The sequence below is a fragment of the Chenopodium quinoa genome, unplaced genomic scaffold (assembly GCF_001683475.1).
Source record: "Chenopodium quinoa cultivar QQ74 unplaced genomic scaffold, ASM168347v1, whole genome shotgun sequence".
Classification (NCBI taxonomy): Eukaryota; Viridiplantae; Streptophyta; class Magnoliopsida; order Caryophyllales; family Amaranthaceae; genus Chenopodium; species Chenopodium quinoa.
In genome coordinates this window covers 1,609,540-1,664,190 of record NW_018742244.1, presented here as the reverse complement: position 1 = coordinate 1,664,190, position 54,651 = coordinate 1,609,540, and the positions used below count along the sequence as shown (strand labels likewise).

General features: G+C 34.7%; 4 protein-coding genes across 4 annotated transcripts; 3 read left to right on the top strand and 1 right to left on the bottom strand.

The window, feature by feature from the left end:
• The first annotated feature begins 6,972 nt into the window (after positions 1–6,972).
• LOC110739376 (acylamino-acid-releasing enzyme-like) lies at positions 6,973–16,365 on the top strand. The gene is given in 19 exon segments (XM_021919834.1): positions 6,973–7,115; positions 8,172–8,347; positions 8,465–8,774; positions 8,955–9,176; positions 9,277–9,495; positions 9,629–9,697; positions 10,042–10,180; positions 11,798–11,949; positions 12,034–12,042; positions 12,044–12,114; positions 12,236–12,357; positions 12,450–12,528; positions 13,247–13,424; positions 13,768–13,828; positions 13,912–14,034; positions 14,360–14,557; positions 14,824–14,892; positions 15,284–15,360; positions 15,612–16,365. Coding segments are annotated over 19 exon segments (2,475 nt in total). The 5' UTR covers positions 6,973–6,978; the 3' UTR covers positions 15,676–16,365.
• Positions 16,366–26,867: 10,502 nt separating this feature from the next.
• Positions 26,868–29,740, top strand: LOC110739366 (subtilisin-like protease SBT1.6). The gene has a single exon (XM_021919824.1). The coding sequence runs from the start codon at positions 27,036–27,038 to the stop codon at positions 29,349–29,351; it is 2,316 nt and encodes a 771-aa protein (XP_021775516.1). The 5' UTR covers positions 26,868–27,035; the 3' UTR covers positions 29,352–29,740.
• Positions 29,741–30,602: 862 nt separating this feature from the next.
• Positions 30,603–33,556, top strand: LOC110739356 (protein EARLY-RESPONSIVE TO DEHYDRATION 7, chloroplastic-like). The gene is made up of 4 exons (XM_021919820.1): positions 30,603–32,129; positions 32,759–32,925; positions 33,039–33,123; positions 33,251–33,556. The coding sequence occupies exons 1-4, from the start codon at positions 31,420–31,422 to the stop codon at positions 33,420–33,422; spliced, it is 1,134 nt and encodes a 377-aa protein (XP_021775512.1). The 5' UTR covers positions 30,603–31,419; the 3' UTR covers positions 33,423–33,556.
• A 14,041-nt stretch (positions 33,557–47,597) lies between these two features.
• On the bottom strand, positions 47,598–49,348 carry LOC110739350 (myb-related protein 308-like). Its single transcript, XM_021919817.1, has 2 exons — positions 48,747–49,348; positions 47,598–48,425 (listed from the first exon to the last, which is right to left on the bottom strand). Exons 1-2 carry the CDS (start codon positions 49,007–49,009, stop codon positions 47,822–47,824), a joined length of 867 nt encoding a protein of 288 aa, XP_021775509.1. The 5' UTR covers positions 49,010–49,348; the 3' UTR covers positions 47,598–47,821.
• Positions 49,349–54,651: the final 5,303 nt, after the last annotated feature.

The window sequence follows — 54,651 nt, the reverse complement described above, 5'->3', positions numbered from 1 at the left end:
GGTTGGTCATCCCAGAATCATGTTGTAGGCCGGGAGTTCTTCTACTACCAGGAACTGGACTACCATGTGTCGTCCTACCCCTTTTTCACCCAGGCGGATGGGTAAATCCACTCGTCCCACTGGGTGGACGACTCCTCCTCCAAACCCTACTAAAGGGTGGGATGCCGGATGTATGCAATCAGTCTGATATTTTAATTTTGACAGACATTTTCTACTGATAAGATCTGAGGAGCTTCCAGTATCTATAAGGATTTGACCAACTCTTTGGTTGGCCACTTTACAATCAATAACGATAGGGTCGTCATGCGGCCCCCTTACCCCTCCTAGATCTTCTTCAGTGATGACAATCTCAGGAAATTAATATTTGGAGGGCCGTTCTTGGTGAACGGAATTTACATCTAACCGCCTGATATTGTCTTTGTTGCCCCTAATAGTGGGACCGCCTCCTGCAATGGTGTAGACGACTGCATCATCTGTATCAGAGTTGTCGGCCTGTTGATTCTTTTTGGCCGACTGCTTTTTCGAGGAAGTGTTCCCCGTGGATTTCTTGACATAAGAGTCAAGATCACCTTGCTCAGCCAGGCGGTCCAGATACCGCATAAGACTGATGCATTCGTTGGTGTGATGACCAACATCTTCATGATAATCACAGAATTTTTCTTGGTTCCTGTTGCTTGCAGAACCCTTCATGGGGACCGGCTTCTCAATTGAGATCCGTCCCTTGATTTCCTTTAGGATAGCTTGGCTGTCCTTGCTAAACGCATACTTTGGGGAGTATGGTTTGAATTCTTTTTTCTTCTTCTGGTCCGGCTGTTTAGAGGAATCAGCCGCCCAGACCTCTTTTCTTTTCTTCTCATCTTTGTTCGACAACTGTTTCTGTCGCCCTTCTTTTTTGTCGAACCTTTTCCCGTCCGACTGTTTTGTACTGCAAAGATCAGTCGCCTGTATATAGGCTTCTGCTTCAATCAAGGCCTCTTGAAGAGTCGCCACCCTCTTTCGGACCAAATCAAATTTGAATGTCGATCCGTCTTTGAGGCCTCTGAAAAAGTCAGTATAGGCTACCTCATCCGGTAACCCTTGAATATGTATTCTCATCAGGTTAAACCGCCTGATGTAAGAACGAAGCCCTTCCTTCTCGCCCTGCTGAATTGTTCCTAAATCAAGGGTCGTCTTCTTCGCAGGGATGTTCATGGCAAAGTTGGAGGTGAATAAGTAAGAAAGCGTCATGAAGTTATTCACACAACCAGTCGGCAGGTTGCCGAACCATTGTTGTGCGATTCCTTTGAGAGTCGCTGGGAAACACTTGCACCAAGTGGGATCATCCAACCCTTGAAGGTACATCAGGTTGGTGAATGCCATCAAATGGTCTTCTGGGTTAGTAGTGCCGTCATAGGCGCCTACTAATACATTTTTCACTTTGGCCGGCTAAGCGGCTTCAGCAATTTCCTTGGAGAAGGCCGACGGCTGTTCCCCAAGTCTAAGAAACCGTAGCTGCCAGTCCATAGGTTGGACATTCTTTGCTACATGCCCACCAAATAGAGGTGGCTGCAAAAAATATTGTTGTTGCGGTACAAATGGTAAGTGTGGTACCGCCTGGTCACTATGAAAGCCGGACTGACGGGAGGTACCGCCTGACTGACTCACATGATGCGACTGTATATGCCTCATCGAGGTATTGCGCAGACTGTCTTGGAAGTTTGAAGTAGAGGCCGACTCTGACAATCGGTCGTTCTTCTTCTGTTCTAGCAATAACCGAGCATCTGTGTATGTTTTCTTCGACCCGTTCGCCTGAATATGACGAACAGGTTTCCTCTTTCATGGAGTAGGAAAACGGTATTTTGTGAAATCAAGGGCAGGCGGCTCCCACTTCCTAGAGTTAGGATGAGGGGTCGCCTCTCGCCTTTGAACTGGCTTCCTCTTCCCTGAAGTGGAAGGTTTCTTAGCCAACTGTTCCTTGGCCAGAGCAGGCTTCTTGTTGAGCAACTCTTGAATCTCTCCCTTGAAGCCCCTCATGAAGGTCATGAGTTCGTTCCTTGTAATGGGAGCAGACCCATCAGTCGGCTGCTGCTGAACAGGCGGTGCGCCTGCTGGATCACTGAGTCCAGTTTGAAGATGTTCCCGTTCCCTCCTTTCGGTATGACGGGTGCGTCGGGCCCTTAGGGTCCCGTCTGAAGTTGTGTGAGCTTCAACTTCAAATTCATTCTCAGTATCATGGTCCGACTGAACTTGAGGGTCGTCTAGGGGACGCCTCTCTTCAGGAGTCGGTACAGACGTGGATGCCATCTCAAAAGTACTCTCCCCACAGACGGCGCCAAAATGTTTCGGGGTTTTCTGATGTCCTGCGGGAGAGTTACAATTCCGAGACTGGAACCGGACGCCTGTACCTGCAAAACAAACGGATGCTCCGGATGATTGGAGATCCGCCTCCGACGGTCAAGTTAGTACTTGATTAGGGAGTAATTAATGCGGAAATTAAAGTGATTGGGTCTCTCTAGGTGAGAGTGTTTAATGTGCGTAATCCCCCTTAATGAGGATTAAGGGAGGTATTTATAACCTCGGGAAACGTGCCAATCCTAGGTTTAGGTTAACCTTGGGCTGATTGGGCTTCCCTCGGAAGTTGGGCCTAGGTGGCCGGTTTCTCCATTAGACATGGAGTATGCCACGTGTCATGACATAATAGGTCCAGGGTGGACGAATAAGCGTGTGCCACGTGGCAAGCCCTGACAGTTCCAACTGGGGGACACTTGGCAGGACCTGATTGGCCCACGTGGCGCATTCCGATTGGTGGGAGCAAAATCCCCTAATCAGTAAGCGTGGACGAACATCAGATGTGTGGAGGCATTACACCTTTTTTGATAAGATTGTTGGTCTTGCTCCGATAAGATATGCGCGATGAAATGTTTGCGGTAATGAATATAAAGCACCAGGTAAGGCTGGTACTTCCACTTGTAAAGCTCATACTAAGGCATGCATGGGTAAAAATATACATCATTCTGCAAATCTTGAAAATGTTGAAATATTGTATTGCTGAGCATGATAAGTTTAAGTCCTTGTTGTTGCAATCTTTTTCTGGAATTGAAGGTAGAGTTAGCTTCACTTGTGACTTGTGGACAGCATGCACTAATCGAGGTTATCTCACTTTAACTGCACATTATGTTGATAAAAATTGGTGTCTAAGGTCTAAAAATCTGAATTTTAGATATTGTGGTCCTCCTCATACTGGTGTTGAGATAGAAAAATTTGTGTTTAAACTTATTGGGGAGTGGAACCTTCAGGGTAAAGCTTTTGCAATTACTGTTGATAATGCTCGATCTATGGATGTTATGGTTAAACTTTTGAAGAAAGATTTAATGTTGACTTCTCCTCTTCCTTGTAATGGTAAATTTTTTCATATTCGATGTTCAGCTCATGTCTTGAACATTATTGTTCAAAGAGGTTTGAAAGAAGTTGATAGTAGTGTTCAAAAATTGCGTGAGGTTTGTAAATATATTGATTCTTCGGACTCTAGACTTACTCAATTTGAGCATGCTCTTTCTGAGGTTAACTGTCTATTTAACGGTAAGTTACGTCTTGATGTTGTGACTCGTTGGAATGCCACCTATACGATGCTCCGAAAAGCTTTAGAAGCAAAGGAAGCCTTGAAAGTGGTTATCGATAAGTATATGGGTTATGAATTCAAACTTTCGGATGATGAATGGGATACCCTTGCAAAAATATGTCATTTCCTAAATCCATTTTATGAAATCACTATGTTATTTTCTGGTTCTGAATATCCTACCGCAAATTTGTATTTTGCTAGTGTTTTGAAAATTGAGCACACAATAACTAAAGCCCATATAGACCCTAAACTTGCACCCATGGCAAAAGTTATGCTTGAAAAGTTTGAGGGCTATTGGGATGACTATAGTTTGATCCTTTCAATAGCTATTGTTCTTGATCCTCGCTATAAGCTTTTTCGATTGACGAATATGTTGGAAGTGCTTTATGTTGAGGAGGCATGTGTTGAAAAGGCGAAGGTGATTAAAGATGCTCTTTTGGAGTTGTATAACTTTTATTCTTCTATGTGTTCCGGTTTTAAGTCAAGTACAATTGTTCCCCCCTCCATCCCTATTGGGGTTGATAAATCAAATAGTCTCTTGGATCATGATGATATATTCAAGGTAATCATTTTATGTTTATTGTGGTTTACTAAAATAATAATTATATGTCTTAATTTTTATTATTTAATAAAAGCATATTTTTTTACTTTTCTAGGATGTTGATGTTGATGATAGCCTAAATCGACCATCGATGGAGATTGATAATTATTTGAATACTCCTCGTCAACCATCAATTGAAGGGCAGAATTATGATGTTCTCAAGTATTGGGAATCTCAAATTAATGTGTACCCCATATTAGCTATTATGGCTAGGGATGTTTTGGCCATTCCTATTACATCGGTAGCCTCTGAGTCTTCTTTTAGCATGGGTGGTCTTATTTTAAACAAGTATAGGAGTGCACTTTTGCCTAAGAATGTTGAGGCGTTGGTTACCACACAAAATTGGTTACGTGGTTATGATTGTGATATTGAAGAAGACGTCCTTGAAATTGGTAAAGAGGTGATAGATGAAAGTTTTGCATCTAATTAGAAAGGTATGGATGTTGCTATTTTACTGATGCTTAATTTATATTGTGTTGCTTAATTCAAGCTTTCTTGTTTTTTTTTTTTGTGAGAAAAGTGTAGCTTCATTTCTTACACTAATGATAAGTATAGGGTGCTGCTACTGCTGACTGCTTCTTCTCCTTACTGTTGTTCTGCTGACTTGCTGTGCTGCTGACTTGCTGTGCTGCTGACTTGTTGTTCTTCCATTCTGTTGCTGCTCTTCTTCCATTTTGCTGTTCTGCTGCTCTTCTTCCATTCTGTTGTTCTGCTGCTCTTCTTCCATCGCTGCAGTTCTGCCATTCTGCTGCTGCAGTCTGCAGTGCTGCTGATCTGCCATTCTGCTGCAGACTGTGGTGCTGGTGTTAATCTTGTTATGCTAAAAACTTGTACGATTCTGTTGTTAAAACTTGTTTGTATGGATTGGTTGGTTTGATTTTGTTACTTTGTTGTTAAAAAGTGTTTAATTATGTGTATGGATTTGATTAGTTTGTTTTGGTTTTGTTAAGTTGAAACTTGTTGAATTAGAAGTTTTATAACTTGTTAATGCTATTAATCCTATTATGCTACTGGAATACTGCTATGTTGATGAATAAGGCCCAAAAGGCCAAAAAATTGTAGGTTATTGCCCAAAAAACCAAAATTGCAGATTATTCCCCAAAAATCAAATTAAAGTCAATACTCACGGATTAGCTAACGAAGTGCTATTTCTAAGGGAATTTAGTACTAACTAAGTTACTAAGATATATACAATTAATATGATAAGTATATGGTCTCAAGAAAAATTGATAAGTATGGAATATATGCTAAATATATTCTAAGATTTCTAATACTTAATCCATATAATTACATAAAAAAGTGCACCAAAAAAAATTTATTATTACATACAAAAAAAGCTTGTAAACGGTTCGATTTATAAGCTGTTTGGTTCATAAACGGTTCGTTTTATAAGCAGTTCGGTTCATAAACGGTTCGGTTCATAAACGGTTCGGTTTATAAGCAATTCGGTTTACAATCAGTTCGGTTTTTAAATGGTTCAGTGCAAACGAGTAGCAGTTTGCTAACAGTTCGGTGTAAGCGGTTTTTATGCCAGTTCAAACGGTTTCGGGTTGGAATCGGTTTCGGGTTAGATACGGTTCGGTTCTTTTTCGGTTCGGTTTTCTTTCAGTTCGGTTTATATTTGGTTCGGTTTGTTAACATGTTCGGTTCTTAAACGGTTTAACATTACTCGGATTGGTTCGGTTTCGGATTTACTAAAATGCGGTTCGGGTCGGTTTTCGGTTTCAAAGAAATGGTTTTTAATCAGTTCGGTTCTCATTTGGGTCGGTTGGATTCGGGCAGTTAAACGGTTTCGGTTTGAAATTTGACAGCACTAAGAGTATTAAACAAGGGACCATGTGAACTTGATAAATAGCTAAATCCTCGCTCGGTATTCGCATTTCTACAAGATTACTTCTAGCACTCTTTCCTAATTAATGAGCTAAAACTATTACTTCGTATTGTACGGAGTACTAGATTTGGTTATAGAAAAAATTGGCTCTCATTCATTATTATGTTTAATTTCTTACCTATTTACAATATACGGAAACGTTAATAAATATGACCTAAAAGTTTAAAGTCACTACATTTTGGTGGTCTAATGACTAATACAAAGTAGTACAAAGTAGAAAACTTTTATGAAAGTGTTCAATAAATTGAGCTATTTCCGATAAATTGGGTCAAAAGTGGCCTCATTCATTTTCTTATAGGTTAGCCACTTAAAATCATACAGACTCATATTGATTAAATGTGACATATATGATAACTCTCAATTAAGTTCAACCCAATGTTGGACTACAAAGTCGGGTCGTAGCCATAACTCATAAACCCATTACCACCTTTGCAGGCCTTGTTGGGTTTTTTTTTCCACCTTGATATCGAATTAATCCGAGAAAAAATAATCCGTTAAAATAATCCGACTCCAAGTCGGAGGAGGGTCAGAGTCGGATGCTACAAAAAATCTGAAAAAAAATCCGACTCCGACAAATGTCCGACTCTGACGGATTATCTGACTCTGACTCCAATAGATAGTGGATTTTTATGTGGGTCATGGTGGCATTGGGTGTGGGTTGTAAAGGGCCAAATAGCTCAGTTTCTCAAAGTATATTGAATAACGAAAAAAAACTTGAAGTCGGGTCGGATCGGTGTCGGAGGTCGGATATCGGAGTCGGATGTCGGAGTCGGATTTAATATCCGACTTCATAATCCGCTTCAAGTCCGACCCGTTGTCATCCCTACATAGAACTAGGTATGTACAGCACAATAGAATCTTCTGATATAGTGATATGGGAAGCATCGAATGACAAGATATATCGCTTCTGCATCCTCAATCAAATGTGAGTACTTGAATTTGTATCCATTGAAATTGGGTTCCCTATTTCCACCCTTTTCCTTTTCTTACTCTCATTCTTCGATCACTCTTCCTCGTTCTCCATTGTAAGTTCTTTTACTTTCTTTTTTCTTTGTTCACTGCACTGTGTTGACCCCACTTCATTTAACTATTTAACTACTGATTACTGTTTTAGTTCAATTGTGTTCCTTGATATGAATATTATCTGTGCTTTGCTTACTGTTTTGACAATCAAAGGGTCCAACTTTCTGATTTTGATTAATTTGTATTGGATTATATAATGCCCATAAATTCTGCATCTTTTAATTCTTGTGTTAATTAATTTGCATAATTGTTTTATTTTTCTTAGCAATTCTTTCAATTGATTTTGAATGATTAGAATGAGTGGATGTTACTGATTAATAAGGTGATCTTGGGTGGAAATGATTATTATAGAAATGAAAATTGGAACTTTGATTACTAATGTGTTTCTGGATTGAAACGTCAGATTATTTCCAACTGAAAATTGTAGGAATTGACACTGGGTAATTACACATTAAATATTAGCATAATTGGTCTGTTTAGCTTGATTGGTTAGGCTCGAGTTTGTTTTGGGTTTGTTCAGAGGTTGAGAACATAGTAGGCATTGATGCACCCAGTTAGGGTATAAGGATATAAGAGGGTTAGTTTTAATTGGTCTGTTTAGCTTGATAACATTGACCCAAGTTTGTCTTAATCAGTTTTTTCAATGGATTAGTATTTTCTGTCATATTGCTAGGATTTTCCCGGACTAAAGTTATACTAGTAAATTCAAAAGTGTGCAAAATAAATTGTAGCAATGAAGATTAACTTACTGGGAGTTTCCCTCGCCAAGATTGCTTTAGTATAGAAGTATCTAATTTGGGTAGAAAGAACAAGACGATTAGATGATACCGGGGTAACAAGCAAACAGCCCTTGGTATTCAGCCTCATTTATGGAGTAGATAAAGGCCTGGACTGATGTGGTTGATTGTTTTCTTGCACAATATGTGAACTTTGTAAAGATACCCTCCCTCATTTGTGCATTTTTGACATTTTGTACCTTCAAATTTGCAATATTTGAAAAATGTTTAAGGTGCATTTTGTTGCTATCTTATGATTTTATCGTTTATAATCTATTGTAGAAAAAAGTTGTCAATCGTCTCAGCAATGGATGTTTCTGGAGCTGAACCTTCAAAGGAGTTGCCATTGGGCTTGGACTCAACCATGGCTGAAGAATATGATTCTCTGTCAAAGCTACTTTTACAATTTACTAGCATTCCTAGCATTAACAAAGCCTGGGTGTTCAAATCAAATACAGGTACAACTTCAATTTTCATTGTTTGGCCTTGACAGGACAATGGCTGATTTATTAATCGTTTCAGAACATACTTCTATCTGTAGTATAGTTGTCCTTTAATCCCATAAATTTGTGCAGGCAAGGATTCCAAAGCAATGTTTTCTATTAACCAGTCAAATCTATTGGCAAATAAGTCGAGAAAGTCTTTGATATCTGCTTATATAAGAAAGGATGGAAACAAGCCCATCAATTTCGAATGGTCCCCCTTCCCCTTGGAGCTGTCAGGGGTATCATTAATGGTGCCTTCACCATCTGGTTCAAAGCTTCTTATGGTTCGAAACCCTGAGAATGATTCTCCCACCAAACTTGAAATATGGGGCCCTTCAGCCTTGGAGAAGGAGTTTCATATCCCCCAATCTACTCATGGTTCAGTCTACTCTGATGGATGGTAATGGTTGATCCTCACTTTATTACCTCTAAATTCATTTCACATAGATTATGGCATTTACTACATTTTCGGTCTTGATATATATTTTTCCTATTACTTTTAGCTTTTATTTTCTCGTAATTTTCCTGATGCTGAAGCAGTAATCCTTTTTTTTTTCTCCCTATTGTTTCTGTCTACCAGGTTTGAACGTGTTTCCTGGAATTCTGATGAAACACTTATTGCATATGTTGCTGAGGAGCCTTCCCCTCCTAAACCAATCTTCAATACATTTGGTTACAAGAGTGAAAGTTCCAATGATAAGGATTGTAACAGCTGGAAAGCCCTCGGGGATTGGGAAGAGGGATGGGGGGAAACATATGCGAATAAAAGGAGGCCTACACTCTTTGTCATCAATGTTGACAGGTTCTGCATCACCTTCTGAGTTAGATGGGGGAAAAAATGTGTGCATTATTTATCATAATGTGGTTTATCTAAAATGTTGGTTATTTATAATGTTATGCAGCGGTGAGGTACGTGCCGTTGAAGGGATTAAAAATTCATTGAGCGTTGGTCAAGCTGTATGGGCTCCGTCATCAAAAGTCTCACAACAAAAATTGATCTTTGTTGGGTGGTCATCAGATTCAAGAAAACTTGGCATCAAGTACTGCTATAATAGGCCATGTGCTATGTATGCTGCCTGCAGTCCATTCAATGAGTTAGCAGGTGATGATGCTGATCATAGGTGAGTTGCCTTCTATCTGTTCAGTAATCTGCCCCCTATTTTTTACACCTGACTTCCTTTCTTAATCATTACATAGGTTGAGCTGGTACATGTATCTGCACTTGATTTGACGTAGTTTGTTCATGTCTCACAGATGCAACAAAGACTCGGGGGTGGTGATATTGACTCAGGGAATTAATAGTGCATTCTCCCCTATGTTCAGGTATGATTTGTGTATCAAGCATTCAAAGCGTTCAATGGAATGCTTTGTGTGAGAAAGTTCAAGAATTTAACGAGCAAGACTTTGACATATGCAGTTGTTAGAATGCTTTATCAACTCTTGATCGTATCTCTTTTTATAATCAAAATGTGCTTCTGTGAAAATATGTATATGAAATTGCATTCACATGTTCAGTTTGCTCTCTGGTTTTTGTTAATTATAAGGATGAGGGCAAGGGTGGTTTTGATTTGAATGTCAAGCAAGCCTCTTGCAGAACCAAAAATTTACTGACTACCTATAATCTTGAGACTCTTATGTGATGTATTTTTTTTACCTTATCTTTTCAGTCCTGATGGCAAATTCCTTATCTTCTTGTCTGCCAAAGCTTCTATTGACTCAGGAGCACATTCAGCTACATATTCACTACATCGTATAGATTGGCCCACTGATGGAAATCTAAATTTATCCTCCAAAATTGTTGATGTGGTGAGGCGTACTATTATGCAATGTTAAATTTTTAATGGGAAAAAATAACAAGAAAGGTCCCAACAATTAACATTCTTCTTTAAAAGGGTCAAACTATTGATGAATCCTCAACAGTCCCAACTATCAGGGGTTCTTGCAAAAATGGTCCTTGACCTGTTATGACTGGGTAAACCGGTAAATATTGCCATGTGTTGCAATCCCATTCATTTTAAAAAAATCTAATTAATTAATCCCTTCTTTCTCCACCTAGCCCACGCCATCTCCAACCACTAGACACCGCCCATCAGCCCATCCACCTAGACCCACGCCCACCTGTGTCCTGCTCACCACTTCCCACAATATCGTCCACCTATCCTTGCTCACCACCACCCACGTTCCCACACAGCTCAACTTGAGAGGAAGAGATCGCAAAAGTAGGGAGGTGGCTGGTGTATAGGATGATCTATGACGGTGGCTGGGTTTAGGAAGGGAGGATACTTTTAGAGTATGGCTTGGGTTCTAGTGGGAGAGGAGTGAAGTTGCAGAAACAGGTGGTTAGGGGTCCATCCGTTCATGTGCAGTTGTCGGTGCAGAGATTGATGGCTTGGTGGCCGTGGAAAGGGTCAAGTAGGTAGAATGGGGGGAGAACATTTTTAAAAAAAACAATAATAAAACATTAGCCAATCGATTCTTGACATGTGGTGTCAATAACCTGTTTAACCGGTCATAAACAGGTCAAGGACTGTTTTGGAAGGAGCACCTCATAGTTGGGGCTGTCATGAGTTAATTAATAGTTTGACCCTTTTAAAAAAGAATGCTAATAGTTGGGACCTTTCCTATTAATTTTTCCTTTTTTATGAGATGGTCTTTCATATAAATTCATTCTTAGAACTGTTTCATATGAACCGCTTTCCATTTTCTCTTTTGTGTTATTTCCAAGTGATGTGAAAGAATCTCAGGGTGAGTGTCATGGTATTAATTACTTTCCATTAGAGCATAAAAAATATTATCAGTCTGATATAATTTGAAGACCGCAATGTATAAATGATAACGTCATCTATTTACAACTGAATGGTATACAAAGTCAACAAATTACAGTATATAATTGATTTTTTTAAACTAGAAAAGGTAATGGTGTGCATTGAAAGTTTAACTTCCTACTAGTCTCTTACCATCCTTATTTTTGCTATCTTGCGCGTGAATACACCATATGCAATGTATGCTAACTACTTTGTATACTTCATTTATTTAAGTTGATTTATTGCACGTCAATACTTGTATCTGATCATTAACACTGATATGCATATAGACCTTAATGCCTCAATTTTTATAAACTGTAGAGATTTTTTTTAAAACATATTTTAGAGCTTTACTATTAGAAAAATTCTATTTTGAATTTCAAATTTTAGTAATTATTTTTTTTTATTATCCTCCATTCTTCCAAGTCTCAACTTCCGAAATACAAATTATTAGGCTATGCCATCCCTGTGAGATTTTTGTTGCCAACCATGAGATAATTAGGGTGGTCCAAATTTTTGTTGCCATCCCTGTAAAATTAATTTTTAAAATTAGAAAAGAAATTGGTGAGCTTTGTTCCTCTTATCTGAGTGTGTTTTCGTGCTTGTTCTCACATTGTAGGTTCCTGTTGTGATGTGTCCTGGGGATGGTTGCTTCCCTGGGCTATATTGCTCCAGCTTCCTGACGAACCCATGGCTCTCTGATGGGCGTACTGTCATTTTATCTTCCATATGGGGAAGTACCCAAGTTATACTTTCCGTGGATATACTGAGGTAGCAAAAGGTTTCATGTGTCAAGTCTCACTGCTAATTCTTTTCTACTGATTGATTACCTGATATATAATTTTCATTTTACAGTGGTAATGTTGCGCTTAACACCCCATGATTCTACATCTTCATGGAATCTTCTCTCCCTTGATGAAGATAATATCATTGCTAGTATGTCCATTACTCTTTCTTCAACTTCTCTTTTTTTTTTTTTTTTTTTTTTTTTTGTGTGTGTTGTTGTTGTGTGAATGCACTTTTTTCCCTCAATTCTTAGCTTTGAGAGTAATTTCAGTTTGTAGCAGCCCAGTACAGGTTCCAGAAATCAAATATGGTTCGCTTCTTAAAGAATCTTCAACAAGTGCTTCATGGAGTTGGCAAGATGTGTCTGGCCTTGCTTTCAGATGCTCTAAGGAGGTTCACTATTTATTTTGATGCATTCATTTCTGCACTTGCATGACTGGGAAGTGTGTACAGCACTATTAATGAGTAATTAATTGTGATTGCAGGTCGAATCCTTGTTGTCTTCCCTTCAGTTCAGCATTATGAAGGTTCCTGTGAGGGACGGATCAGGGAACTCTTCCAAAGGTAGCTTTTAAATGTCTTGTTAAAATGAAAACATGCCCTTGCTTCTTGAATAAATAGCTTCAAAATGCATGTACAGACCTCCTTTTATCTTTAGCCGAAATAATTCCACCCCCCCCCCCCCCCCCCCGCTTAAAAAATTGCATGACCTATCAAATACCTAATGAAATGACTAATTAAAGCTGAAGCTGCATAGTAGTGCTTAGCTGTCAAGTTTGCTCTGTTCCTTATGGGAGACTTTGTTGCTAACTTATTATTGATTAAATGTTAATTGTACTTATTCCCCAAAATTTTTGGACTCATTCATTCAGTAGGCAATTTTCCTTTGTTGTTTGACCAAGCTACTACTCTCAAACATCCCAATCAGAAACCTACGAGGTTTATGGTGCTTGATCATTAAACTTGATAGTTGATAATCTAGTGGTTATTTCTTGATACTATGATAGAACTACAGGAGTGATTTGTTTTGGATGACATTTCCAGTTTTTGATCAACTTATTCTAATGCTAGGCACTTAGGAAGTGCCAAGTTCTGTAGTTGCCCCTAGTTCGCTTATTAAAGTGAAGCAGGCAAGTAGAATGATACTGCTATGCTTTGTTGGGATTGTAACTTATCTTTTGCTTAGTTTCTTTCTCGTTTTGTGCATTTTTTTTACATTTTGATTTGGTCATGGCTCTTGTTATTTATCCCAATAATTTAAATGCTGGTTCTGTTTTTTCAGGTGCTTCCAAACCTATTGAAGCCATATTTGTGTCTTCCAAAAGAGAGAAAAGTGACTCCTGTAACCCATTGATTGTAGTTCTTCATGGGGGGCCACACTCTGTCTCAACAACGGGCTTCTCTAAGTCATTGGCATTTCTCTCTTCAATTGGTTATAACTTACTAATTGTTAATTATAGGTAAGGCATGAGTACAATCATCTAAGTATTTATAAAATTGAGCTACAGCAGTTACCATAAGATATTTTATGCAATAGATGATAGTGCGACGCTTGCATCATCGAGTTTTGTGGTAGAGGTAAAAAGTTATAGAATGCTCATCTTGGCTTTGTATGGAGAAACCTGAATACCACCCTTGAAACCTAATAATATGAGCTGGGAAAGTAGTGTTTGTATTGTAATACATCACTACTGCACTTTGACAAACTCTAGGTAGACATTAGATTTTGCAAAATTTTAGTTTATACTTATTAAGTGGTTCCACGGATATTTGTTTTTATACTTTCTTGGTGTTGTATAACAGAGGCTCGTTAGGGTTTGGAGAAGAAGCACTACAGTCTCTTCCTGGGAAAATAGGATTTCAGGTGCTGGCAGCTGTCCAGTTTATGTTTATCATATTTGAGTTGTAAGTATCGTGTTTGGCCTTATTATTCCGGGTTTGATGCAGGATGTTGGTGATGTGCTCACAGCAATAGACTACGCTATTGATTTGAAATTAGTGGACCCCTCTAAAATCACTGTTCTGGGTGGTTCTCATGGTGGCTTTCTGACCACCCATCTCATTGGACAGGTGCTGGTCCCCCCCCCCCTCTTTTCCCCTCTATTTCCCTTTTTTCCAAGGCTAAATATTCCCAACAATAATCTCGAACCCATTTATACTTGTATTCTTTTTTTTGAAGAGCCTCTCTTTTTGCAAGGGCTAAGCTTAAGAACCCACTTCTTAATTCTCATGACCTGTGTAGGCAGGATGTTCTGAGAGGCACTGGGATGATGCCCTGATTTGTTTCTCTATGAAATTTATAGGCATTTGAATTTTTGTCCCCTGGCTTTCCTTGTGACTGAAATACAGATTTGTGACATTGTGCTGCCTTGTGTGTGGTGTTTACCTGTTGCAGGCTCCTGAAAAGTTTGCTGCTGCAGCAGCCAGGAATCCTGTATGTAACCTCGTTTCGATGGTCAGTACTAGTGATATCCCCGAATGGTGTTTTGTGGAGTCATTTGGGAAAGAGGGAATAGCGCACTTTACTAGTGCACCCTCAAAGGAACATTTAAGTGTCCTTTATGACAAGTCTCCCATTGCGCATGTCAACAAGGTAAATGATCTTCAAAAAAGCATTGCTAACATGGTGACTGAAATTTTGAAAAATGACAATCCACAAGTCCTTTCATCAAGTGCCTTGCATGTACTATGTATGATATATCAATTACATTTCAATGGTATAATGATCAATCTGTAGCTTTGGGAGTAAACATTGCAAATTACTCCCTATGAATAACTGCTTTTACATATCAATTCTGTACATTTTTGCCCCTCATAAGAAAAAAATCTGAATTGATGTCTATACGAACTATCTTGCAGGTCAAAACGCCCACTATATTCCTTATAGGTGCTAAGGACCTCCGAGTTCCATCCAGCAATGGATTAGAGGTAACATGCTTTGTTCACTGCCTTAATTGTTCTTTAGCACCTATTTTTATGCAATTATTCGTGTGAGCTGTGGCTATGTTAGAATCAGAATGCTCATTGTTGTACTATGGGTGTTTATTGAAGGAATTGTTTGTCAATATGATCAAACATCAGTTGCAACATAACTTGGCAATAACTTTTGGCATAAGATTAGTCCAAGCAGAGAATCTGCTCCTGTAATTGTGCAAACTTCTGAGTTCTGGCAATCTGCTCCAAACTATATTTTTAAGACATTTAAACTGTGCTTGATTTGTTTTCTGTTTTTGCTCTGGGATGCTCTTCAATCATGCCCTCGCTCAATTCTAATGTTAAACATTAAAAGAATGACATGTTGCTTTTTGTACAAGTACAGTATGCACAGGCATTGAAGGAAAGAGGAGTTGAAGTCAAGATAATTGTGTTTCCGGAAGATATTCACGCAATTGACAAGTAAGCAACCTGTCATATATCTTGTATACAAAGGGTGTAAATTAATAAATGTCTCCCCTAATCACATGTAAGTCCACCCTTTGTGCAGTACTTCGTATGTGATTTGGGATGACAAAATAGGGGTGACATTTGTGAAACGTTGGGTGACTGTCTGACTGAGCCTGAAACAAGTTTGTGTTAAGTGTATGTACTTCTAAAGGTGCATGCTTTTTGTCAATAGTAACTCCTGACCCTCCTTGTCTTCATTGCAGACCGCAATCCGACTTTGAAAGCTTCCTAAATATTGGAGTTTGGTTCAAGAAATACTGTAAATAGACAGGAACTGATAGGCTCCCGGCACTCATGGAGGGAAATTGAATCGATTGCTTGAAGAAACTGAAAGAGCTTTGCCCTCCTATCATTTCTTTCGTGTAACATTCGTTCTTGAGAAGCTGATAAAGCTCTTAATAAGCATTGACACTTACGTCATTCGGTGCTGTATAATTCCGGGCAATAGTGTGCTATTATCAGTACAACACTGCAGGTCCAGCAATGGCATTCAGAAAAAGTCGTTTTCAAGCATCTGAACTGAATTAGATTATGGAAATGCGAAATTAAACTGTGATTAAAGTTATAGAGTGATTAGTTATCTTTGTTAAGATTTTAGTTTAAATGTTAAATTAACGGCTAAATGTGCGTTCTCTGACAACAAACTAGGGGATTTAATTAGCAAACAACCCTACTACCTATGTCTTTTATGGTATCGCCCATATTTGCACAATTGCACATGAACATGCCCACGTTACTGCAATAAACTAACGGCTACTTTGACATATTTTCATTGACTAATAGAAAGCCAATTAAGCCCTTAGATTGGGTTTTCTACTTTCAGATGTAACCTTAAATGAAATAAAACGTTCATGTTGACTTATTACGGATCGTACATTATACCCTGTATAGATGTATAAGATAAATATTGTAATAAGTGTAAAAACACTTTATGCAACTATGCTTATGTTTGCTTTTCCTCTTTTGATTCCAAATTAAGTATTACTATTATCTTATTTTAAGCTTTATTATTATTATTTTTTTAATAAGTATAGTATGAACAAAAAAAATTTATGTCTCACAAATAATACTCATTTATTACAATTAATGTGATATACTTTAAATCAATTTTATCAACAAGGTGTACAATAATTTGATGACCATGAAGGGCAATGCCATTGAATTATTAGTTTTTTTTATATAAATATATATACAATGGAATAATTAGATGATATAGACTTAAATGTGTTAAAATCATTGAAAAAGACAATAGGGTACTTCTTTATCCCTGTAATTAAGGAATGTTACTATTATGACGCTAAATTCCATATCCACCTAGTGCTATGATCATTGATTGCTTTGGTGTGTGATGAGCTTCTTTAATTTCTTCGTGGGGTTGGACCCTTGGAGGGGTACGTCGCACTCGCACTCTCACACACACCTTGATCATTAAGAAGAGAGAGAAAAAAAAAAAAAAAAAAAAAGAGCTAGCTGAGTCATCCCAAAACCTACTTATCTTCCAAAACATTATTTAATAAAGATTTTATAGAGTAATAATTCAGATGATATAAACGAGTGGCTTAATCAACTAATAAACACAATTAATATATTTATGATCATTATAGTAACTATTTTAATATATATGAAGACTGCAGTACAAAGATTGAGTTCTTACAGGGAGCAAAGGTACTTTTAATGTTGATGACTATTATCCGTGGATGGTGAAAATATGTAGACTATTTTTACCAAAATTGGAGAGAGTATTGTAGAACATACATAAATAATTTGAGAAACAGTTACAATTATTACCAAAAAAAAAATAGTGTTAGAGTCTATTCTGATTGGCTGAACCGAACTGAACATATTAGAGTTGAATTGAGTTGAACTGGACTGAATATTTTATGAGAGAAGAAAATAAGGAACTGAACTGAAAAAATCTGAAGAAAACAGGCCCTTACTCATTATTAAGCATGCATGTTTTATGACTACTCAGTAATTCAAGTTAAATAAAACCATTCTTATTTAATTGACACATTTTTCTTGTAATATAACTTGCTCTTCTTAAATCCATAAGCCACTCTTTCTTCAAATGAATAGCATGAAAGCACTCGATTTTATACTTTTATTTATTTCTCTCACCTTACCTTTTACCCATTATTTCTATTACAAGTAATATTTATCCCACTACTCACCACCTATAAAAGAAATATATCCCATTACTAACAATGGGTTAAAAAACATTGTCAAAGAAAATCAATTAAAGTTGGAATTTAATCCTAAGGTGTTTGGAGAATGACAGTAGATAACTCACGAGCTTAAAACTATTTGTAAGATGTGAAATAACAATTATGGAAACTATTATAGCTGAATTATCTTTGATTAATTCTAAACCTACTAAGAATTTAACATAGATATTTATTTTCTATTGATGCAACTTTGTACTCCATTCAATTAATCAAAGTTGTGGAAGGTGGGTGGGGCCGCCGGAAAAATAGAATGCGTTTATGATTTATCCAAAGTAAGCAACAATAGCATAGTACTACAAATGAACACTTGTCTGCCACTACTTGCTCACCTCTCTACTCTAACTACCGTCCGATAATCTGCTCTCCTTATATGCCCAGGATTTTTCATGTTTTAACTTTCCATTGATTTTAACACTATCTAGCCTTGATTGCAGCCGTTTATCAAGCTAATTTAACTCTTGTTTTTATTCTCTTTTTTGCTTTTTCATTACTCCATATTGTTACAATCTTTTTGCTTTAGCCTTTGTAGCATAATAAGTTCCTTGGAACAAGTTAATTAGCACAAGTAAGATTAATAGATCAATGTAGACCTCTTAACAGAGTAAAACATAAATTAAAAGTTTAACGGTTAAGATCACAACAAAAGTTGCTGAATGTATGTACTTCCTCGTTCTTTTTTTACTTTACCTGTTTCTTTTATCACGCTTGCCAATGCAAAACTTTAATGATCAATAACTTAAATTCTCCTTAAGCAAAAATTATAAAAGTTACATATTATGATATTACTTATTGAGACGAATCCAAAAAGATCATACATGAATATATTTTTCCTTACAAAATATTCACAAAAGACGGTCAAAGGAGGGGTGGTGAATAGTGTAAAAGTCAAAGCGGGTCAAGTATAAAGAATGGAGGAAGTACATGATAAAATAATATAGAGTACTTATACATAGGTGGAACATAAGGGGACCGCCAGGAGCCTTAGCACCCCTCAAATTTCCAGATTTATTACTACCGTTAAATTTGAGATAAAAATAGTTAGATATATTTAAAAATGGAAAAATTGCTCTCATTAATCTGAACTTTATCTTGTCTGTCCAAATTAATCCCTATTTTGAATTATTCCCCATCACTAACAACTCTAGGGGGGGGATCAATTTCAATTGCAGCCAACAGGTAATCTAACCTGATATTGCAAATTACTTAGACACGTGTCCACACGTGATGGGTCCAAACAAAATTTAAAAAAAAAATAAAAATTTACAAAAAAATAACCTGAAACCAAAACCCAGCCATCCTGTCCCTATCCCCTAAAGTTGTCAATTCAGGTAAATGGGTCAGGTTTGGGTCGGGTAAGAGTGGGTCGGGTCAACTCGGGTTGGGTCAATTTGGATTAATTCCATAACCTATGCGGGTCGGGTTTGGGTTAAGTCATGCTTGAGTCGGGTCACGTCGGGTCATACTTCTTATCGGGTTTGGGTCGGGTTAATAACAGGTCGGGTTACATTCGGGTCGGGTTTAATTCGGGTTTTCACGGGTTAAAATGGGTTAGGTTAATTCTCGAGTTCGAGTCGGGTTCGGTTCAAGTCAATAATTTGCGAGTTAGAATCAAGTCGGGTCATTCTCGGGTTTGAGTCAGGTTTGGTTGAAATAATTTGCAGATTATAATCAGGCCGGGTCATTCTCGGGTTCAAGTCGGGTTCAGTTCAAGTCAATAATTTGCGGATTATAATCAAGTTGGGTCATTTCCAAGTTGGGCATTCTCGGATTCAAGACGGGTTATGTTCAAGTCAATAATTTGCAGGTTACAATCAGGTCGGGTTATTTTCAAGTCAGGTCATATTCGGGTTCAACTAATTTAACTATAAGTAGATAATTATCATTTTTATCAAGCTAATTGTTTCCTTTGACTATAATATATATGACAATATATTAGCGAACCATAATCTATAATTTAGGAAAATACCTATCTCCTTTAATCATACAACAAATATATATACTACTATACTAGTACTATATTTAACTCATAAATTTGAAGATGATGATCCTTTCTTTTGCTGGCCTGGACCGACTTGGTCTCCCAAGACAAAATGCTTTGATCAACAATAATAAGGTGGTATAAATTGCATTTAAGGTGATTTGAAAATCGGGTCAGGAATAATTTGGGTTGAATTTAGGTCGGAACAATAACAAGTCGTGTTAATTTCGGGTCGAGTTAGTAAGATTGGGTTGAATTTTTGGGTTGGGTAAGTAATATGTAAGGTAAAATTCGGGTCGGGTCAATAACAAGTCTGGTTGAATTTGGGTCAAGTCAATAACAAGTCGGGTTGATTTATGGTCGGGTTTGTAACAGGTTAGGTTAAATTCGGGTCGGGTTAGGAACGGATAGGGTTGAATTCAGGTCAGGTTAGTAAAAAGTCGGGTTAAATTCAGGTTTTGATGGGTTAAAACGGGTTTGGATCAATTTCGGTTCAAGTCGGGTTCGGTGCAAGTTAATTAAATTGGCCGTTGTAAACCGGTAAAACGATGCAAGTTGTAAACCAGTAAATTGGCCATTTAAAAGCAAATTGAATGATTCCACACACCCAATCGGACTCCTGGAGGGTATTAGGGATCATGGTAAACATTTCGGCAATTTTTATTTCCGAGCGAAAAAAAGTCAAAAAATTCCAAAATTAAAGGCTAATATACACCCTTTTTGAGAAATTTTTAAGGTTTCGGGGCCCAGTGCCGAAAAGTCTTGAAATAATATGGGATATATCTCGGGTTCATATAATGCCGTTTGGAACCATATATTATCATTATTTGTTGTCATAAATGTTCGTGGTAGGCTTGAATTAATGAAATAGGTGCAAGTTGTAAACCGGTAAATTGGTCATTTAAAGGCAAATTAGATGGTTCCACCCATCCAATTAGACTCCCAGACGGTATTAGAGATCATGGTAAACATTTCGGCAATTTTTATTTTCGGGCGAAAAAAAAATCAAAAATTTTCAAAATTGAAGGCTATCCACGCTTTTTGAGAAATTTTAGAGGTTTCGGGGCCCGGTGAAGAAAAGTATTAATATTTTAGGGGATACATCTCAGGGTCATATAAGGCCATTTGGAACCATATATGATCATTATATGTTGTCATAAATGTTCGTAGTAGGCATGAGTTAATGAAATCCGTGCAAGTTGTAAATCGGTAATTAAATTGGCGTTTAAAGGAAAATTGGATGGTTCCACCAACCCTCCCGGATAGACTCCCGGAGGGTATTAGGGATCATGGTAAACATTTCAACAATTTTTATTTACGGGCGAAAAAAGTTAAAAAAATTCCAAAATTGAAAACTAATATCCACTTTTTTGAGAAATTTTGGAGGTTTCATGGCCCGGTGTCGAAAAGTCTTGAAATTTTAGGGGATAATTCTAGGGGTTATATAATGCTGTTTGGAACCATATATGATCTTTATTAGTTGTCATAATTGTTCGTGGTCGGATTGAGTTAATGAAATCGATGCATGTTGTAAGCCGGTAAATTGGTCGTTTAAAGGCAAATTGGATGGTTCCACCCACCCAATGGGACTCCCGGACGGTATTGGGGATCATGGTAAACATTTCGGCAATTTTTATTTCCGAGAGAAAAAAATGTCAAAAATATCAGAATTGAAGTCTAATATCCACATTTTTTGAGAAATTTTGGAGGATTCGGGGCCCGGTGTCGAAAAATCTTGAAATTTTAGGTGATACATATCAAGGTCATTTAATGTCGTTTGGAACCATATATGGTCATTATTTGTTGTTATAAATGTTCGTAATAGGCTTGAGTTAATGAAATCGGTACAAGTTATAAACCGGTAAATAAGCCGTTTAAAGGAAAATTGGATGGTTCCACCCACCCAATTGGACTACAGGAGGGTATTAGGGACCATAGTAAAAATTACGTCAATTTTTATTTTCTGGCGAAAAAAAGTCAAAATTTTCCAAAATTTACGGCTAATGTCCACGCTTTTTGAGAAATTCTGTAGGTTTCGTTGCCCGCTGTCATAAAGTCTTGAGAATTTAGGGAATACATTTGGGGGTCATATAATTCCGTTTGTAACCATATATGATCATTATATGTGGTCATAAATGTTTGTGGTAGGCTTGAGTTAATGAAATCGGCGCAAGTTGTAAACCGGAAAATTGGTCGTTTAAAGGCAAATTGGATGGTTCCACCCACCCAATTGGACTCCTGGAGGGTATTTGGTACCATAGTAAACATTTCTGCAATTTTTATTTACGGGGGAAAAAGTCAAAAAATTCAAAAATTGAAGGTGAATTATCCACGCTTTTTGAGAAATTTGGAATTTTCGGGGCACGGTGTCGAAAAGTCAAGAAATTCTAGGGAATAAATCTTGGGGTCATACAATGTCGTTTGGAACCATATATGATCATTTTTTGTTGTCATAAATGTTCGTGGGAGGTTTGAGTTGATAAAATCGTTGAAAGTTGCAAACTGGTAAATTGGTCGTTTAAAGACAAATTGAATAGTTCTACCCACCCAATTGGACTCCCGGGGGGCATTAGGGACCATGGTAAACATTTTGACAATTTTTATTTCCGTGCGAAAAAAAAGTCAAAAAATTCAAAAATGAAAGGCTAATATCCATGTTTTTTTTAGAAATTTCGAAGGTTTCGGGGTCCGGTGTCAAAAAGAAATGAGATTTTAGGGGATACATCTCGGGGTCATATAATGTCGTTTGGAATTATAAATGATCATTATATGATGTCATAAATGTTCGTGATATGCTTGAGTTAATGAAATCGGTGCAATATGTAACCAGTAAATTGGTCGTTTAAAGGCAAATTGGGTGGCTCCACCCACCCAATTAGACTCACGAAGGGTATTGAGAACCATGGTAATTATTTTGGCAATTTTTATTTCCGTGCAAAAAAAAGTCAAAAAATTCCAAAATTGAAGGCTAATATCCATGCTTTTTTAGAATTTTGAAGGTTTCGGCGGCCGATGTCGAAAAGAAATGAGATTTTAGGGGATACATCTCGGGGTCATATAATGTTGTTTGTAACCATGAATGATCATTATTTGTTGTCATAAATGCTCGTGGTAGGTTTGAGTTAATGAAATCGGTGCAAGTTGTAAACCGGTAAATTAGCTGTTTAAAGGCAAATTGGATGGTTCCACCCACCCAATTGGACTCTCGGAGGGTATTAGGGACCATGGTAAACATTTAGACCCACCCAATTTGACTCTCGGAGGGTATTAGGGACCATGGTATACATTTAGGCAATTTTTATTTCCGAACGAAAAAAAAGTCAAAAAATTCCAAAATTGAAGTCTAATATCCACGCTTTTTTGAGAAATTTTGGAGGTTTTAGCCACCCTTTAACCTGCCGGAACCCTAACTCCGCCTTCAAACTCGTCGAAATCCGGCCGACCAACCCCCCTAAACCACCGAATACAGCCGTCCGACCTCTACCACTCATCCCCGACCCCCAAAGCCACCAACTAGACCACCATCGCTACGGCCACTCTATCTCTCCTTAATCAAACCCACAAAAACTTTCTCTCTCCTCATTTACCCAAGATCATCCCCTTTTTACTCCGTCGTTTAAGGGATTCCGACTCCTCTGTTCGCAATGCCTGTGTCTCCGCGTCACCGTGCTCTCCCCGTTAAACTACCCGCCTTTACTCGACGCAACTCTCGGGTCGATATCAATTGAACAAGATTTAAACGCGCAGATCGGGTGCTGCCTATGCCTGAAGGCAACCACTGATGCTGGTACTTTCACTTTCGAGGAGAAGGAAGTGATTGACCTGAGAAAAAGGGCTAGAAAGGGGGTCTGGGCGGTGGTCGATGCTCCGGGGGAAGGTATTCGCTGGCCGTGGGTGGGTGCTGTTGTTGTCGTGGGAAGGTTTTGATTTTTTTTAATCTTTAATTTTTATTTATTTTTTTATTTTTTTAATTTTAACCAATCATTATGTGACATGTGTGTAACTAATCACAAGTCAACAAAATTGACCTCTTCAACCGGTTTCAAGACATTTGGGTGCAATAGAAATCCATGCCCCCTAAAGTTGGGAGTGATGGGGAATAATCCAAAGTAGGGATTAATTTGGGTGGACGGGGTAAAGTTGGGATTAATGGGAGCAATTTTCCTTTAAAAAATTGTTGCTTTTATTTGGTAACCCCAAAAGGCTTAAATGAATTTTTTTTTGAAATAACTTTCGAATTTAATCTTGTACTCATATAGTTTGTTGTTAAGTTGATATTAATAAAATAGCGCCGTAATCAACTAATGATTATGAGTTTGTATGTAATGTGTTAGCAAAAACAAGCTGGGTGTAGTAGTAGGGGGCAGTTAGCTAGGAAGTAAGAAATTCATGTTGTGATGCATGGATGAAGTATGAAGCAACTCCCACTGCTTAAAGGCCGTAATTTAAGTATGAACATTAAGTTGTGCGTCACGTTACTCATGCACTGCAAGCTGGAGGAGTTCATCATCGCCAGTAAAGATAAACTTAATTTGTGATTAATAAGAACATGCAATTTTAACCATAAAGTCAGCTCAAAAATAGGTAGCTCGAATGCTCGATCATACTAGTATATCAATATTCAATTAATTACATATTTACAATACAACACTATTTTGTGTGGAATTCTAACTGTATTCTTTGAATGGTTAAATCATGTCAAATATGATCTCATATGAGCACAAATAATTTATTTCATTTTTTTAGGCCTCTAAAATTTCATTAATTACCCTGAATATACCATAAAAGTCGCATGTATCTAAGTAGAAATTTTTTTATACACCCGGATGCATGGTGCACCAAAGAATACTTTTTACTCATTTCGATGATTATTGCTCATTTTATCATCAAATGAACGAACAAATACCCTTAAGTGTATTGTACACCCGAGTGTATATAACAATCACTCGTATCTAAGTCTATTTTCATCACTAATATATATTTGAAATTTTCTTCAGGCGTTTTTTAATTTTATTTTTTTTAAAGGCAGAATGAACATATTTCGTTGTTTTGTAATGAACATATAACTGTTTTATAAAGAACAACCAGCTTTATGTTCTTCTTATTTATCTAATAAACATCTATAATATTAATCAAGAACATGATAATATAATGTAATGAACATTATTTTTATTCAACCACCACAATCTAAACTCTAAAAACAAAATTCAAAAAACATTTCAAAATAAACAATGAATATTACATTATGTCACAAATAAAAGTACATTATACTGACAATAAAAAAACATGAAGATAAATAACATTATTTAACAGTATGTTTATTTCACTCTAGGTATATTTTCATTACATTTTAATAGTATACGTTGACCTGCAATAACTCTATATCTTCTTTTTTTTCATTTAATAGTTAAACATTTGAAATATTCTATTTTTAAGGAATGTAAAGTTTTGTTCTTATCTTTGTTATCCATTCATATGCTAATAAGTTAATAACAACATTTAAAAATTCAACCACCAACTCAATGTTTTAGTTAATTTAGTTTCTGTCACAATTTCCTATTAGAATATTAAGGTATATCAGATGAACATGCTCATCATTTCTATATGGCCGTACTATGAAATAAAATTAGTATTCCGTATTTATTTAATCAGCTTGTTCAAATGCTAAACTGTATGATTATGTATGTCGTCAATGGTATTGAATTGCTACTTACATTGTAATATGTTGACTTACTAAAAAGTTTATAATAAGGTTTAATAATTAGTGTCAATGCAATGATGCTAGTTAGTGGGTGTTTATGTAGGATAAAAAGTAGATGCTCAATATAAGATTATAGATGTTTGAATTATAAAAAGGTGATACGAGAAATGAATGGATTGTGAATGTTTAGGAATCTTAAGATGAAAAAAAGATGCTCATTTCATTTCTTATATGATGCTATCCATTATCAAAATCTTAGTAATTATTTATTTGTACAATCAATCAATTGTTGTATGAACCTTAACAATGTAAATTCATCATATACTAATATTTTAAAGTAAAATCCAACCTCGATTAGGTTCAAACTTAAAACTTAAATTAATATGCTTTACATGTAGGATTGTGCAAATAACAAATGGGACAGATGATGTAACGAAAATGATATGATATTAAATCTTAACCATGACGTGATTAGGAAGATAAATAATCTTACCATGAGAAAAATTGCCTAGCTAAATAATCCTATTTAGGGTCTGTTCATATTTATTGAACTAAACTGATTGGCCGGAGCTGAACTGAACTGAACTCAACTGAAACGAATATTTTATGAGAGAGGAAAATTAGGAGTGAGCTGAACTGAACTGAACTGATTGGAGTTGAATTGAACTGAACTAAAATTAAGTAAATGTAAACATGCCCTTAGATATGTATTTTAAAAATAAATTGATCTATTGTACCATGAGAAAAGTGTTGCAAACCCATGCAAAACCAACAGTTGGGATTAACATTTTTGTGCTTAAAACTCATGACACGTAATAAAGCATGAGCCCCTTTTCCCATTAACAAAATGCTAGTACTACAAAAAATATTTGTTTGATTTATTTGTATGTAGGTGAGCCATTTCATATTTGCCCCAACCCAAATTAGTGGGGCATATGTTAATGACCACTTTTAATCACCCATGAAATTTGTCATTATTTTTGTCAAGCATTGGTGCTAGCATATTAATTAACGGATAACTGTGATGAGAATGACACAGTGAATTTCTAATTTTGTCTTATTATTTTATACTTTATACTTGTCAAAATAATACTACCATTAATTAAGTGATATTATAATATTGATGGAAATATCATACTCCTTATGTATTTGCAATTCATTATGGTCGTTACATTTGTATGTTTCTAATTCACATCAATATATCATGAATAGTTCAGTTTATAACAAATATCTTATTAAATCTTCATGTATATATAGAAAGTAAAACAATTAAAGTAGTTACATCAAATACTTAATCTTGAGCTCTAAAATTACATCGAATGGATTAATTTTATTTTTTTTATGAGCTAACGGTTTAATCTATTTGTTGTTGTCAAGATATTGACCATATCGACAACAATTTGAACATCTTTAACCAAAAATCCAAAAATATCACCTAACCAAGACTCTTGAATCTTGACTATCTCTATTGAAAAAGTGGAATTACAAAAAATGTTAAATTATGATGCTTTAACGACTTTAACTCATAAAATTTCCCCCTGAAATCGACAATATCATTCCCGAAACACATTAATCTCCAAAAATTTAGCCCACCTTTACTTAATTGCTAATTAATTAACTCAATATAAGACAATTATCTCTGACAATATAATCTCCACTTCACACTCCATTTCACACTCCACTTCACTTCACTTCCTCCCACTCACTCTCTCTCTCCCCTCCAATGGCGAAACTGAATAACCTCCTCCCACCATTCCTTCTTCTCCTCCTAACTCTCACCTCCGCCCAACCCGACCCGGAAACCCGAAAAACTTACATTATTCGGGTCGACAGAACCGCTAAACCCACCGTCTTCACCACCCATTACCACTGGTACACCTCCGAATTCACTTCCTCGGAATCTGAAATTCTCCATACATACGACACCGTTTTCCACGGCTTCTCCGCCGTGTTAACCGCTTCACAAGCTGAAAATCTCAACAACCACCCTTCTATTCTGGCGGTCCTCGAAGACCGCCGCCGGGAACTCCATACGACACGGTCCCCACAATTCCTCGGACTAAGAATCCAACGTGGACTCTGGTCGGAATCCGATTACGGGTCTGACGTCATCATCGGAGTCCTCGATACTGGGATATGGCCGGAGAGACGCTCCTTCTCCGACCAAAACCTCGGCCCTATTCCCAAACGATGGAAAGGAACCTGCGAAGTTGGTGAGAAATTCGGCAAAAATAACTGTAACCGTAAGATCATCGGTGCACGATACTTCTCCAAAGGACACGAGTCCGCCTTCCCCGGGATTACCGTCGGAAACACGACGTCGGCGTTGGAGTTCAAGTCCGCGAGAGACGCCGACGGTCATGGGACCCACACAGCATCAACAGCAGCAGGGAGGTACTCGTTTAACGCCAGTATGAACGGTTACGCTTCTGGGGTTGCTAAAGGTGTGGCTCCTAAAGCAAGGTTAGCTGTTTACAAGGTTTGTTGGAAAAATTCTGGTTGTTTTGATTCTGATATATTAGCTGCTTTTGATGCTGCTGTTAATGATGGTGTTGATGTTATCTCTATTTCTATCGGCGGAGGAGATGGTATTTCATCTCCTTATTATCTTGATCCGATTGCAATCGGGTCATACGGTGCCGTTTCAAGAGGGGTGTATGTGTCTTCCTCTGCTGGGAATGACGGGCCGAATACTATGTCGGTGACGAATTTAGCACCGTGGATAACAACCGTTGGAGCGGGGACTATTGATCGGAATTTTCCGGCGGAGATTGTTTTAGGAAACGGGAAAAGAATCTCCGGCGTATCGCTTTACTCGGGTTTACCCTTAAAGAAAGGGTTATACCCGATTGTTTACCCGGGTAAAACGGGTTCTCTGTCTGTTTCTTTGTGTATGGAGAATTCTCTGAATCCAAAAGAGGTAAAGGGTAAAATTGTAATTTGTGATAGAGGGAGTAACCCCAGGGTTGCGAAAGGGGTGGTTGTTCAGAAAGCTGGTGGTGTTGGGATGATTCTCGCTAACGGAGCATCTAACGGTGAGGGATTAGTAGGTGACGCGCATTTAATCCCAGCCGTTGGTGTTGGATCCGACGAAGGAGATTTAATCAAAGCCTACGCTGCAACACGATCACCGAAAGCAACTATCAACTTTAAAGGAACCGTCGTCGGAATCAAACCGGCGCCGGTGGTGGCGTCATTTTCCGGCAGAGGACCAAACGGGTTAAACCCGGAGATATTAAAACCCGATTTGATTGCACCCGGAGTTAACATTCTTGCGGGTTGGACCGAAGCCGTGGGTCCCACCGGGTTAGACGTGGATACCCGGAGAACGGAGTTTAACATTTTGTCCGGCACTTCAATGGCGTGCCCCCATGTAAGTGGAGCTGCGGCATTGTTGAAATCGGCGCACCCTGATTGGTCGCCGGCGATGATAAAATCTGCAATTATGACAACAGCTAGTCTTACTAACAATCAGCTGAAGCTGATGACGGATGAGGCAATCCCTGGGAAAGCTTCTAATGCTTATGATTACGGGTCCGGGCATTTGAATTTGGAGCAAGCTCTTGATCCGGGTCTTGTTTATGATATTACTAATGATGATTATGTTAACTTCTTGTGTGCGATTGGTTACGGGCCGAAGACGATTCAAGTGATTACTAGGAATCCTGCTAATTGTAATATGAAGAGGAAAGCGTCCCCGGAGAATTTGAATTATCCGTCGATCGCGGTGTTGTTTCCGGGTTCTGGGGTTACGAGCAAGACGTTTGTAAGGACGGTGACTAATGTAGGGGATGATGTGAATGCGGTTTATAAGATGAAAGTGGAGGTTCCGGCGAAGGGGGTGGCAGTTTCGGTGAAGCCAGATACATTGGTGTTTAATGAGAAGGTGAAGAGGATTACATTTACTGTCAAGGTTACGGTGGATAGTAAGAATTTGAATTTGGGAGATACGGGTGCGGGTTTCGGTTCGATATCTTGGGCGGATGGAAAGCATGTGGTTCGGAGCCCCATTGTAGTGACCCAAGTAAACCCATTGTAATCTAGTAAAGGAGAGCATTGATGTATTATAGGGAAAGAATGAATGGTATGTTACTTTGTTTGGTTGGATCACTTTGATGCCAATGATCAAAAGATGGGTGTAGGATTAGAGCCATTTGATCATGAGTAACTTTTGATCGATTTTTTTTTTTTTTAATTTATTAAATGAGTTGGTTTGCTTTTGCTTTTGGGAATGGGGGTTATGGGTTCTGTCTTGATATGATGATGTTGTAATTATAAAAAGGCAATGTTGTTTGTATAAAGACAGGAAAAAGAGAAAGTATAAAGGAGTGATGAGTAGTATTGTAGTACTGTCCGTAGTGTAAACAGATGTTGCAAAATTGAAGTCATCCTTTACATGACATTGATACTGCTGTCTTCTTGTAGCAATTTTGGTACATTTAACATTTCACATGAATGTTGTTAGTGTCCTCTTTCTGTTAACCAAGTCAAGTATTTGTAGATATGTGAGAGTGTGAGACTCATTTCGTTGTGCATTTTAGGCTTCATTTTGCCAAAATTAATCCCACTTGAATGGACCATTCACCCATTGATACTTTATAGCATCAAATTTGTTAGGAGTAAATTTAGTAAGCAATACTTATGTCCTACAGTAGGGGTATGGAAATATAACTTGGATTGAGGAAAACTAGAAGGGTAATAGATTTCCATAGAATGTTCACTCAATGGTTTGTAAAATTTGACAAAAGATGTGTTGAATCATAATACCAAGTTGGTCTATTTTATATGATGATAAAGACATGTATGAGTAGTTTGCAAAAATCTCGATAGGTAATACGACTTTATTTTTAAGGAAGCAACACATATGTTATGTTATGTTACAGTATCAATATGAAAAGCTACCAACTTAAAAATGTCTAAGGGTTTGAGCTTTTGATAACAATTTTAAGAAAACTTGGTTTTTATAATTATCACAAATTCACAAGTATTGGTATATTATACTCTATTAATCTATTTCAAACTAAAAAATCCATGCCAACTAATTAAATTAATTAGCCATTTGTACATTGTACCATTAATGACCCCATGTAATACTTGCACAATCAATTTAATATCTATCAAATTTTATCACTTGTAACAAATTTTCCAATTCACACTCTCATTTAGGACCTATTCTGATTTACTGAACTGAGCTAAACTGAACTGATTAGAGCTGAACTGAATATTTTATTTCCTCCGTTTTCTTTTAGATGAAACACACCCTTTAGCGCGGTAATTAAGAAAGGTGGGGTTTACATGATATAATAACCTTTAAAATAGGATGAGTGGTTGTTATGAGTGTAATTTAGTGGGTCATGTGCTTTAAATAAGGAAAATAGTATAGTTTTTCCTTAAAGTAACTTTCCTTTTATAGTGTGTTGCAAGTATTGTGACATTTCCTTTTTAGGGAAGTGTTGCAAGTAAAAGAAAATGGAGGAAGTATAAGAGAAGGAAATTATAAATTGAACTGAAATTAAACTGAAGAGAACAAGCCTTCAGAAAACATCTCCAAACCACAAATCACTAACGCGATATGAAATATTTTCAAGTAAAATTACAATAAACCAAAAATAATAATAATAATAATAAAAAAATTAAATCTTATTTTTTGTAGGCTCATTAATGTATTTGATTGGTTCCATTTCCAACCTTAATTTGATCTAGGAAGAACTTGCAAAAGTGGCCTTAACTTAACTCATAGTTAATGGACCACTAGAATGGGCTTTTCACACCTTTGTACTTGTACACAATAAAAACACCAACCTCTTAGATTACTTAACCCAATCAAACAAACTAACCAACGTGTCACGTAAAAAGCGCGGGAACCAAACTCTATCCTTTAAGAAAACACCTTTACTTGTCCTATCTCCTATCAACAAAACACGTGCCACTCCTCCACAACACCACGTGACCTCCCTCCATTTCCTTTGCCACTAATCCCACCTCATAAAACCCTCACTAAACCCTGCACCCATTTCACCGTCTTCAATCCATTTCTTCTCCTTCATTCTTTCAAACAATTTCCAACCAAATTCTCTCTCCTTTGACCAATCATTGACTACTGAAACATGGGCAAAAATGACAACCCTTCGTCCGCCGTTGACGCAACAGAGAAGCTCCTGATCAAGATCCCAGCCACCATAGTCCACCTCATCGACAACCAGCAAAGCGTCGAGCTAGCATTCGGCGATCTCGAAATCATCCTCCTCCGTCAAAACGACGCTGATGTTGCCGTTTTAGCAAGAATCGGAGATCAACTCCAATGGCCATTAACAAAAGACGAAGCTACCCTCAAACTAGACGACTCTCACTACTTCTTCACACTCTCCTCCAACGACGACGTTTTGAACTACGGGTTAACCATCCCTTCAAAAGGGCAGGAAACTCTGCTGAAAAAATTGGACTCGATTTTGGAGAAGTACAGTGGGTTTAAAGAAGAGAGGGTGGATGTAGAGGTGGAGCGTGAAGCGGGTGATTGGTGGGTGGCGGCGAGGGAGGTGACGCCGGAGGAAGTGAATAGGGATGCGGCGAAGAGAGAGAAAATAGAGGAGAGTGCAGCGGCGTATTGGACGACGTTGGCGCCGAATGTGGAGGAGTATAGTGGGTGTGTAGCGAGGATGATAGCGGCGGGGTCGGGGATGTTGGTGAAGGGGATATTATGGTGTGGGGATGTAACAGTGGATAGGTTGAAATGGGGGAATGAGTTTTTGAGGAAAAGGTTGGGGAAGAAAGAGAATGCTACTCGTGTTAGTCCTCAGTGTTTAACCAGGATTCGAAGGTTTGCTTTCTTAGTTTTACTTGTTCGTTTTGTTAAGTCCCTACAAATTTGTCCCATATATTTTTTTTAACTGTTATCTGTGTTAGTTTATAGATTGAGTTGTATCTGTCAATGGCTGTTTAATTAATTGTTTTACTTTCCTGATCCCTATTTCTTTGCCCCGTATTTTCCTTCAATATAAATGATAATACTCTATTTCTTTATATTATAAGTTTATAACATTAATGGTAAATTGGTAATTGGATACAATCATTGATAAAGGCCTAAACTTTATAAGTCATACTTCATAAGTTGTCATATGTAATTATAAGTGTAATATGATACTCTGTTATAAATACAGCGTGTAAATCATGTGTGGATGGAGTTAGTAAAATTTATGAAATATTTTAAAACATAAGTAAAGTTTATTGTATTTAATTTTGAATATAATTCTACATTTTGTGTCTTTACTTTTCCTCAATTTTTTGCTGGTCAACTGAGCTGTAAAGTCAACTAGTCTTGGAGGATTACTTCGTAATTTCGTATGTAACTCAACAAAATGAACTAGCTAGGGTGAAATCTGTGGTTTTTGCTGTAAACAGTAAATCCATGTTAACTTTCTCAGTAACATGAGAATTTGATGTGGTTAGGGTGAAGAGCATGACGAAGAGGTCAGAGGATGTTGCAACCGCAATTCTTTCAGGGGTTATAAAGGTGTCTGAGACTATTACAGGCTCAGTTGTGAACTCGAGAGTAGGAAAGACATTCTTTAACATGATTCCAGGAGAAATTATCTTAGCCTCACTCGACGGTTTCCGTATGTCTTCATCTCGATCCCTTACTCAGCAACCGAGTTTTGAGAGCTATGATCCTTTAGAAAACCATGACTGCATTTCTAACATTTTTTTTTTGGGGGGATGTTTTTAACAGAGAAAATTTGTGATGCTGTTGAAGTTTCTGGAAAGAACGTTATGTCAACCTCTTCCCAAGTTACAACAGACCTTGTTACGGAAAGGTATTACACTTGTTTTATGCTATGATTGTATAATTCGAACTAGTAAAAATGTGAAGGTTGCCTATTCTAGACTCCTTACATAAGAACTATGTTGTATTGGTGAAATCTTTCATAACTAATGTTGTAGGTACGGAGAGGAAGCAGCGAATGCGACACACGAAGGGTTAGATGCAGCAGGACATGCTTTAGGAACAGCTTGGACAGTGTTTAAGTTGAGGAAGGCTTTGAATCCAAAGGGTGCTCTTAAACCCAGTACTCTTGCTAAAGCTGCTGCTGGCAAGGTCAAGAAATCTCTATAGAATACTCCATTGAATGTAATTTCATTTCTAAGCCTTTTTAGGGATAGTAGTGCACTTATGCATGTGCCAAAGTTTCATAACACTGATAGATTAATAATGGTTAAGGTTAATGAACTGAATTCTTTTATTTCTTAGCTTATTTTGTTAGACGCTTAATTCTCATTACCTTGATAAGAATTCTGCATTATATGACTTCTTTTCAGTGTAAATAGTCAAGTTTAATTCTGTTATGATTATTTTGGCTTATTCTTTTCTTGATTATTGATTCGAGTCACGCTTTAATTTAGTTTTATTGTCTTTGGTCGGATTCGTTTTTGACAGCTCTTGAATATAGGAACGTCTAATAAATAGTCCATGTCTGACCCTAATATTATGGCTGTGGGCCTATTGTGGCTTTGGGACTCATCCCTTCTTTGGCAGACAACGTTATACTATTAGTTTCTCCCTGGTACAAGTTAATAGTTGTCATTGGGCTAGTGGGTCCAATTTATAAGAAAAGGCCATATTTTCATGCTACTAGTGTTTGGCCTGCTTGCGTCTTTTTTTAATAGACTTCCAATCTATGATTATTATTAACTCAAACGCCTCAATGAGCCTATGATACAGCTTCACGTGTTCATCTATCTAGTTAATTATATTACAATTATCAAACTGTACAAATGATGTTCCTAATTGCTTTTGCATATATGAATGATGAATCCACACATACAATATACTCCTTATAACTCTGTATAAGAAATTGAAAGTTACCTCTTAAAAATAAGCAATTGTGATTAAAATATACATTGAGACTGTAGTAATTTCCTATAATTCCCTAATTTATCGGCTGATAAATTAGGAAATACTGTATACAAATATAAATGAAATCATCTTGTACGTAGAATTATCGTATTACTTTTTATTGGTCAATCATTGTTGTAAAATTTTACTTGCGTATATAACATCACCCGGTCACCTTCACCCCCGCTCCCTTTTTCTTAATCTCACTGTTTAATGTGCATGTTTTTTTTTCTTTTTTTTCCGACATAAAATGTGCACGTTTCTTATGTATAACATATTAACCATCACAATTCATATTCATAAAAATGTTTTGAAAGTCTAAATTCTGTTATAGAAGTTGAGTGCTTGAAGTCGTGAAGTTAGTTGAAAGCACATTTAATTTGCTGCGATAACACAAAACAAATTGAAAAAGGAAGCAGAGGGTGTACGTTTGTACAACTCCTACTAATGTCTCTAGTTTGGTAGAAACCACATGGTTTTTGGTGGAAATACCTTTCATTAAATCATGCGCATATTTAGAGTTTCAATTGTATACACAACTCACCTAAATTTTGGTAACATTATTGTCCCTGTATATTTGGTTTATGGTTTTATATAACATCTGGAGTAGAGCTGTTAAAAGCTGACCCGACGTGAAATATCGATCCTAACCCGTCTGAACCCGAAAAAAATGGTAACCCGAACCCGACCTAACCCGACCTGAAACCAACCCTAGAGCCGAGTTGACCCGAGTATTTGAGACCCGAACCCGACCATAACCCGACCTAGAGAGGACCCGAACCGAATGTGACCCATAAATTATTGACCTGAACCGAGCCCGACTCGAACCCGAGAATGACCCAAACCCGATTTAACCCGCCAAAATCCGAATTCAACCCGACCCGAGGTCAACCCGACTCGAATTTAAACCCAACCTGTTACAAACCCGACCCGAAATCAATCCGACTTGTTATTGATCTGGCCCAAATTCAACCCAACTTGTTATTGCCCCGACCCGAATTTAAACTCGACCTATTACTAACCTGAATTTAAACTCGACCTATATATTACTAACCAGAATTTAAACGTATTTGAGGCTATATGAGGTGAGTGAGGTGAATCGATGATAGTGATTTTGTCTAATTAAATCAGCCAAATGTTTTTTTTTCTTTTTCTAAATTTATCTTCAAAATAAACTTCCATATAACTACTTATAATCCTTTTATTGATCCGTTTTTTCAAATTTTAGTATTCACTTGTTTATTTTAATATTTTTTTAAATGTTTTAAATTATGCAATTTGATTTGGAGCTTTAAAAAAAAATCAAAAAAAAAATATTGACTTGAACCGAACCCGACTCGAACCCGAGAATGACCTGACTAGGAAATGACCCGACATGATTATAACCCGCAAATTATTGACTTGAACCGAGCCCGATAATGACCCGACCTGATTATAACCCGCAAATAATTGACTTGAACCGAACCCGACTTGAACCCGAACAGGACCCTAACTCGTTTAAACCCGTAAAAACCCGAATGTTACCCGACCTGTTTTTCACCCGACCCGAATGTAACCCGACCTTTTATTGACCCGACCCAAACCCGATAAGATGTATGCCCCGACGTGACTCGACTCAAGCATGACCCAACCCGAACCCGACCCGCATAGGTTCCGACATTAACACGTACTGACCCGACCCGAGATGACCCGACCCACACTAACCCGACTCAAACCCGACCCATTTACCCGAATTGACAGCTCTAATCTGGAGTACTGCCATAAAATAAAATAAAATAAAAAGTAAAACCGACATAATTGAATATCTCTTCATCAAGATTAAAGCACTTTGACATCATTTTGATATATGTGGTAATAATGGGATGACGCCCAAATATTTCATGTACAAACTATATAGAAGGCTTTTACATTTGCAATATTATGATTAAGTTGATCAAGCTTTTCTCGTACTAAGAGTAATTATAAATAGCTTTAGGGTATGTTCACTTCACCTTAATTTCAATTTAGCTCAGTTCAGTTCGGCTTTTAATTTTCTTCTCTCATAAAATATTCATTTCACCTCTATTAAATTCAGTTCAGTTCAATTCAGCTACAATCAGTTCAGTAAATGTGAACAAACCCTTAATTGTAACTTTCTCTATGACTTTAAAAAATACGCGTAAATAAAACAGAAAATATATATAATTTTATAGTATTTTTTGAATTTAGCGTCTAGGCGTGTTTTTTTTCCAAGGGAATTCAGTGTTTAGGTTTTGTTAGGCGAATAAAGTTAAATTCCGACTAGCGGAGGATAGTTTTCACAATAGACCCTAACTAGGGCATACATGCCCTTCCAATGTACTTGTACTTAATTACACTCAATATTGGTAGGAAGATAATAAAGTTAAAAAAAACGTACTAAGTAATGAGGTAATCGAAGCAGGTAGGTGAAATAAATGAGATCGGGCCACTAGAATTGATGTGAAGTGGGCCTGACCTAAAAAAGAAAAGGAGAGAGTGAGAATGAGACAAGCCCATATTATGTAATAAAAGCCAGAATGGGCAAGTTCAATCATAAATGTTGACTTTTGACCTTTTTGGTGTGGAGGAGGAGAGATAAAATAAGGAAAATCATAAATCACAATGATCAAGTGAGGCAACCAATTAGAATCCATTTACCCAACAAACAAAGTGGATCCCATCATATCTTTTTTCTCCTGTGGATACCTCATGCCTCTTATCTTCTTTTCTTTATTCCTACCAAACCTTTTTTTTTGGTTTTAACTTCCTTCTACTTCTAGTCTCCTACCATCCTTACTTTTGCTATCTTGCGCTTGAGGTGTGTATTTATGCTAACTACTTTGTATGCTTCATTTATTTGTTAACCTCAATGAAGGATTTTTGGTGCCTTAATAGAATCTCGGGATGCTAAGGGCCTGTTCTGATCCGATTATTTTCAATTCAGTTCAGTTCGGTTCAGTTCAGTTTCTAATTTCCTTCTCTTATAAAATATTCAGTTCAGTCCAGTTCAGTTCAGCTCTAATAAGTTCAGTCAATCAGAACAGGCCCTAAGTTAATGGTTGGAACCATCTAAGTTAATTTTTCGACCTAGAAACGAATAAGGTTGGAGTGCTTCCCATGGATCCCACAACACCTCGAGTGGCTATCTAAGTGGTTGAAAAAGTCTAATTTTCCTTTAAATGGTCACTTTAGCTATTTACGTAAACACCTCACTCCATCAACTCAAAACCACCACGAGCCTTTACATGACAGTCTAGTTGTCGTTGATGGTCCCAATTAAATAACATTATATGACTCTGGGATGCATTCCCTACTATACCTCTATTTTACAACACTAGGTCTCGAAATATCTAAAATTGGTCCGATTTTAGATATTCCTTCAAATTTGGCCTTCAAAGAATACTTTTGGACGACTCTATTGAGGTGCTTTTTGGGGTTTGCAAAGAGCCTCACGAAGCTTACTTGATTTTTGAAACCATCTCATTCCTACCCTGGCCACCTTTTATGATCACGTCTTAAGATACCTTGTCTTGTCTCGCATTGATTTTTTAACCCTTGGAATAAAACTATATTGTTTTAAACCTAGCCACAACATCGAATCTATGAAGCAATACCCAAGTGGTGATGACCAAATGAAATAGTCATATTTATCACAAAGGTTAGATTATGTTGTATATCTATATGTTGATGAAAATGTGCTTATAATATTCAAAAAGAAGCTACAAGACCGTTCCTTAAAACCAACATAATTAATAAAGCTAGTAATAAAGAAACAAGTACCTTTCTATCAACAAAACTTCCAGAATATAATTGACTCGGGAAAACATTAATGAAGTACAAGTGTGTTTGATTAGTCAAAAATTAAGTAAATTAAAACCTATAAGATCTATGACTAAACCCCTACAAATTGGTTTACACATGATGAAAGTTTCGTGCAACAAAAGCAATTTATGTGCATGTTTCATATAATAATAATCGTAAAACTTAAGAAACAAGTAACGGTTATTTTAGGAAATTTTTCATCCAATTGGTTATATTAAAAGTTTTGAAATCACAGTCTACTAGCCTACTGTTAGGACTACGTAATTAGCTAGGTCCAATAATATGTACATGGTACCATACTACCATAGGATATATACTATGATTGGTAGTGTTAGGTACAGTTGCATGTTATGGACGGCTTAGTATATTCCTATTCAAGTGTATCTTTTTGAAATTTGGTTGAGTTTTTTGCCCTATGATAAGGATATGGACCATAATAATATGACATATTTATATAACTAACATGGGCATTGGAGAAAATATGAAAAAATGTGACGACTTTTTATAGTACGAATTTAAAAACCAGCTTGAATATAGATTGCAAACATATAAGATTCAAAGAACATTGGTAGGAAATCCTAAAATTAATAAATAGTGAACTAATATACTACCTCTGGATCATATTATATGCAACTTTAGGGTATTATATATTTGTGAGATATAAAAAATTCTAAAGTTGCATATAATATGATTCAGAGGTAGTATATGATGTTTTATGTTACATTTCAATATAATGAAAATCGATCAAGAATGTGATATTAGAAAGAACACCGACAAAGTTTATCATGCATGAAATTTAAAAACGAAGAAGCTAATTAATTAAGCACCCATACTTGTATGATATAGATGTACGTATCGTAGATTTGAGGGGTGACCCATTACACACATTTTCAACAAAATATATGTTAATACATGCAAAAGCAAAGGAGCTAATATCTGCCCTACTACTCACCCACTTATATTAACAATAATGAGCTTCTAGAATAAAGCAACTTAGTTTAAATAATATAATATAATGTTAGTTAGGGTTACTATAAAAGTATTGTTTTGCTTGACAGGATATCTAATTTTAATCAATTAGTGGTTGATGATTGACCCCATTTAGGACCCCCTTTCCTTCCAAAACATTATGTGGCGACAAGGGCATAAGTGGTACTGATATTTTCTTACTTAAGCAAGAAAAAGGAAGATAATGAAGGAGATTATTTATCCTTGTAATAACCCTAATATAGCTTATATAAGTTATGAAGTATTTGATTGATAATAATAAGAATAAAGTGCCACAAAATAAGATTATTATAAAGTGTCATGTTAAATCCAAACAATATCATTAACCAGCTATAGAAGCCGTACGTATTTAATTAGAATTTGATGGGTCTAGCTACACGCTTTATATAGATGTGACTAATCAGGTGGTGCGAGCTTTAGAGGCATAACTTTTTCTAAAATCGGAAATTATGAAGACTAGTGCAATCGAGCTACAAATGTAGAATTTTTAATTAAAATTCTTTGTCTTGTTTAAGTCTGATCCGAACATGTTCAATCTACCTCTAAATTATACAGAACTACTTGTTTTAGCCATATACATGTCATACTCCGTATAATAAATGATTGTAATTATTATACGGAGTACGTGTATGCAATTACATACGTACAATGAGTTCCTGAGTATGAGGTCTAGTTAACGAATGAATGATGTATAGAATTAGAAGCATCCCGGAAGAGAGGGAAATAAAAAGAGGGTCCCGAAGCCGCAAACAACGCACATCGGCACATGAGTCTAAGCATAGAAATAGACAGCCGCCAACAACCACCCTCAGCCTCAGATGAGATGATCATCAATAAATAAAAACTAAAAAAGAGAGTTGGTGCAAATTTTAGAGGTGGGTGTCACGTACAATTCTAACCTCCTATCCCTTTCTTTCCTTTTCTTCCTACATGTTGCCTTACTTAGTTTATCTCATTTCCTCCACTATTTTCTTACGACTATATTATCTAGTCTCTCTTTTTCCCTAGTCATGAACTAATAATATAAATAGAGAGATCTTATATTCTTTGGCCAAAATTGCCTTTGATTGTGCCACAAAAGGTGGCTCGTTACGTGCAAAGGGTTTGAGTCCGACCTAACTTTTTGCCTAATCTGATTGATTAGGCCAGAGTTGAATTAAATTAGTTATTTCGGGTCTTAAAATATGCATACGTAAGGATGTATTAGCTAGTAATCCAAATTATGCATGTGTCCATATTCGATTTTGTATCAACTTTTATGATGAAATGTATATGTACTATAATTTAACTTTTGATTTTTGATTATTATTAACTCTAAATAGAGATACTACATATATAATGCAATGTTGAAATACAAACTAATTTAAGCTAGAAAATGGGGTTTCTTGCTACAAGGGCCCAACACCAAAGTCATGCATGTGATGTTGGATTGTTGGTGAGAGTTGAAGGTAGCATTAACTTACATACAATAAAATGACACAATAATAATAAGCCATTGATAGAGAAAGATGCAATAACATTATAACAATAACAAATAAATTAAATTAAATTACAAAAATTAAATTAGCCTTGCACATTAGAGGGAAAAATATCCCATGGAAGGTTCTATTGTCTACCTAACCCATTTTGAAAAAGGAAAATGAAAAAAATGAGAAGTTGAAAAGTGAGTTTGCTCTTTTCTGTGTAGGAAAGGCCACTGTTTTTGGATATTCTTGATTTTTTTGGTTTAATTTCATGTCATCATGTGTCCTTTTTCCCTTGTGGTCATGGATTCATCTTTGTCTTTGAATACTTTTTTATCATTTTGGCTGAATATTTGTCCAATTCTTTGTCACTTGAATTTTCATTTTAAGAAAATTAGATGCGATAAGAATGAAGAAATTTTAGTAATTGATGATTTGATTTTCATGTTGAATAGTCATACTCCGATACTTAGTTAGGGCATGTTTTGATTTACTGAACTGAATTGGACTTAAATGTGCTGAACTGTTTATGAGACAAGGAAATTAAAAACTAAACTGAGCTGAATTGAATTGTTTATGAGAAAAGGAAACTAAGAACTGAAATTAAACTGAAGAGAACAGACCCTTAATCAATAAGTGTGAGACACTAATTTTGAATAGCTAGCTTATTGTTTTTTCCCGGCGTTGAGTGTCCAACTACTACTAGAAGTACGACTCAAAGCTAGTGAGGAGTGAGAATTTTCTCCATGCAATGATTGCAACCAATGGTGTCTTTAGGCTCACTCATGTACTCATAAGTCATAATAGTCTTAAGGTACAAACGTATTCTTCCTAAGAAATAATTAGGCTATACTATAATATAATATATGTTACGTGGTTACTGGTTGTACATACAAAAATTGAGAACTAGGACGCAAAATTAATAACGATAGACTTCCTCAAATCCACAATCAAATTGCAATTTCAGATTTGATCGATCATCATTAGTTGGTCAAGAATGAAGAATCTTGTTTGAGATTTGTGATTGAATCCTAAAATTTGATAAGTGGAATACGTAGTGGACTCCACCCACGCCAACTCGCCAAGCTAAGGCTGATTTGTTACATACTTCGTAGTTCGTACGTTTGTATGCATGTATATATCGTCAGTCGTCTATTTGTGTATGTTTGTATCAAATTCCATTAAAGTTTTTCTGTACAGATAATTTTATAAACTTTTTTTTTGGGCAGGTAATATATAAACTAGCTTAAATACACATGAATTTTGCCATTTTTATGGTTGACTTTTGCATAATGTATTCATGTTTGGTATGTAAATGAAAAGAAAAAATAATGATGTAAACGAGTTTAAATATATGGAGTAATTTAATTTTGTAAACAGGTTTAAATATATGGAGTAATGTTAATCAATTTCCTAATTATAAATTGATAGTAACATAAACAAATTTGAATTTATGAAGTAATTTGATTTTTTAAGAAAAAATATCTTGTTGAAATTTAGGAGATTCCAATCATATTTTCGCCACATATTTCTTTTTTCTTTTTTTTTCATAAATTTCTATTATTACTATCCATTATTATCGGTTTAAGTGGTAACGAAAAATTATCTACAAATATGTTGAATTTGAAACAACAAATCTCAATCAGACCAAAAAAATATGTTTTTGATGTCTTTGACCATTTAATAATATGTTGAATTTGAAACAACAAATCTCAAGTGAAGATTGTGAGGTAGACTCGGATTGCATATTGTTCAATATAATGATCAATCATAATCGCCTACCCAAAATGTCACTACATTGAAAAAAATAAAGGAAAATTATTCACCTAAGAGATAAAATAAATATTGACTATAGAGTGTAATTTTCTATCTTTCAAAAAGAAAAAAAAAACATATAAATTAATAAAAATTAAAAAAAATAGAGTGTAATTTTCAACGTTGTTTATGAGTTCCATGAAATGTATATGTACTATAATTTAACTTTTGATTTTTGATTATTATTAACTCTAAATAGAGATACTACATATATAATGCAATGTTGAAATACAAACTAATTTAAGCTAGAAAATGGGGTTTCTTGCTACAAGGGCCCAACACCAAAGTCATGCATGTGATGTTGGATTGTTGGTGAGAGTTGAAGGTAGCATTAACTTACATACAATAAAATGACACAATAATAATAAGCCATTGATAGAGAAAGATGCAATAACATTATAACAATAACAAATAAATTAAATTAAATTACAAAAATTAAATTAGCCTTGCACATTAGAGGGAAAAATATCCCATGGAAGGTTCTATTGTCTACCTAACCCATTTTGAAAAAGGAAAATGAAAAAAATGAGAAGTTGAAAAGTGAGTTTGCTCTTTTCTGTGTAGGAAAGGCCACTGTTTTTGGATATTCTTGATTTTTTTGGTTTAATTTCATGTCATCATGTGTCCTTTTTCCCTTGTGGTCATGGATTCATCTTTGTCTTTGAATACTTTTTTATCATTTTGGCTGAATATTTGTCCAATTCTTTGTCACTTGAATTTTCATTTTAAGAAAATTAGATGCGATAAGAATGAAGAAATTTTAGTAATTGATGATTTGATTTTCATGTTGAATAGTCATACTCCGATACTTAGTTAGGGCATGTTTTGATTTACTGAACTGAATTGGACTTAAATGTGCTGAACTGTTTATGAGACAAGGAAATTAAAAACTAAACTGAGCTGAATTGAATTGTTTATGAGAAAAGGAAACTAAGAACTGAAATTAAACTGAAGAGAACAGACCCTTAATCAATAAGTGTGAGACACTAATTTTGAATAGCTAGCTTATTGTTTTTTCCCGGCGTTGAGTGTCCAACTACTACTAGAAGTACGACTCAAAGCTAGTGAGGAGTGAGAATTTTCTCCATGCAATGATTGCAACCAATGGTGTCTTTAGGCTCACTCATGTACTCATAAGTCATAATAGTCTTAAGGTACAAACGTATTCTTCCTAAGAAATAATTAGGCTATACTATAATATAATATATGTTACGTGGTTACTGGTTGTACATACAAAAATTGAGAACTAGGACGCAAAATTAATAACGATAGACTTCCTCAAATCCACAATCAAATTGCAATTTCAGATTTGATCGATCATCATTAGTTGGTCAAGAATGAAGAATCTTGTTTGAGATTTGTGATTGAATCCTAAAATTTGATAAGTGGAATACGTAGTGGACTCCACCCACGCCAACTCGCCAAGCTAAGGCTGATTTGTTACATACTTCGTAGTTCGTACGTTTGTATGCATGTATATATCGTCAGTCGTCTATTTGTGTATGTTTGTATCAAATTCCATTAAAGTTTTTCTGTACAGATAATTTTATAAACTTTTTTTTTGGGCAGGTAATATATAAACTAGCTTAAATACACATGAATTTTGCCATTTTTATGGTTGACTTTTGCATAATGTATTCATGTTTGGTATGTAAATGAAAAGAAAAAATAATGATGTAAACGAGTTTAAATATATGGAGTAATTTAATTTTGTAAACAGGTTTAAATATATGGAGTAATGTTAATCAATTTCCTAATTATAAATTGATAGTAACATAAACAAATTTGAATTTATGAAGTAATTTGATTTTTTAAGAAAAAATATCTTGTTGAAATTTAGGAGATTCCAATCATATTTTCGCCACATATTTCTTTTTTCTTTTTTTTTTTCATAAATTTCTATTATTACTATCCATTATTATCGGTTTAAGTGGTAACGAAAATTTATCTACAAATATGTTGAATTTGAAACAACAAATCTCAATCAGACCAAAAAATATGTTTTTGATGTCTTTGACCATTTAATAATATGTTGAATTTGAAACAACAAATCTCAAGTGAAGATTGTGAGGTAGACTCGGATTGCATATTGTTCAATATAATGATCAATCATAATCGCCTACCCAAAATGTCACTACATTGAAAAAAATAAAGGAAAATTATTCACCTAAGAGATAAAATAAATATTGACTATAGAGTGTAATTTTCTATCTTTCAAAAAGAAAAAAAAACATATAAATAAATAAAAATTAAAAAAAAAATAGAGTGTAATTTTCTACGTAGCACGTATAAAATAGTTGCATGTTTTGATTAATAGCAATTCCAATCTTAGAAATTGAATCCTGATGACGAGGAAACCATTATAGAAGGTAGCCAATCACTTAATTTTGATGGTCAACTTATTGACTTCTAATTAGGTATGTATATAGGTGAGGCCAATCACTTAATACTTCAATTCACATACCCACGTGTCCACATCTACATCAAATTTCCTTTTAAAAAAAGGGTTAGTTTATACTTTTTGTTAACTTTCAGTATTATATAGTAGTATATAATTGGTCAAATAATTACATTGTACACATTATGTCTCTTGAATGATCCATTCAATATGATGTGGAAACTAATGAATTGATTAACAAGGAAAATTTGAGTCTTATTCAATAATAAAAATCTAGGTTGTATCTTGTATGTTTAATCTACATTGAAAAGGTATATGTGAGGTATTTGAGGTTTATATATACAAAGTACACATGTATGATTTTGAACTATTCATCTTTATATTTTTTAACACCGAGCCAATATTCTAATCAAGTCATCATCAACATTAAAAATACGTATAATTTGAGTAATAATACGTACTTAACCTAATGAGTGAAGCAAACTACAACGGTAAAATGTCAATAATGGTGAAAATTTGATTTAAAAAGTTATATGCATCAAAAAGAGAGGATAATTATGTTAAATTATTATTGATTGGTATATCATGATAATAATACCGCACATAAAGACTAGAGTGTTTTGGATAATTCTTTAAATTTAGTTTAAGGATTTTGTACAACTTTTAATTTGATTTTGTGTAACCATTAACAAAATTTACTACGAATTAATTATAATTATTATACAAAGTATATATTTAGCTAGTATGCAGTACTTGGCTTGGACTTCCAAAATAGAACTAATCAAACCGTCTTATGTAAGAATATTGTGAAATATAATACTCCTTCAATTATTTGTAGGAAGTAATTAATAATAAAAATAATAAAGATGAAAAGGAGCTCAAAGAAAACGCACGCAAGAGATGAAGCCAACAAGGATTCGTCACTTCTTTCAGTTTTACTAAAAAGACAGGTTTGATTGGATGTTAATATGATGATTAGGTAAGATATTAGGGTACTAAATCAGGCAGATTAACCCTTTTTTTTTTTTTTTTTTTTTTGAAAAAAGGCAGATTAACCCTTTTATTTAATAAAATTCCATTAATTTATTGTTAATGCAATAAGTAATGTAAGGAGTGTGTGTATCCAACATCTATTCTCATCCTCTCAGAGCTTATCCATCATATGACATCAACTATCAAACCCTTTTCCTAATAAAGACAAATTCATCACCCCCCAAAAAAAAATAAAAATAAAAAATAATAAACAAAACTTAATAAATAATACTCCAATATACGTAATAGCAACTTTGGTAGATATCAAAATTCGGAGTACATATCATGCATGTACAAATTTTTTAATCTATTGCGGTTCGTTCGCTTGGTTAATCATTCAAATTTCAAATAATTTATCCTTTTTAAAAAAGTTTAGATCTATTTTCTTTGCAAGTGCCTTAATTATTATTGCCAATAATCTTCTGAATAATATAATTATCCATGATTCCATGCTAATATATACATATGTACGACTAGATCTCTATTGACAAAATTATTGAGCCAAAATTTAATTTGTGGTATATGTGGATCGGAAAAACTTTAATGAATGTATTTTGACTATGGAGCTTAATTATCAAATTATATCTCTTTTACTTGCTACTTGGAAAAATATTCCTACATATAACTATATAAGCATACTTATTTAAAAAAAAAAAATAATAATAATAAAAAAAAATTGTATAAGCATACATACACCGCCATAACCATTTATACAATAATAATTTTAATCAATTAATTTTTTTTTATGTTAATCAATTAATTATATAGTCATATCATTGAAAAAAAAAATTGTCCTAAACAGCTCTTAAGATTCTAAGATTAAAAAAGCCAAAATGCAACAAAATAAATTTATATACAACATAAATTGTATTATTGCAATTATATATATATTAATAATAATAATTACTATTCTTCTCAACAACCACCACCTCATCTTAAAATGATAAATTCTATATGCCCTTGAAATCAACCCTGCCTTAAGTATGTTACGTGACTTAGCTTAATATTAAATACTTCATTTTCCTACCATTAAAATTAATTAAAATTACAAAGTATACATACATGTCCAATAATCACACCTTGTTGTGAAAGATCAGAGATACCCCTAAACATGCATCAATGCATGTACTGTAAATGAAATATTTTGAAATTTCAAATATAGATCATATATGAAGTATACTGCATTGTTTTACATTTCAACGAGGAAAGATAAAAGAAAGATTATTGAAGTAGGTAGTGTTGCTAGTGTTGTGTAATCACTCACAAAAACACCATAAAAATTAAATAGCCTATTACACCCAACATTAATTAAAGTCATGAACCCACAATAATAGACCCAAATCTTCAAGACCCCTTTCTAACCCAACAACATCTTTACAAAGAACCTTAAAATTCTGAACTGTTTCTATGAATCTATGATATGCTAATCTACTTTCACTTCACCACAATAATCAATTCTCTAAAGATTTCTATTGTTCAAGTAACCTAAGTGAAGTAGAAATAGACTAGAGGTTGGTGGTAAATTGACACTTCCTTATGTCCTTATTGCAATCTACTTCACACATTGCTAATACGAGTAACTAGACCCAAATGAAATACGTAGTATAATTGAGAATATTCAAGCACTCCTATGTTATGTCCTTAGTAATAAAAAAAAAAGAGACAGAATCGCCTCAAAATTGATTTTTTAGAAACACATTACTAAGCACTTGTACCAAATGTCTAAATCTAAAAATTATACGAAGTATTTCTAGTCAATGATATTCATATACTCATTCTCTTAAAGTGTTGTACGTGAAATTGAATCTTTTTTATACGCATTGTTAAGATAAACTAACAAGAAAACACATAAAATCCTAATGAACAACCTAATTATAATCTGTATTATTGTTATAGTACTAGTAAATAATCACCCAGATTTATGTTAATACATCCTACAACTAATTACACAAGTTAAATATATCTAAAAGGATTTGTTGAGAACTACCACAAATCCCTTTTTCTTAGTACTTGTAGCATATTCTCTTTCATCTAAGATCGATCAACAAACAAATCCTCAAAAATTATAAAAAATTAAAAATTTACTTCATCATCTCCAAACTTCTATAGTCGAAAACAGCATTAGTTCTCAACCCCAAGAAATCATAACAAATATTGGTACCATTATTACTACTAGTACTACAACCAACCATATTAATATTTTGACTGCAATTACAGTCTTGTTGACTATTTTCCAACCCCAAACTGCAAGTGAAGCAAATTCTTGTCCCTGTTTTTAACTCTGTATTTTGCTGTTGTTGTTGACAAGGAGGACTAATTCTAAGATCAAGGTTCAAATCAGGGCATCTTTCTGTAAATTTTCTTCTAGATTGTTGTTGTTCATCTTCAATTAACATGTGATTATTAGTAAAAATTTCGTCTTTTAACCCCGAAATCTCGTCTTTTAACCCCAAAACTTCTTCTTTCTTCGCAATTGAGATTGGTGCAGAAAATGAGATTGTTGTTGTTGTTGAATTTGGTGTTGTTGTTGGTGAAGATTCTGGATTTGATACAACTTCATTTAGTGATCTATGTGTAACAGGGTCAATTCCCCTGTTTAATAGCTTTCTTTTGATGTGGGTATTCCAATAATTCTTTATCTCATTGTCTGTTCTTCCTGGTAATCTTCCTGCTATCAATGACCACCTAAAACAACAAAAATTCATTAGTTTCTCCAAATGGGTATCAAGAAATTTTAATAAAAATTCAATCTTTAAGGAAAAAGTTGACATTTTTCAAACTCTATATTTGTCTTTTCTTGTTTCACTAAATAAAACCCATTTATTTTTTTCCCAAATTCAAGAAACAATATTGAGACAAACCCCTTTTTTCAATCCACCAAATTAGTAGTAAAAAAAATTCCCATTAAATTACTTAAAAAAATGGAGGGAAATAGTGAAAAAAAAGAGAAAAAAAAAAAAAACTCTGTTTTGTTTTGGGTAAAAAAAAGTTGAAATCTTGACTTACTTGTTACCAAGAAGACTATGTAATTTGATGATGAGTTCATCTTCTTCTTCAGTAAAATTACCCCTTTTCAAATCAGGACGAAGGTAATTAATCCAACGGAGCCGGCAACTTTTACCGCACCGGAGAAGACCGGCGGCTTTAGGAAGAGAACGCCAACAACCTTCACCATGAGCTTTAATGTAAGCAATTAATCTATCATCTTCTTCTTTTGTCCATGCTCCTTTGTTTGTATGAGCTTTCTCACAACAAGGGGACCTCCCCATTTTTTAAATTTTCCAAATTTTTATAATTTTTTTTGGGAAATTATGAAATAATCTTAAGATTGTTGGAGGGAAAAATTGAAGTTGGAGAAATTTTATTTTTTGTCAATTTTAGTTGTTTTTATTTTTTGTTGGTGTAAAATATTTTATGATGATGAGCAAAAGCTAATTTAGGGGGGAGTTGGGTGAAGCAACAAAGCTGATCCCTTTTGAGGAATTGAAGGGGTTTTTATAGGGTATTGATTTGGATTGAGAGAGAAAGAGCTTCTAGATGTGAGTTGGTGAGATAGGTTAGAGGGAGAGTGGCTGCTGGGGTTACTCTTTTGATGATATTTTAATATCATTTCATAATAATAATGCAAATAGATTACATAAATATAAATATATATATTTAGGTCAGAAATTAGAGTGAAAAAGATTCATTAATTAAGAGGTAAACACAAGTTAGGTGTAAAGTAATTAAAGATTACACATTTATGTCTAGTATATACATATGTTGTTATTGTATGAAAATATAATTTAAATTTTTATTTTATTTAATAGAGGTGGAAAATACTAAAATTATTATAATGTATGTATATCTATTTTAAAGTAATAAAAAGAAAAGGTACTAGGTATAAAAAGAAAAAGAGAGTGGAGACAATGTATGAGATCTAGTTTAGGCATTTATTTGCAAGTCTAAAAGCTTTGAACCACTTTTGGGATTAAGAATAATGATTTGGTTAGGCCCTCAAAATCTCTAATTAAGCTCACTAAGACCAAGTGAGGAACAAGCTAAGCAAGAAGAGTACCAGAAAACATGTTACTAGTATAATATTATTTGTAGTTGGAACTAACTCCATTTTAGGCTAGTGGGTATGTTCCCTATCATCTTTATTTTATTCATTGTATTAAGAGTTTAAGAAATTATAGGTAGATCCACTTGATACTCCAATCAAGATTGTTGTTTTTTTTCTATTTGGATAAATTAAGTTTCTAAATCATAGTATTACTTCTTCTCTTATTATTGCTGTTCAAATAATACATTATTTGAATAACAACAAAGTAATGTGGCTAAGATGTACTCTCATCAATCATAGTATTACAAAATACTTGTAGAAATCAAATGGGACATGTGTTATCTTCATAATTTAACATTTCAATCCATAATAATAATAATAATAATAATAATAATAATAATAATAATAATAATAATAATAATAATAATAATAATAATAATAATAATAATAATAATAATAATAATAATAATAATAATAATAATAATAATAATAATAATAATAATAATAATAATAATAATAATAATAATAATAATAATAATAATAATAATAATAATAATAATAATAATAATAATAATAATAATAATAATAAAAAACCCCTACATTATTTAGAGAAATTAATTAAAATTTCTCCCTATTTTTGGTTTCATACTGTTGAGATCATGAAAACACAAATGTGTATTGATTGTTTCCATTGAAGAAGAGAAAACAATTCTGTATTTTAATTTTTATATCCATTATCATTTGAAACTTCTTTGATTGAATTTGAATAGTATTACTACATTCATGTTCAACATCATTCAATTTAATTGAACTCGAGTTAAAGATCAAAAATATGTTCAACCATAAATTAATTTGGGAAATATTTTGTTAAACACTCCGTGTATATATATAGATTAGTCAAGCCTCCAAAGTCATCGTAACAAACACAAGTCACAAGTGTTGCATATCCAAAGAGAAATTACTCTGTATTCCATATATACATTTTCGGATGTTGTTAAAATGCCAATGTTACTTGAAGTTCTTTCTATAAACGACTTTATTAATTAATCTATTTTTGACAAGATGTAATACTACAAAGTAGTAGTACTTATAATAAATGGAAAGTAGCAATTTTTTTTTTCTTCTAACTGTATTTTCTATCTCATTATTGTCTTGCTGAGTAGCTAGCTAAGAGCAATCAATAACTTCTCTTTGACTTAATCAAATTAAAATTTATTTTCTTTTTGGAGAAAGAAAAATAGAAAAAGAAAAAGAAAATGGTTGAGGTCTAGAACAATGAACTAAGAAACAAAATTGACTGTATTAAATACCACTACTTTGAGTAAAGAACTAAGACAATTTTATTTGAACTCGCCATCCTCCCCATATGTATATGTCAGCAACAACTTATAAGATGAGGCTACAAGAAGAGTTGACAACATAGCAGGAGAAAAAATAATTAAATTAAAGAAGAAATTTCAAAAAGTGTCTAATTCTCTATTAATTATATAACTCAAAAAAAAAAAAATCTCTACGATCTTTATTATGGAGTATACACTTCGTGATCAAATTTTTTTGGAACGACATCAACTCTAACCTTAAGGTGTTTTATGATTTAATACTATGAGTTGTCGTACATGTTTTTGAAAATATGAATCACGCATCTCATGCATTTCAATCTAGCATATATTCGTATATATATACGGAGTAAGCTTTTAAATGGTTTCAATTTTATTTTATTTTGGTTGAAAATTATAATTTGGGAAAAAATGTCAATTGAAATTATGAGTTAGGTGTATGTATAGGAACCAAAATAGGCCCAAGAGAAAGGGACATGTGCAATCTAGTGTATAGTAATATTGGAGAAAATAGAAAAATGGTAGTTGTTGTGGTTCTTTTATTTTATTGGTGATGTATCATGCATAGTGTGGGAAGTTAGAAAGAGAAAAAAAGGGAGATTTAAGTTTCTAGAAGAGGGGTTGGAGGAGTTGGGTTAAAAGGGCAATAGAACAAAGTAGCAAGGCTTAGTTTGATGACAAAAGCAAACATAAAAAAAAATATATATAAAAAAAAAAAAAAAAGAAAAAAAAAAAGTCAAATTATTATTATTATGAAGGGTGTTAAGATTAAGATTACTCTTTGCTTGCATTGTGATTGTTTTTGTGTGTGGGAATTTGCTTCACCTTCCACTTACCATCAATAATTCTTCGTTTTTCTTTTCTTTTCTTCCCTTCTCATCCTTGTGGTGCAAGTTGGTAATGTAGGTAGGGTTAGGGGATTCTAAGGCAGAGAGAAAAGAGGTTGATTCACCCTTTTTGTCACACTCTCTTTCTCTCTCTCTCTTTCCAAAGGAAGTAGTAACCAACTTATCGATGTAGACAAATTGCTCCACTTTTAAGAGTTATTGCGGTAAAGTCATCCAATACATAAAATCAAATCACCAGAGCAATAATCTACCGAGTACATATTTATAAAATGATATCTTTTATCCACTCTTTAAAATTTTCTTTTCTTATTTGAAATCGGTATACAATAAGATCAAACTAACTTCTAGTACTTTGTATATGAAGAATGAAGTGATTTTAAGGTAATTTAGAGTGACAATTAGTAAAAGTCACAAATTGTACGCAAAACAATTAATCACACTACTCTTATTCTAGTCCCTACTAAATGCATCTTTTCCTCCCACCTCCTTTATTTGAAAACTACTTGTTCCTGTGTTCCCCAACCCTCTACCCTAAATATTGGTACCTACTATTCTCTCTCATTCCCCCCCCAACTATCTTACCCTCAACTTGATTTTTCTCTTTTCTAGTGGATTATTTTTTCATTGAACCCCAAAACCAACAAGTGGCCCACTAGGGTCAACTGGTCAATGTGAACAATTCTTAAGGTTAATGATGTTAAACTAAATACAACGTCCTTCGTATATGTTACTCCTGGGTCTTATTCCTCTGTTTTTTTATTAGTTGCTATGTTATCTAACAAATATTCCTGATATTTTATTACTTGTACTTATTTCTGTTTAAGTAAATTTCCATATTTTTTTTTATGTATACAAAAAGTTATTGTATTTTGTTAAGGTGTAACGAGAGATGAGACAATGTGATAATTATATTGAATCGAGTGTTTACATATTCAGGTGAGCGAATTCACTCGTGAGTATTTCTGTTGCCCTTGATTTAATAAATTTGAAAAAATTCTTGAAGAGGCAAATGAAGGAAGAGGTAGCTAGGTAGGAGAGAGAGAAGGAGGAAGACATGAAGAAGATGGTGTAATTGAAATTGTTTTGATTACACCTACTTCCTTCACCCACATCTTACTGTCCACTAGTCTATCTTGGGATTTATCATAAGATGCTGAAATGTGTACCTTCTTCTTTTACTATCAAAATTATTATTCCTTTCACCTAATTATCGTTATCTCTATTATTTTGAACTTATCCAGATCTTGTTGTTTCACATAAATTAATTAAAAAATTATAGGGGGATTATAATTGAAAAAAATACTAAATTTGTTTTCTTATACAAACTTCCCTAAATTACACTAAATTAAGAAAGAATTGACTGTTCAAAAAGTTGATTAGTAGCTTCACGTATTAATCTTGCCTTTTTTTATAAAAAACTATGAAGCTTTAATTAATTTGTAGGGGAGATGACCAATTAAAGTCACTATCAGTTAGGTATTTCAACTCCAAACTAATTGTCATGGCTACCTCATCCTAGTCTCTATCCTTAGCCGACCTTTACACTCATTTATTTTCCTCCACATTTTTTTAATCACAGGAAACAACCTAAAACAGAAAGATTATCTTGGAGAATTAACGTGAGGAATTTTGTAAATATTGGACCTTTTTCTTTTTTTAATTGGAGATGTAAGTTTTATGTTTTAAAGTAAAACTTTTGAATAGAATCACATTTTTTTAGGTAGATAACTTAGGCTATAGTTTTGTGTTGGTTCAAATACAAAAGGTGTAGCTTATATTCATCTCCATCAGAATTCAACAGGCTATGGTAAAAAAAAAAAAAGAATTCAACGGGCATCCATGGAAGAAAATCATTCCTGGAGTCGGAGTGATCGAGTTGAGTTATTTATGTCGTAACATCGTACACCCGATTTAACAGCTCTAGTTGCATGCTGCTAGGTGCCAAAATTCTACTATAGCATTGTAGTAAATTAATCATAAAGTTATACGTCACACTAGCCCATGAACTGAATATCAGCCAGAAATGTGTAATAGATAGTCATGATAGATCCTTCTAGTTTATCTGTATGTACTTGCAGTCAAAAAATATACGGAGTACTTCGTATATGCTCCTCTCATCTTAGTTTTACAATTGTACTTGACTAAAAAAAGGAATGAAGACTACATAAGTTCAATTCACAATTTAAAAAAAAATAAAAAAAAATTAAAGTCTTAAAAGAAAATAAATGCAAATAAGTTGAGAACAATAAAAAAAAAAAACTGGTAAAAAGAAACAGCTTAGATAGCTAAATCTATCATGGAATATAAATTAAGTTGACAAAAGCGCTTGAATATGACCCATACGAGTTTCTAACAATTTTTTTATAAGTGATTTTTGTTGTTAAAATTATAAGAAGATAAAAAGTTTTCCATCTTCAACTAGCAAGCTCTCAAGCCGAATCCCACATATACAATTGTATTTTTAATTATGAGATTTACATTTAATTAAAAAAATGATGGGATTTAAATGAATCTTTAATTTCCTTAATTTTCATGAAAAAATATAAACGGATATGTAAATAAGAGACGGAGGGATTACATTTGAAGTGTATAATATATTTGGATTTTTTGGCACCTAGAAGTGGATTAGTCCGGAGCTCATTCACGAAGATTGGACGAGGTAGAGGAATGATAAAGTATAC

Bases quoted from the DNA above. Each gene is read 5' to 3' on its own strand.
- LOC110739356 (XM_021919820.1), top strand. From the start codon at position 31,420: ATGGGCAAAAATGACAACCCTTCGTCCGCCGTTGACGCAACAGAGAAG. The intron at 32,926-33,038 runs GTATGTCTTCAT...TGTTTTTAACAG, and splicing joins AGCCTCACTCGACGGTTTCC to AGAAAATTTGTGATGCTGTT. The intron at 33,124-33,250 runs GTATTACACTTG...CTAATGTTGTAG, and splicing joins ACAGACCTTGTTACGGAAAG to GTACGGAGAGGAAGCAGCGA.
- LOC110739366 (XM_021919824.1), top strand. From the start codon at position 27,036: ATGGCGAAACTGAATAACCTCCTCCCACCATTCCTTCTTCTCCTCCTA.
- LOC110739350 (XM_021919817.1), bottom strand. From the start codon at position 49,009: ATGGGGAGGTCCCCTTGTTGTGAGAAAGCTCATACAAACAAAGGAGCA. The intron at 48,426-48,746 runs GTAAGTCAAGAT...TTGTTGTTTTAG, and splicing joins CATAGTCTTCTTGGTAACAA to GTGGTCATTGATAGCAGGAA.